The sequence below is a fragment of the Sparus aurata genome, chromosome 16, assembly GCF_900880675.1.
Source record: "Sparus aurata chromosome 16, fSpaAur1.1, whole genome shotgun sequence".
Lineage (NCBI taxonomy): Eukaryota > Metazoa > Chordata > Actinopteri > Spariformes > Sparidae > Sparus > Sparus aurata.
The window spans coordinates 87,273-152,017 of NC_044202.1; the positions used below are offsets into that span (position 1 = coordinate 87,273).

The following is a 64,745-nucleotide window of genomic DNA, read 5'->3' on the forward strand; positions in this document are numbered from 1 at the left end:
GGTGTTTGTTTTCACAGTTTCTTCCTTTATTTCTTCCAACTGTTCTGTGTTATTCTGACGAAAACCTCTCAGCTCCTGGAGGATCATTTCCAAGTGTACGCTCTCGTCGCTGGACATTGTTTGCGTGGTCGCCTCTGTTAGCTTGCTAGTGTTAGCACTCACGTTAGCCTCTGGGTTGCATTGGCGTTTTGACTCGTCCTGCTTTTCTTGTTGCGTTGTGTTTTTCTTGGGTTTGTTTCTGGTTGCACCCCTTTGAAGATGTAATACGTTTGATGAAAAAATTGTGAGTTTTTAGGGTTTCTCTGAGATATCTCATCAGGGTTGGACGGGAGAGATTTTGTTATGCAGCCATCTTGAAGGTGGTCAACCCGGACATCCAAAAATTAATCTCAGAGGAGCTTTCTTAAAGAAATTTTTGTGATAATACCCATGAATATTATACACATTAAAATGGAAATCTTCAGCAGGAGGTCAGAAGTAGCTCATAATCAACGTGAAATCACAGGAAGATGTTTGACAATTAGTAAAGCAACAAACATGCACACTGTGTTGTGTCTTAAAGCGAAACTCTCGCCAAAAAGCAACCGAGGCTTTATTTGGGATTGAATATGAGTCAAACCTTCGTGTGAAAGCATAATTACGACGAAAGAGGCACTTTTAGGATTTACCGTAGTTTCGGTTTTGGGCACGTTAATTTTGAACGGGAGTGCATGGGGCAGGACATGCTAGCATCAAAATCGCTATTTTTAGAACACTAAGAAGGCTCAACACAACATGAAACTTTGCTTGTAGCATCACTAAGGTCTCTACTCATGAACAAGAGCATTGAGAACATTGTTTGTGTAAGGCAACGCGCAGGAGATGCAGCAGCTAACGTGAGTAGTTCAAAAACCTTCTTTTTCATAAACTCTGTGTACACAAACTAGTATATTGACACACACACACACACACACACACACACACACACTCTCTCTCTCTCTCTCTCACACACACGCAGGAGAAACATTGGATTAAATATATTGATGAATGTCGTGTTATTGATGATTTTAATCTTTGGCAACATTGTTCCTGAAACGTCAGTTAAGTTATTTGAATTAAAACAACCTTAAATCACATCTATAATACATTTATTAATCAATATGATTATTGCTACATCAATGGAACACCTACAGACACGACTCAGGGTGAATAAACAAACTGTTTCTCAGTAAATTACTTTATTTACAGTCAAACATCAGAAACAATAAAACTGATGAAGGTTGAACAAACAGAGCAGATCAACTGATCACAGGATGATCAATATGATCAATACAAGCGAGAATATTTAAACCTGCGACAGCAGAGAGACAACACGTCGAGTTTCACAGGTGAAACTTCCTGCCACATTAAAATCAGTCTGTTTGTAACAACATGACATCACTTCCTGTTTATGTAAACAAACTGTTTTCATCTTCAAAGGTCAGATAGTGTTTTGTTTTTTTACAGAAACAGAAACTTTATTTAAACGCACGTCAGCAGACAACAAAAGTCTCATATTGAAACCTTGTATCTCCCAGTTTGGTGACTTACATGTTTTCTAACCACAGCTGCTCTTCAGGGTCCTAAAGCCGGTTGGAGATACAAGGTTTCACTGCTGACTCAGCAGTATTGATCAGAAGTACATTTTTAGTCTTTATCTATATCGTCAACACGCCGTCCAATCGTAGCAGTCCTGAGTGTGTTGCCATGGTAACAGATAATGTCACAGCTAGCTGTGCAGCTGCAGAAAGTCAGGCAGTGTGGCGATCTGATCTGGGCCAGTTCGTGCCAAACACCTGAGTGACTGCAGCAGGAGGGGGGGCGGAGCCAGACCACACAGCCAGCTGAACACCTCATTTCCCAGCAGGCTTTGCCAGCATTGCGGCTCGTCCAGCAGGCGGCGCAGTGCAGGCGGTTTGGGCAGAAACAGCAGTAGGAAGTCGAGGCAGCGCTGTGCGTGTCGTCGCTCTGCAGCATCACAGGAGACGAGTCGCTGCAGTGCGGCGTCGAGGGCGTCAGGCCGCGCGCCGTGTACCAGCAGGATCAGCAGACAGTCGGGCCGGGACAGCTCCACCGCTAGCTGCACTGCTGTCTTTCCTGCATCTGCCACGTGGGAGCAGCCGCCGCAGCCGTCCAGGTAGTCCCGCCCACTCTGCACATCACAGTCTTTTAGGGCGTCAACCATCATGCCGAGGATTGTCATGCGGTCATAGCGTACTGCCACGGACAGGTGCGGCGAGCCGCTGCCGCAGCAGCAACAAAAGCTGCAGCGCGGTGCTCTGAGCGCGCTCACCGAGTACCTGTTGAGCAGGTAGTGGGCATAGTCCTGGTGGTCGTGTACGAGTGCGTACAGCAGTGCCTCAGACGGCAGGAAGGTTCGCGGGCGCCCATCCTCCCAACAGAAGACCTCCATACTGCGCATGTCTTCCAACCGCCACACCGGCTGACGCTCCCGCACTGCACAGTAGAACGAGAACGCCGTCCGCTCACACTGACGCTGAGATGGAGACGAAGAAAGACGGTCAAGCTGAGTAGACAGCAGCCACGGCATGATGTCACACACCTGGACTGACTGAGACACCTGGACTGACTGAGACACCTGGACTGACTGAGACACCTGGACTGACTGAGACACCTGGGACAGAGTAGTCTGCTCCAGATTCAGGCTGCAGAGTCTCTCAGTCAAACCTCCTTCCTCAGCTCCATCAGCCTTTTATAGCTCCTCCACCCCTGGGTGTCCCCTCCTCCTCCTCTCTTCAGCTCCATGTGTGGATGTTTGCTTTGGGGGGCGGGGCGGCCCGGGGGAGGGGAGGGGGGATCGAGTGTCTCACATAGCGAACATGCCGGCCTTTAGCTGTAGTGAAGACAGTAAACAACACACACTCACACACACATACACACACACACACTATCATACTATCAAAACTTAATATCATAAGTATTAATCACTGATTATTGATGATTAATATGATCAGACCACATCTCACAGTGTGCACGCGCACATACATGTGTGTGTGAATGACACAGAGGTGAGTTTACAGTCAGCTGCTAAACACACATACACTCACTCTCACACACACATTCAGTCACACACACTCACACATGACTCAGTTCTGATCAAAGATCAATGAGTTTGTTTACTGATCATGTGTTGATTAGGACTTGACTTTATATGAAACATGATGATGAAGATAAACAACAATAAACACACCTGACAGAGTTAAATACTAATAATACAGTTTTTCTCAGTTGTTTACACACAGATACTGAGACCACAACATGTAACTCTGAACCTGCACCGCAAACCAGTTCTGCTCAACTACAAGCACAATTCCACTACACTACACACAATTCTCTGCATTTGGCACAATTTTCATGAAGAAAATCTATGTTTACACAAAGAACACACTGTCATTCAAAAGTCTAAAGTTAATTGGCCTACGATGCACACTGACTCATCACAGGTCCAAACACCTGTCACAGTTTTACAATTAGCAATCAGAGCTTTAGCATTAAAGGCAACAGGTGAGCTCTTCTGTTTTGGAGCAATAGAAAACATTGCTGGTGAGGTGGATGAGGTGCTGTGGCCCGACCCAGACAGAACAGAACAGAACAGAGGATGCAGCATAGTTTTAGTTTTTTTTGTTTTAACTGTATACAGTAAACTCTTCTGTTGTTTTGTATGTAAACACTGTATGTGTAACTTTGTGCTGGTTGGGATGAACACTGTGTACATTGTTTTTGTGGGAAAAATTAAATATATTTGTTACCATGTATTTGTGTGTTCTGAGTATAAAAACAATATTCTACAATATTTTACAACACACTGTATGTACTGACTGTAGTAAGTGTAACACTGAACAAAAAAAGGCCAAAGTCATTATGATGACTGGAGAAGAAGTGTTTTCCATTCATCATAGTGTTTTACACTGAGCACATCAGTGTTCAGCTGGTTCTTATGAATGTCTTTTCATATGATGGTTTGTGTGTCATTAGAAAACAAAATAACATTTTGAGAAGAAATAACATTGTTTGGAAGTAAAGTTTCATTTTTTGCAGGAGATTTGAGGGGTTTTGCCGGTTGTGTGTGTGTGTGTGTGTGTGTGTGTGGTGTGTGTGTGTGTGTGCGTGTGTGTGTGTGTGTGGTGTGTGTGTGTGTGTGTGTGTGTGTGCGTGTGTGTGTGTGTGTGCGTGTGTGTGTGTGTGTGTGTGTGTGCGTGTGTGTGTGTGTGTGTGTGTGTGTGTGTGTGTTTTCATTTTTGTGTAGAGTTCTGAGAGTATGAGGCATACTTTCAGAAAATGTGTGTAAACAATCGAGAAAAACTAATACTGACTTACTTTAAAGTTTTTTAATTCATTGAGTCAGTTTGTTTAAACAGAAAGTGAGTTTTATTTTTCATGAGTGATGTCATATGTGTTTATATATTGACTCAATGAAATGTGTCATCACAATCAATAATCAATAATCCAATCAATAAAGATTGAACAAAACATTAATGTGTCATGTGCTGTGTCTCAGTTCAGGCTCTGCGTCCTCTGAAGGACTCGGCCTCTGTGGTCTTTGAAGGTGAGTCCTTCAGAGAGACCTTGTTAACCTCGTCAGCCGTTGTTACAGTTTTTCTTGATTACTTTGATCTGCTTGAAGAAACTGGGATCCACTCGGAAACCATCTGTTCCTAACTATTAGAAACTACCTACATCAGTATGAAATCACTGAAGCACCTGTTTGACACTCCCTCACACAAATCTTCAATTAGCAATCAGTCTGCAGGCCTAAAAAGGTGCAGCGTCTGTGTTGTTCTTAGTCAACATGGAAGGAGGAGGTCAAATGCAGATGAGAGTCCGAGTGCGAGGTGGAGGTGGAGGTATAGTTGGAAGGGCTCAGATTTCTAATGAAATAACTGTTATTGATCACGTTATCAATCATGGCCTTTCACTTAGAGAGGCTGAATAAAGAGTCCAACCTGTTCTAAACAGAAACACTGTTGCATCCATTGTCAGAATTTTTTGACAGGAAAACAGGTAATGATGGTGTACAGTATACAGTGTTTCCTCTAGGATGTTTTTCAGCAGCGGGGGCGGGCTCTCCGGGGAGCCGTGGCGGCGTAAACAAATGACACTTGACTGCAGATTTTACTTTTATGCCCAGCATAATCCCCCTTTTAATTGAATGGCTGGCATGGAAAAGGGCTTTTTAAAGGCTGAATGTAAAAATAAAAAAAAGAATTAAAAAAATACAACAATAAAATAAAATAAAAAAAAAAACAATAAATAATAATTCATCTGAACATGCAGTCAGCAGTGACATCATGGCGTGTATATGTTCGCTTAATGCTATCAGTTAGCTTACTCACGTTCGCGACACTGAGTTGAGTTGGCACCGGGCCCAATTAATTAAGCTACCGATATGTTACGTAACCTTAGCTGGCCATCAATATTTTGCGAATGTCTATTGAACTTATAAATTCTATTGTAAGTTTTCTTAAGCTAATAAGTCTACCTGTTCTCCGGTGAGTCGTTGCCCTGTTTTCAGGATGACACTCCTCTGACTCTCTGACCTGGTGCCTGGGTGCTTGACGTGATGTCACTCTCAAGGCCGCGCTCTCGCGAGTAATTAACGTCGATGGCACCAGTAAGTTCTTGTGGGGGGGAATCTACTCTAAAGAGTAGATACTGAGCAAGATAGTTATCTTGTTTACCTCAGCACTCGCGACACCCGACCCAGTGCAGGACTCTGCTGTGAAGGTGGAGATATGATGCGGCGGTGGTGTATTTGTGACAATTAAAAAAATAAAAAGGAATTTAAACAGGCCTCAATATGTGGCGGGAAATCAACCAATCTGGCAACACCAGCCACCACAGAGTCGCACCGCTGCATTCGTCATCAACATGCTAACATGGAGACAAAAACAAATGAAGGCAGCAGCACTACCTCAGACTCTGCCTCCACCATTAATACAACATCTTTGTATGATTACTTAAAACAGTTTTATGAAAAGGTCAGTGATGATCCAGGTGGGAAAAATCTGACCTTTCTGTGTAAACTTTACCCGCCAGGTTACAATAAGCAACTCCGTACATCAACAACGTCAACAGCAAACCTGAAACGGAACATCGAACTAAAGCACCCGGCGAGCCTTTCAAGGTCTGTGCGAGTGAATGAAAAATCAAAGACACGGCAACAGCGAGCCAAAACAGATCCTCTACCACCCAAATCACGTTGAGGGTGTACAGTAGCGGCTCCGCTGTCTTCATCTCCCAGCCGTAGCTGGACAACCTGGTTGTGCAGTATATTATGGGAGAGCTGCAGTTCCAGTGTTAAAACTGATCAAATAATTACTGTCTGTGGGTCTATATGGGCTGTGGCAATCATTTAGAAGAATAATAGCTCGCAGCAACATATTGAAAAGAAAAAAGAACTATGAACTCGTTCATTTTTGAAACTGTGAACTGAACTTTGAACTAGTTTATGTAGAAAGAAGGTTTTTGGACAACTCACTTTAGCAGCTGTATCTTCTGTGTGCCGCCGTCATGGCAGACAAAAAGTGTCGATCCCCGAGTGCGTCCTAACAGGCAGCAGAGTAATGGTGGACCGCTCCTCAAGCCTGCCTGTTAGGCTCTCACCTTCTTTTTAGTAAACTCTGTGTACACAAACAATGTTCTCAATGCGCGTGTTCATGTGTAGAGACCCTGGTGATACTACCAGCAAAGTTTCATGTTGTGTTGAGACTTCTTACTGTTTTAAACAGAGAGATTTTGATGCTAGCATCAGAGTGCCCCTGCACTCCATTGAAAATTAGCTTGCCCAAAAACAAAACTACTGTAAATCTTAAAAGTGCCTCTTTCGTCATAAGTAAGCTTTTACACGAAGGTTTGACTCATATTCAATCGCAAATAATGCCTCGGTTTCTTTTTGGCGAGAGTTTCACTTTAACATTTACAAATAACAAATGTGTCCATAGAAAAACAAAAAAGTGTGTGAGAATGAAAGAAGAGAGAACGGGAGGGTGGAAAAAACTAACAAAGAGCAGATACATGTATGGAGAGCCCATTCTCTCCCCTCCTCTCTACCTCCTTTTCTCTCTTACCCCCCTCCTCTCTCTACCCCACTCCTTCATCTTGGCAATTATGAACTCCATCATTAACAAAAAATGTTTCTCTGGATAAAATCAAAAAAGCATGTGTGAGACAGAATAAGGGGTGAAAAATAAAACTGACAGTAGATACCCATCTAGAGCCCATACTCTCCCCTCCTCACGACCCCCCACGTAACATTGTTTTTAGTCTGTCCTTCTCTTCCTGCCCTCTGTCTCTTCACTTTACTTTTAATGCCAAATAATACAAATTTGACAATTTGGGAAGAGGAGATTCTGGATCTTATACTGCAAGCTGATTCTTGCGTGTTTGAAGTTTAGGTTTCAGATCTGTCTTACCTAAGTACCTGTTGAAAAAATCTAAAGTGTTCTTCATGTACTTTGGGTAGTTGAGAATGCAGTGCATAGGTAAGCCTCTCAACATCCATCACAATGTTTCCCTCCAACATGATTCCCACTGAGGATGCATTGTGGTGAAGGGACTGCGTGTGTGGAGTGATGTTTTCCTGTTCATGGCAGAGGATCCCCACTGGCACATCATTGTACGAACCTTCCTCATCGTCAACGTCCTGAAAAAAGGAACAGGGCATGATCACATAAACATGACAGCTTAGTGCTACAAACACCCTCTATACGTACACAGCCCACATGTCTACCTGCTGCCCAGTGCAGCGAGCTTCATTTTCTCCTGGTTGTTCCTAATGAGTTTTAGAGTGAACACGAGATATGTGTGATTTAAGGCTGTTTAAGGACTTGAATGTGCACAAACAGTCCTGGTGCCAAGAAGGAAATGGTAGTGTCCTTGTGTAACTTCCATGTTTTAACCGGTAGTGTTTGAATAGCTGCGCCCTCTTCCCACTAATAAAACCACAATATTTACACCACTCCCTTTTCAGCTAGCTAAAGTTACATGAACTAAGGAAAAATGACCGTTAGCTAACAGTGTAAAGCTTCTGAAAAGAACTCTTTGAAACTGGCTTTCCAAATGAACACAATAGCCAACAAGCTCACATTAGCTAACTAACAAACCCTTGATGCGGCATGACAACTAAGAGTGGGACAAATACCCAACTAACAAAAAATGAATCAAAATAAATCAAGAAATTAAAGCTAATTAGCTAACTTATAATGTGAGCTGGTGTGCATCAACTTACCAGGATGTTTGCAGGTTTGTGGCTAGCTGCTTGACTGTCTCAACTAAACTTTAGCTGTCTGGAAGCAACAGAGTAAAGAAGTTTCAGAGTCGAGCAGACATATCAGCTCGGTGTCACATTAAAAGCATGTAGATGTCAAGACTTCCTGCCGAGCAGTCTATTGTGTGTCAGCGAGTATGCATACGCGGAGTCTGCGCGGTCATAAAACTTGAGCTTTGCGCCGACGTGTCCGGTGGACGTCCACTTTGAGTCCGTGCAGACGTCCTTGGAGTCCACTCCGTGTACAGTCCCTGTACGTTCTGCCAGACTTTGTGGGGGCCTTAGGCGGAACAGAGCCTTATGCGTGGCCTTTGGCAGGAATAGCTCAGTCCGTAGGGACTTGGCTTGGGGACTTGAAGGTCGCCACATCATTCTTTTTTTTTTTTGTCCGAGTGGGACTTGAACTGGCGACCTTCAAGTCCCACTCGGACAAAAAAAAAAGAATGATGTGGATTGGCAGTTGGAGAATGCTGGTTCACATCCCGGGCATTGCCAAGGTGCCCTTGAGCAAGGCACCGCCCCCTAACACTGCTCGTTGGGCGCCGTGGCATGTGTGGCAGCCCCTTCGCTCATCTCCTCAACACTGCATGTGTGTGTGTGTGCACCTGTGTGTAATGTGAGTGGAAAAAAGAATTTCCCAACTTGGGATTAAAATAGTATGATAAAAAAAAAACATACGCTGACTGTACACGGAGCGGACACCGCAGCGGAATCAAAGTGTACCCAAAGCGGACGGTCGCTGGACACATCGGCGAAAAGCTAAATTTTTATGACTGGGTGGACTCCGCGTACTCGTAATACACACAATAGAATCCACTTTAGCAAGGCAGCTGGGATCTGCGCCAACTTACTGGGACGTTCGCTGGTCCGTGTTCCATGGTTGGGCTAACGATAGGTAGCTGCTTCAGGTGTCCGGCTCAGCTCAACTTGCATTAGCTGTCTGGGAGCAACATACAATTTCCGTTACTGGCGCTAGCTAACATTACCAGTGACCACATAGCTACCGTTAGCTAAGAGAGTGTGGGGCAGAGTTAGCTGGTTAGCTACCTTGCTAGCGTGTTAATAACTAGCTACGTTTATTTTTCTACTACATTATAGAAATGAAACTTTTATATACAGATATATATATGATAGATATGTAGACCACTTTAAGTTATTTACAACTTGCTTGCTAGAACGTCACTTGTCGAACATTTCAATACAGCTGAATTCTTTGTCTTTGTTCTGTTCCGTCTCTGTTCTGTCTCAAGAAGTTCAGAGCTCATCAATGCCACTCTGTCAAAACTGGTATAAACTGGATTTTAGGCGGGTGCATAGGTGACGTCAATGTGTTGCTATTAGTAACAGGCAAAATTTGATGATACTGAGTTGTTTGAGCTCAAACACATAATTACAATAAGATAGACCATTAAAAAGTACAGTTTACTCAGAATTCATAATTAATGAAAGGAAATGACACGTTTAAGTAATACAAACTCAGTTTGTTTGAGTAGAAACGATGTCGTGATTTTCTCTCTTTCTTTCTACTTTTACGGGCGCTTAAAGAATCTTGGGATATGTGAGGCCACTAAGGAACGTAGCGGTGCATCCTCCAGAAACAGCGACAAGAAGGAGCATCTGGAGGAGCCTTCAGACTGGGACAGGCTTCACACAGTGTTGTGACATAATTGGCCTTCAAATGCTCCTCTGAAGGATGCAGACCTGAACTGAGACACAGCCTGTGAACTAGGGGTGGGCGGATCGATCCAAATATCGATAGTATCGATACCAAGGTGAGTATTGGTATCGGATTGATACTAGCGTGATGAGATCGATATTTTTGTTGTAGTTTCTCTTCTATAAATTCAGCAAATTACTCGTATTTCTTCACAGAGTTTGTGTGAGCGCAGCGCTCCTCTTGACTTTTCTCACCCTGCTCACTCAGGTTCACTGTAACTGGAACTCAAAAATATATACTTATATTGACATAGAGTCTACCTCAAACCTGAAGTTTGAATATGGCAGAATATAATAAACCTTCTGTGTATCTGTTGAAGGAACATCAGTATTTCTATTTAGGCTACATGCAGATAGGTTATAGATTTAATCAAGTTAAATATAATTTTCTTATTTGGCTAAAATCTTTGTCCTGTGTTTTATCATTATCATAATCATGGTCAACTAATTAAAGGCAAAAGTACCAAATCACTCAATGATCAGGAATTTTCTAGAAAAAAAGTATCAGTATCGGTATCGTTAATGGTATCTGCAATACTGGCCATGTAATTACTTGGTACCAGATCGATACCAAAATTTGCAGTATCGCCCACCCCTACTGTGAACTTCATCATCATCAGGAAGTTAAGATCAGCTGATCTGCTTTCAGAATAAAAGGAGGAGCTCCTCCGGCTGGTCACTGCCCGTAACTGCACACCTTTCAAATGAACCTATCACATCACAGTCAGGACTGTTACTGATCTCTGATCAGATTGTGTTAGACAGGTTTGTTCAGCGCCCGTATTCACAAAGACTTTTATCTTAACGTTAGGAGGACTCCTAAATCGGGCTAAAAGTTTTTATGTAGGAGTTGTTTCTTAAAAGTAATTCACAAAGCTGCTGAGACCTACTTTTAGTTATGAACACAGTGAACTCCTAAACTAGAAGTAACTCTCTGTTGCTATGGATGACGTCATTTTATAAGGACGCACTTAGAAGCGGTGACAACGGTGATTGGTTGTTGAGTGACAGGGCAGCCCATTGAAAAGTCATTTAGGCTACGCAATGCATGAAGGGAAAATAAGGAAGTTGCCTACAAGCCCATGACAAAGCCTATGAAAAGATATTGGATAAAGAAATGTATTTATGAGGAGAATTAAGTGCGTTATTGGATTGTTTCAGTTGGTTGGGGACGTTATTGTGTCCCTCACCAACTCAACCACAACTTCAGTCCCTTCACGGTCCATCCAACATCATTTTAATAATTCCCTGTTATTTAGCGTCTCCAGAACATTGGGCTGTGACCAGGTCTGAGTGAGTCAGGAGTCCTCTGGACTACTTCTAAGGTCTCCCAGACTTAGCTGCTACTTTTAGGCTTAAAATGTTTTGTGAATAACTCTTATTTTCAAAAATTAGGAGTCCTAAAGTTACGACTGACACGCCCATTATTTTTAGGAGTTGCTCCTAAATTCGCCTGTTAGGAGCGACTTTTAGCCTTAAGATTCTTTGTGAATACGGGCCCAGTTCTCTGTTACCTGTCACCGTAGTAACTGATGATGACCTCACCTGATTACATCACAACAAACCAACAACATCCAATGACATCATCAACAGATCAAAGGAGAAAATAAATATTACATCAATAAAACCTCTTGGATCATTTAAAGGGACAGATTTTCTAGTGGTTAAAGGTTCAGTATCAAATGAAAAAAACACTTAAATTACCAACGTTTTCCATTTTAACCCCCTTTGTCATAATCATGCATTTCCCCCTTCACAGCTTGATGCTGTTTTTTCAGCCTGGAAGAGAAAAGGTCTTGTTACCATCAAGGATCTAAACTCTGAAAATGCATTTTCCTCTTTTGCTCAGTTTAGGGTCAGATCTGCACCGCCATCATCTGGTTGTTTAGGTACCTACAAATCAGGAACTATGTTAGAGAAAAACACTTCTAGTTCTGGTGAACTTCACTGCTCACTGACGGCCGAACCTGAGGCTAAACAGTTGTGAATGTGTTGATGGTCGGTCTGCTGACAGCAGCTGGGGGAGATCGGACTACAAAAATGTCAGAGGGGGTTGTAGCTGATTCCGTGTTCGTCCAGGGACCATGGTCTCTGGCATGGACCAGTGGTCACTACCACTAGGGGGGCTAAAGATACTGGTCCTGACCAGCTCCTCTGTGATCTGCCCTGTGGTTTCTGTGGTCTGTGAAGCGCATTTAGTATTTTTTCCCCTTTCCAGTCGTTTTAGCAGCACTGTTAGCTGGAAAGATGTCAGAGATCATAATCTTTTGTCTATGAAATACACTATATCAGAATTATTATGATTAATATTGTTATCATCCGTGTGGTCAGGACCAGCTGGTCTCTGGCACGGACCAGTGGTCACTACCACTAGGGGTGCTAAAAACACTGGTCACAACCAGTGGCACAGTGGTCATGACCAGCTGCTCTGTTCTGTTTGGACCAGCTGAGTGATCTGTAGAGTGTTTGTTTGTTTGCATTTATTTTTAATACAACTTTTCCCTTTTCTCACTGTGTTAGCAGAATAGCCTAAATGTGAGAAGCCATAATCGTTTGTCTATCCAATGTTATTGATCACTATTATTAATAGAAATCTTTATAACAATGATTAAATTATTAACATTAGTCGTAGTTGTATGAGTAGTACTTTGGATTATGCAGTTCCATGTCTTCCATCAACAATCAATCAGGACCACTTAGCCTAACTCCCTTTGGAAGAGAATTGAAGATTCATTTTCAGTTGGATTTTTGTTGTAGTTTCTCTTCTATAAGTTCAGCAAATCACTTGTATTCCTTCACAGAGTTTGTGTGATCGCAGCGTCTCTTTCGGTCCTTATGTGCAGCGCTCCTCTCCACCTCTCTCAGGGTTAGGGTTAGTCAGAATCACTACTCTGTTCACTTCACAGGTAGTGATTTCTAGAAGTGAAAGTTATTTCCAGCATTAATTTTTTTTTTTTGGCATAGACACCTTTATTAAGCAGTAGACAGATATGAAACATGGGAGAGAGAGAGGGGGATGTGACCTGCAGCAAAGGACCTCCGGCCGGAATCGAACCGGGGTCGGCTGCATATATGGCGTGCGCTCAACCACTCGACCACCTGCGCGCCCCCAGCATTAATTAATGTTGTTTTTCAAAGTGTATTTGGTGGTCACAGATGTAATTTTAGCATAGTGATTTATTCAGACACATTGTTTTACTGGAACTTAAAAACATATACTTATGCTAATATATCAGTGTCAGTATCAGTATCAGTATTAGCAATACTGGCCCTGTAATTACTTGGTATCGGATAGATACCAAAATTGGCAGTATTGCTCCCCCCTACCTTTAAACCAATGAAATGAAGGAAACGGTTGGTGATTCAGTTCATGACAAATCAGAAGCAATGCCGAATTTTGATGCCAGGTGTGCTCGCATTGATCATATACCATATGTTCATTCTAAATCTGCGAAAAGCAGATATATGGTCTAGGATACATCAGAGTAAACCCAAGCAGATCAAAGTCTCGCAATTAAGTAGTTAAATATTTGTGCTGTTATCTACCACTGACACGACAAAGTGCAAGGAGCCATTTAAGCCATTTTTAGCATTCAAACATTTGATAAAAATGATCAACTGCCTAATCATACTCGGGCATGGTGCACACTTCAAAATCAATGTACAGGAAGCATCAAACAGAAACACATCACAACAACAACAACAGTCAGAACATGTACAGGAAGCATCAAACAGAAACACATCACAACAACAACAACAGTCAGAACATGTACAGGAAGCATCAAACAGAAACACATCACAACAACAACAACAGTCAGAACATGTACAGGAAGCATCAAACAGAAACACATCACAACAACAACAGTCAGAACATGTACAGGAAGCATCAAACAGAAACACATCACAACAACAACAGTCAGAACATGTACAGGAAGCATCAAACAGAAACACATCACAACAACAACAACAGTCAGAACATGTACAGGAAGCATCAAACAGAAACACATCACAACAACAACAGTCAGAACATGTACAGGAAGCATCAAACAGAAACACATCACAACAACAACAGTCAGAACATGTACAGGAAGCATCAAACAGAAACACATCACAAACAACAACAGTCAGAACATGTACAGGAAGCATCAAACAGAAACACATCACAACAACAACAGTCAGAACATGTACAGGAAGCATCAAACAGAAACACATCACAACAACAACAACAGTCAGAACATGTACAGGAAGCATCAAACAGAAACACATCACAACAACAACAGTCAGAACATGTACAGGAAGCATCAAACAGAAACACATCACAACAACAACAACAGTCTCATCAACACTTGAGAATTCGCTCCCACGAGTCTTTGCGCCATCAGCGCTCACCGTCCGCAAACGGTGCTCCTCTGGTCACTACGATATTCGCTTTGATTCCTTGGATTCCCAGGCACATTCTGAAGATCTGTCTAAGTAATCTTTGATTTATGTATTATTAAGTTATTATGTTTTCATTGTTATTCGTTGAGATATGCTTACGTGATCAGACCCTTTTTAGATTTGAGCCATCTTGTGTGTCTGAAAACTGAAATGTCATTAAATACAAGCACCAAATGTATAATAAATAAATAAATATGATTATTTTTTCCTACTAAAATGTTTTCTTTTATGCAGGCTACAATTGACCTCCTGGTGAGATTAGAGGGTTTTTCCAGATTTTATGCAGAGAAAATCCTTGGAACGATCATCGAGTGATCAGGTGCTGGATCAATCAAGAAGATTTGACTGTTACTTTTGTTACTCTACTGTAGGATACTTAAGCTAAATTTTTAATTAAACTTTTTTATTTTTGTATTTCCATTTGATGTTGCTTTGTCACTCAACTCATTTTTTCCTCCACTACATTTATCTGACATTAGTTTCTAGATCAAGATTTGATACAAAGGGTAATGTGACAAGCTTTTTAAATGCAACACATTGGTAAAGTTTAAACCAGTCAGGAAGACACGGACCTGCATAATCAATAGTTCTCATACAACTACGACTAATGATAATAATTGAATCATTGTTACTCTGCCATCAGGAAGAAGACTCCGTGTGCCAAAGTGCAAATCAAACAGACTGAAGTTATCATTCGTCCCGACTTCTATCAAGCTGTTGAACAACAGAACTAAAATTAAGCTGCCACATTGTCAGTGTTAAAATGTATAGTGTCTTCCATGCTTTGAGATGTTTTAATGTTGATTTTATAATTGTTTCTGATGTGTGTCTGTTGTTGAGGTATGCTTGTTTCTGTGAAGCAACACATTGTAGCACTGTGCCCAAGGCAAATTTCCCCTTGGGGAAAATAAAGTTTTTCTGTTCTATTCTATTATGATTTCCATTAATAGTAAAGATCAATAATATTTGACTGACAAAAGATAATTATTTGTATTTATTTATTTTTACATTTAGTCAGCACAGTGTTGCCAACACAATGAGAAAAGGGAGAAGGTGTATTAAATTTACAATAACTCCTCCAAAGACCACTCAGTAAGACAACAGGCAGATGACGAGGACCACCAGACAGACCGGTGTCTCTAGCGCCCCTAGTGGTAGTGACCACTGGTCGGTGCCAGAGAGCAACTGGTCATGATCACACGGATCTTCATAATAAATGATAATAACAATTTTAATCATAATATTTCTGATATAGTGTATTTCATAGACAAAAGATTATGATCTCTGACATTTTTCCAGCTAACAGTGCTGCTAAAACAACTGGAAAGGGGAAAAAATACTCAAGCCGCTTCACAGACCACAGAAACCACAGGGCCGATCACAGAGGAGCTGGTCGCGACCAGTGTCTCTAGCGCCCCTAGTGGTAGTGATCACTGGTCCCTGGACAGACCACGGAATCAGCTACAACCCCTGCTATTCAAAGCATTCGCGCCTGCTCAATTAACTCAAGACATCAATTAATCCAGTACAAGGTCATACATAGGCTCCGTTCTTCTCGTGTTAAACTACACTCATACATCACCACTCTGTAAAGTGCAAACTGCTTTGTGGCAGAATATCCTGCTGAAAGAGGCCACAGTCATCAGGGAAACTGTTTCCATGAAAAGGTGTTCATGGTCTGCAAAAATGCTAAGGCAGGTGGTACGTGTCAGAGTCACATCCACATGGATGGCAGGACCCGAGGTTTCCCAGCAGAACATTGCCCAAAGCATCTGCCTCTGCCAGCTTGCCTTCTTCCCACAGTGCATCCTGGTGCCATGTGTTCCCTAGGTAAGCAACACACACGCACCTGGCCATCCACGTGATGTAAAAGAAAGAGGGATTCATCGGACCAGGCCACCTTCTTCCATTGCTCCTGGTCCAGTTCTGATGCTCACGTGCCCATTGTTGGCGCTTTGGTCATGGACAGGGGTCAGCATGGACACCCTGACTGGTCTGCAGTTATGCAGCCCCATACGCAACTAACTGCGATGCACACTGTGTATTCTGACACCTTTGTATCAGAACCAGCATTAACGCCTTAAGCAATTTGAGCAACAGTAGCTTGTCTTTTGGATCGGACACACGGGTCGGCCTTCGCTCTCCACGTGTATCAATGAGCCTTGGCCGCCTATGATCCTGTCACCAGTTTGCCACTGTTCCTTCCTTCGTGCTCTGTGGGGTCGAGGTGAAGTCTGAACAGAGAGTCTGGAGTCTTCTGCTGAATGTAACTAATAAAGTAACTTGTAATCTAATTTAGTTAAAGTAACTTGTGATCTAATTTAGTTACAAGTAATCAGTAAAGTAACTACATTACTTTTTAAAGGAGTAATCAGTAATCAGATTACTTTTTCAAGGTAACTGCCGCAACACTGGAGATGACCTGCGCTTGGACCAGGCCGAGCCTGATTGGTCCTGATAAACCATCACAGTTGTTTCTGTAGAAACTTTAAACTGGCATCAGTTACTTCAGCTTCCGGTTGATCACCTATAATCAATATATTAGGGGTGGGCGATACTGCAAATTTTGGTATCGATCTGATACCAAGTAATTACATGGCCAGTATTGCCGATACCGATACTGATACTTTTCACTTGAAAATTCCTGATCATGATTATGATAATGATAAAACACAGGACAAAGATTTTAGCCATATAAGAAAATTATATTTAACTTAATTAAATCTATAACCTATCTGCATGTAGCCTAAATAGAAATACTGATGTTCCTTCAACAGATACACAGAAGGGTTATTATATTCTGCCATATTCAAACTTCAGGTTTGAAGTAGGCTCTATGTCAATATAAGTATATATTTTTGAGTTACAGTTACAGTGAACCTGAGTGAGCAGGGTGAGAAAAGTGAAGAGGAGCGCTGCGCTCACACAAACTCTGGGAAGAAATACGAGTGATTTGCTGAATTTATAGAAGAAAAACTACAACAAAAATATCGATCTCATCACGCTGGTATCGATCCGATACCAATACTCACCTTGGTATCGATACTATCGATATTTGGATCGATCCGCCCACCCCTACAATATATACACTGGAAGACAACAACATGGTCACTGTTTGTTTCCTCAAAAGACACATTTTATATCTTTGATTATATGATTACATGTCTGTTCACAGAACGAGCTATTAAGGTTTATCAATACATTAATAAACATTAACAAACACTAATGAACATTAAAGAACATTAATATAAAACTGTGAGTCTGTAAAGTTGTGAAATGAAATGAATCCAACAGGAAGTGAAAGTTGGTATAAAACGTGTTTTGTTTCTTTTATCAAACTTCTGACTGAATCATATTAATTATTGATTTTATTGATGCTTTACACAAACTTTTCATTGTAAATGCGTTTTTTGATGTTTCAAAGTTCACACACTCACACACACTCACACACACACACTCTTACACACTCACACAGAGTCTCCTCTGTGATCGATTAGCTCAGTGTGTCTGATCTCTGATCACTCCCCTTCAGGTTTATCAATACTTCAGCTTGTCTCAGTGTCGGTGGTTTCGTATGTAGGTGTCGGTCCTGTTCCGTCTGGTTCTTGTTCCGGAACTTTTGGGACTCGGTGTGAAGCTTCAGTCTCGGGTCAACTGTTAGCATCTTCCTGCTGGAGCTCATTAAGCTTCTGTTAGCTTCTGTTAGCTTCATCACGCGGGTCATTTCCGCCTCCGACGCTCCGCTTCACACCAGAACTTCGCGCTGCTCTACGGACCGAACACAGCTTAGCTCCGAGGCTGTTTATCTGGTTCGGTGCTGTTCGCAGGGCAGCTTAGCTAACTAGCTAACTGTTAGCCGGAGTTAGCAGCTAGACCGAGCTGCTCCGTTCTCGTCATGCCGGCGATGCTGGAGAGAAACCCAGAGGCTCCGGGGAAGCGGAGAGGCAGAGCCCCGGCAGGAGGCGGCAGCAGCGGCCCAGGAGCAGCGAACCCCGGCGGGAAGAGTTTGTCCGGTAATGGAACCAGCTGCTGGGAAGAAGGAAGTTCAGGCTCCAGCAGCGATGAGGAGCATGGTGGGTAGCCTCGGTCACCATTACTTCTGTGTACTGTGTGTACTCCTGAGTACTGCGACTGAGTACTGCTGTGTGTGTGTGTGTGTGTGTGTGCGCGCAGGTGGCGGAGGGATGCGGGTCGGACCGCAGTACCAGGCCTCGGTTCCAGACTTTGACCCGGGTAAGAATCCAAAGACGGCTCGGTAGCCTCGGTGGTAGCCTCGAACAACACAATCGCTAAAGTTCATGGTACTGGTTTGCAGACCCGTCATACTGGTCCCAGTCATCTTCAGCTGGGTCCAGTTCTTTAGCACAACATTAGCTCTCACACACTGGTTCCGGTTCTACATCTTTAAGTGTTGATCCTGGATCAGGTCTACCGTTTGGATCAGAACCGTTCATCAGTTTCAGACTGTTACCTGTGTCCAAAACAAAAACGGCCAAAACTGTTGCCACAATATGTTTTTTTATATTGATCAATGTTGTTAATTATCACGATATATATGTATTAATAATAATAATAATAATAATAATAATAATAATAATAATAATGTTGATTTCACAGTTTTAAGAGTATTCTCCTCAGGGCAGAACCCAAAACAAGCCTGAAGGTAAATTATGGTTTATAAAAGACATTAAAGTGAAACTCTCTCCAAAATGTAACTGAGGCTTTATTTGTGAATGTATATGAGTCAAACCTTCATGTAAAAGCATAATAACGATGAAAGAGGCACTATAAGATTTATTGTATTTTCGTTTTCATGTCAAACTCATTTTCAATGGGAGTGCTACGGACACTTTTACGACAGCATCAAAATCTCTCTGTTTAAAACAGTAAGAAGTCTCAACACAACATGAAACTTTGCTGGTAGCATCACCAGGGTCTCTACACATGAACACGAGCATTGAGAACATTGTTTGTGTACACAGAGTTTACTAAAAAGAAGCTTTTTGAACAACTCACGTTAGCAGCTGTATCCTCGGCTTGTCATGGCAGACAAAGTGTCATCCCTGAGTGTGACCTGACAGGCAGGAGAGTGATGGTGGACCGCTCCTCAAGCCTTCCTGTTAGGAGCATCTGTGACTGTCATTAGCTTCTTGAAGCCTTGTTTTTAAACTGTGCTTAAAGGCATCATATCTTTAGTGGTACAGAACGTAATGGTGCTGGTTCTGTCTTTGTATCGCTTCAGTTTCTTCTCATATGGGCAATGGCTGAAAAGTTCTGTTTGGGTCAGTACCTGTCGCCGACACATTTTGCACCTAATGCTGGTCTGTCCTTTGTCAGACTTCAGGTAGGAAGTCGTGTGACCTTTTTCGGTACAATTTTTTCATCTTTGTCAGTTTCCTCGGCTCCACAGAGAGGTGGTCACCCTCATTCTGAATTGTTTTGAGTGGAAGGAGCCAGAAACATGCATCCATCTCATGCATTTGTGTCTCTGCTGTGCGATTGGCTGTTGGTTTGATGTTTTCTTGGAAGAGGAAAACTGACTCAAAATTAACTGTAGCAAAAAATGTCATAAATTTGTCGTCATTATCGTGAACATTTTTATCATGAAAATGATCAAGATGATTTTATTGGCCAGCTCTACCCTGACGTGTACCATGTGCACCCTGACATCAGAGTGCTGAACAGGGGTTTCTGATAAAGTGGACAGTGAGTGTAACAGCGTAATAAAGAGGGAGAGTGACGCTGACAGGTCTGCTGTACACCTGTACTTTATGTTGACGATATTAACACTCTGTCTGTCTGTCTGTGTTCTCAGAGGTGGCCCAGGCTGCTCAGCTCAGAGAAAACCTTGGCATGTTGGTCTGGATCCCCAGCAGCTGTCTGAACCACACTCAGTGTAAGAGTGCACATGTAGGATAAATAAAGCAGATGTTTGATGCTCCAGATGTTTACAGTTTGTTTTGTGTTGCAGTGGACGAGTACGTCACCATCGCCAAAGAGAAACACGGCTACAACATGGAGCAGGTACACAGACGCTTTCACTGCTCGTATGTAGCACAGAGTGTTGTCTGGCCCTCACAATGTATTGCTGATATATACTGTTAATGTTATGATATATATTCATATATATACACATATATACATCTACATTATAAATGTGTGTGTGTGTGTGTGTCCAGGCTCTGGGGATGCTCTTCTGGCACAAACACAACATTGAGAAATCTCTTGCTGACCTGCCAAACTTCACTCCGTTTCCTGACGAGTGGACGGTGGAGGACAGAGTCCTGTTCGAACAGGCCTTCAGTTTCCACGGAAAGAGCTTCCACCGCATCCAGCAGATGGTTCGTTACCAGTAGAGCAGCTCACTTATATCACTGTGACCAACAAACACACTGCAGACTGTGTGTGTGTGTGTGTGTGTGTGTGTGTGTGTGTGTGTGTGTGTGTGTGTGTGTGTGTGTGTGTTCACTGCTGACTGAAGTGATGGTTCCACATCGTCTCTCTCTCTTTAGTTGCCTGATAAGTCGATGGCCAGTCTCGTCCGGTTTTATTACTCCTGGAAGAAAAGTCGCAGTAAAACAAGTCTGATGGATCGACAGACGCGAAAACACAAAAGGGAGAGAGGAGACAGGTGAGCTGCTGCCTGCACAGGTAACACAGATAACAAGACGAGTAACATTACAGTTACAGGTACACTACAGGTAACACATGGCTACATTTCATCATTTCAATTTTATTCTGAAAGTCTTTCCAGTAATCCAACTACAGCAGGCTACGAAATAAAAGCTGCATCCTCTCAATACATAAACATCACCAAAACCAAACCCTGATCCATCTGCAGTGTCTGACACGTTTGTTGCACTCTACAATAATGTAGTTTCCACACGGCAGCTTTAACAGAACACATCCTCGTACTCTGCTGGCCCTCTCTCACAGCTGCACGGCAGAGCTGACAGCAGCTCCTCAGATCTGGGCTGGTTAGCTGCTGTCACAGTTATTTTTGTTAAATTTTGTTTCAGTGACGAAGAAGTCGAGGACGTAAACATAAATCCTCCGAGTGACACAGAGTACGACCCGAATAAAGACGACAAGAAAGAGGCAAGAAGAACTCTCTGTTTACTGTTTACTGACTGCTTCTGTCTAACTGGTTTTATGAATGATGAACTGTTTCAGTCATCTGACAGATTGGTGTTGTTTCAGGTGAGTTCTGGATCAGAGAGGTCAGAGGTCAAACCAGCTGCCGGACTGAAGGTAACAACAGCTGAACATCACCTGTCACCTGTGTCGTTATAACATCTGTCCTATCTGTCTCTGTGCCTGTCTAAAGCTGACCTGTCTGTCTCTCTGTGCACCTATAGACAGGTAGTAAGGCTTCTCAGCGGTTGAAGAAACGTCCTCCCAGAGGAATGTTTCTGAATCAGGAGGACGTTGTCTCGCTGTCGTCTTCGTCTCCTCAGGGATTCATCAGACAACTGGACTGTCAGCTGGTCTCCATCAAGAGACAGGTCTGTCTGTATGTCTAACCACCTGTCTGTCTTACTGATCACCTGTCTGTCTTACTGATCACCTGTCTGTCTTACTGATCACCTGTCTGTCTTACTGATCACCTGTCTGTCTTACTGATCACCTGGCTGTCGGTCTGATCACCTGTCTGTCGGTCTGATCACCTGGCTGTCGGTCTGATCACCTGTCTGTCTTACTGATCACCTGTCTGTCTTACTGATCACCTGGCTGTCTTACTGATCACCTGGCTGTCTTACTGATCACCTGGCTGTCTTACTGATCACCTGTCTGTCTTACTGATCACCTGTCTGTCTTACTGATCACCTGGCTGTCGGTCTGATCACCTGGCTGTCGGTCTGATCACCTGTCTGTCGGTCTGATCACCTGTCTGTCTTACTGTTCATCTGTCTGTCTTACTGTTCATCTGTCTGTCAGTCTGATCACCTGGCTGTCAGTCTGATCACCTGGCTGTCTTACTGATCACCTGGCTGTCGGTCTGATCACCTGTCTGTCTTACTGTTCATCTGTCTGTCTTACTGATCACCTGGCTGTCTTACTGATCACCTGTCTGTCAGTCTGATCACCTGTCTGTCAGTCTGATCACCTGTCTGTCAGTCTGATCACCTGGCTGTCGGTCTGATCACCTGTCTGTCTTACTGATCACCTGTCTGTCAGTCTGATCACCTGTCTGTCGGTCTGATCACCTGTCTGTCTTACTGTTCATCTGTCTGTCTTACTGATCACCTGTCTGTCAGTCTGATCACCTGTCTGTCTTACTGTTCATCTGTCTGTCTTACTGATCACCTGGCTGTCTTACTGATCACCTGTCTGTCTTACTGATCACCTGTCTGTCTTACTGATCACCTGGCTGTCGGTCTGATCACCTGTCTTCCTCTCTCTCTCTCTGTCTCTCAATTCAGTTCAATTTTTTCAATTTAAAAGGCTTTATTGGCATGACATTTTACATGTGTTGCCAAAGCACAAGACATACAACAATATATGTACATGTAATATAGGTAATATATATCTATATCTATCTATGAGATATGAGAAGGTGAAAGGTCAGCCAGCCTCAGGCCCAGTTGGCTGAGGTGACTCCTTTCCATGTTCAGCTCCTGGTAGGCGAGGGCTTTATGATGGTAACAGGCAGGGTCGCTCATTTTAATATGGCTCCAGAACTTTATAGATCTTTTTTTAAATATTTAGAAGTAAAGGCTATCGGCCCGAGGGGGCCTCCTTGTAGTTGAGTGTGAGCCGCAGCAGCAGTTCGACCTCATTAAAGGTCCACACGAACGATTCTGGTTTTCTTGCACTCGCCATTTTCATCTTCTTCATGTTGTGTTCGGTTTCTCCGTCTATTGTCTGTTTGTTTACAGAGGGAAGCTTTCTGAGCATGTTCCATCTCTTCTTCTCCATTTTTGGTGAATGTAATGTGCCACCTATAGGCCTGGAATATGAACTACAGTGTTTTCGGTCGTTTTCAGTGGATCCGTATGGACGCAAATATTCTTGAAACGATACCGAGAAAGACAGGGAAAAAAAAGATTGTTTCCTAACATGTGGACGGCCCCTAATTCAGCCCTGCATGCAGAGTTTGGGGTTTTTCTCTGTACCCGGAGGATACTTTTGCAGAACTCTGTATGCAGGGTTTCAATTGGATTTTTGGCCCATTTTGTCCAATCATGTTGTACTAAGGAGCCCCATACCTCACTGCCATACAATGCAATCGGTTCTATAACTGAGTTCAATATTTTAAGCCATGTCCTAATTGGGTTTTTTAAATTTTTCAAAAACATTTATTTGGATTTGAACTGAACGCTTGATGTCATAGAAAGCCCTTTTTGCAGAGCAGAGGGTTCCTGTGGAACTTATTTGTAAACCCAGATAAGTATAGGTATGTGTTTGTTCTATGTGGGTCCCACCTATTTTAAATGTTGGTTCATTTCTCTGCAACCTTGATCTTTTTTGGAAGGTGATAATTTTGGTCTTCTTCATGTTAACTGTCAGGGCCCAGTTCTGACAGTTCTGATGGAGAAGGTCCAGGTTCTGCTGAAGACCTTCTTTAGTGGGAGACAGTATGACCAGGTCATCTGCATAAAACAGACACTTGATTTCTGTGTCTTGCAGAGTGAGAGCGGGTGCTGGTGATTGTTCTAATAACAATGCCAGTTCATTAATATAAATATTGAAGAGGGTGGGGCTGAGGTTGCAGCCTTGCTTCACCCCTCTACCCTGTGGGAAGAAGTCTGTGTGTTTATCTCCAATTTTGACAGCCAATTTGTTTTTCTTATGTATCGATTTAATGACATCAGAAGACTTCCCCCTCATACCACTTTCTATTAGTTTAAAGAGTAATCCCTCATGCCAGACTGAATCAAAAGCTTTTTGGAAATCAACAAAGCATGCATGAATTGTCTCTTTGTTTTTATTTACATATTTATCAATTAGTGTTTGTAGGGTGAAAATGTGGTCAGCTGTTCTATAGTTTGGAAAGAATCCAATCTGACTTTTGCTTAAGACACTGTGCTCGGTGAGGAAGTCCATAATTCTTGAGTTTAGGATACTGCCGAATAACTTCCCCAGGTTACTGCTTACACAGATGCCTCTGTAGTTGTTGGGGTCGAATTTGTCTCCATTCTTAAAGATGGGTGTGATCAGCCCTTCACTCCAGCTTTCAGGGAAATGACCCACACTTAGTACCAAGTTGAGTATCTTTAGTACAGCCAATTTGCATTTTCTGGTAGAATATTTCAACATTTCATTTAAGATGCCATCTGTGGAGGACCAAACCTGACATAAGTATAAATAAGTAATAAATAAATAAATAAATGCATAAATGCATACATAAATAAATATATAAATAAAGGCTGAAATAAATGTGTAAATAAATAAATGCATAAGTAAATAAATGCATTGATAAATGAATAAATAAATGCTGAAATAAATGTATAAATAAATAAATAAAAGTATAAATATAAGAATAAATGCTTTTTATTTATTTCTGTATTTCTGTTCACCTACATTTATTTATTTCTGTATTTCTGTGTCCATATGTAAATGAGGAGGTAGGAGGTCCTAACCTCAGTCAAGAGCATGATTGGTTACAGGAGTGTGCTCGATGAGGGTCTACTACTTCTGCCTTACTAGCAGCGCTGATTCCTGTACACTGCACTGGAATGTTGCTGGCTACCAGCAAGCCCGCTCAGCTAACTGTTAGCTGCAGTTGTTGACATTTGTTCATGTAGCTCTGGTTTAGTTATGAATTTGACCGGTGTTCATTTAAACTTGCGAAGGTCCCAGGTGTGCTGGTGGTGTGGTTTGAGAATCCCGTCTGGAGAGAGAGGGATCCTCAGCCATGTCCGCTAACCAGGAAAAACATTCTGCTCATCGCTCCAAGTCATGTATATGTGTATCTAGACGAGCGCTACAGAGCACAAATCGTCCAAAAGTGCATGTTGTCGGTCTCATATCTTTGTCGTGAATCTCTGTACTCTGAAATAACTCATGTGTGGAACAGGCTGAGGCATTTGTTCACGCCGAGCGGCTCGAGAGCGGCGTGGAGACCCCTGTTAGCTCTTATGTTAGCTGTTAGCTGCTCGCTGTAGCGCAGCGTCCAGGCTACCTTGTGACACCGGTTACCATCGGGTATTTTTCATTCCGCACTGTTCAAATGGTCGCTTAAAGCCATCGTTCCGAGCCGCATACATCGTTATTAAGCTGAAGCTAAGTCGGTGTTAAAACTACACTGTCATACAGCCTGCTGGTCAAACAGTCTGCAGAGTACGTTGACATCCAGCCCGAGCTCAGCGTGAGGTCAATCAGCTGTGGCAAATCGTGAGACGTCCAGATCAACCTGTGATACAAACACCAGTAGCGACAATGGTTCATAGGAAAGCCCAGACATGTATCTCACTCTCGGTGGAAACATGTATCAACAGTTAACCTGGACCCTACGCTCTTAGCGCTACAGCGAGCAGCTAAAAGCTAACTAACTGCTAACAGCGGTGTCCACGCCGCTCTCGAGCCGCTCGGCGTGAACAAATGCTTGATACTGTTCCACACATGAGTTGTTTAAGAGTACAGAGATTCACGACAAAGATATGAGACCGACAACATGCACTTTTGGACGATTTGTGCTCTGTAGCGCTCGTCTAGCAGTGGTTTGCAAGTCGCAGCCCCGGCTTCTCCGTGTGGATAGAAGTGTTCAAGCCACGTCAAAACGAATACACGTATACATGACTTGGAGCGATGAGCAGAATGTTTTTCCTGGTTAGCGGACATGGCTCTCCAGACAGGATTCTCAAACCACCACCAGCACATCTGGGACCCTCGCAAGTTAAAATGAACGCCAGTTAACCAGTCACACTGGTCGAGGCCATTAAGCTAACTGGAGCTGTTTACAACGTTACAGAGCGCGAGGCTTGAGATCAGGAATCGTTTGCTTTTGTCTGGCTCTCCGATTTGACCAATCATGCTCTTGACTGAGGTTAGGACCTCCTACCTCCTCATTTACATATGGACACAGAAATACAGAAATAAATAAAAAGCATTTATTCTTTTATTTATACTTGTATTTATTTATTTATACATTTATTTCAGCATTTATTTATTTATACATGTATTTATCTATTTATGCGTTTATTTATTTATACATTTATTTATTTATTTCAGCATTTATTTATGTATTTTTTTATGTATGTATTTATGCATTTATTTATTTATTTATTTATACTTATGTCAGGTTTGGTCCTCCATAGCCATCAGGCCCGCACGCTTTTTTGGGCTGCAGAATCCTGAGTTTGTCCTCCAGTTCTAATTCTGTGATTGGGTAATCCAGTGGGGTTTGATCATTTTTAATGACTCTTTCAAGATCTTTCAGTTTTTCTGAAATCTGTTCTTGAGCTTGATTCTTTGGATGTTTTCTATAGAGATCTTCAAAATGATTTTTCCACGTATTTCCGTTTTGAATGGGCTGTTCGTTGAACCGTTTCTTGGTAAATAAGTTCCAGTTTTCCCAGAATTGATTTGACCCTAGAGATTCTTCAATTAGTTGTAATTGGTTTTGTAGATATTGTTCTTTTTTTGTTCTCAGTGTGTTTTTATATTGTTTTAGAGTCTCACAGTAACTCAGGCGGCGCTCCTGGCTGTCTGGATTCCTGTGTTTTAGATTTGAGACTTTTCTTAAAGTCTTCCTGATGGTTTTGCAGTCTGATTAAAACCACCTCTCCCTGTTCATTTTCTTTGGTTGTTTTGTTTTGCATTTTAAGTTTGATAATGAGGCCAAATGATGGAATACGTGGTTAATGTTTACCAGACACAGCTCTACACCTTCTGTATTCTGAGGGTAGCTCTGGACCAGGAAGGAGTCTAGAAGAGACTGAATATCTTCACTGACCATTGCGTCCTGGTACTGTGCCAGGCTGTTTTGGGCCCATCTGTATCTTTTCTGTATTTTGTACAGTTTACATGGCTCAGAACATGTGTTACCTGTGTCTGCTCTTTTCAGATACAAGGTGATCTGAGAGTGATCTGATAGAGGTGTTTGTTCTTTCACCGTGAAGGCTCTCAAAGAGGTTTGGTCTAAATCTGTTATAGCATAATCAACAGTGCTGCTGCCAAGGTTTGAACAATACGTATACCGTCCAAAGGAGTCCCCTCGCAGTCTTCCATTGACAATGTACAGACCCAGCTCTCTGCAAAGCTGTAAGACTTGTTTTCCACTCCTGTTTGTGTTTTTGTCATAATTATTCCTGCTGGGAAGGATAGGGAAGTCAAGGTTAGTTCCAGTGATGTAACTGTCACCTTCAGTACTGGTAAAGTCGAGCTCCTCGCCAGTTCTGGCATTTAAATCTCCAGTGATCAGCACAGATCCCTGGGCCTGGAAATGGCTGATCTCTTCCTCTATTGTGGAGAAAATCTCCTCATTGAAATATGGAGATTCTATTGGGGGAATATAGATTGCACTTAAAAACATTGTTTTGTCAGTGGATATTAACAACATTGTTATCAACATTCCCCCTGAGTCTCTCCCCTGGGTGACTCCATGGAGTTTTGTTGATGGGACTATAAACTCTCTGTAGTTAGGGGGACAACCAGTGGGGGCATCTCCTTTGCACCAAGTCTCCTGTAAAATAATAATATCTACATCGTTAACCCTGTCTAAGAAGTCAGGGTTTCTACTTTTTAAACCAAATAAATAAAGTTTAAACCCTGAATATTCCAAACAGATATGCTAAATGATTTCATTGCAACTGTCTCTCTCTCTCTCTCTGTCAACTCAATTCAATTCAATGGGGCTTTATTGGCATGAAAGTTTGAAAAAATAACTATATTGCCAAAGCATTTTGTCCAAAAATGTGGACATTAATAATAACTTAAACAATAACACTAACACAACATCAAGATTGATTTACATTAATTATATATACAGTATATACAGTGTGTGTGTGTGTGTGTGTGTGTGTGTGTGTGTCCCTCAGGTTGCAGCATGCTGATATATATCGGGCAGCAGATGTGTCCTGTCTGCTTCTCCCAGGAGTATATTTAGTTTTGATTGGTCATTCACCTCTTTGAAATCTGAGATTAAAGAGCTGAAGTTGTTAAAATAAATGTTTCTTGTTTCATTGAATTTTTCACATCTTAGGAGAAAGTGCATCTCTGTCTCGACCTCACCTGTCCAACAGTGACCACATGTTCTGTTTTCTTTTGGTTGCCATGATTGTTTGTGTCTTCCTGTTTGGAATGTCAGTTTGTGGTCACTGAGCCTGAACCGGGTCAGGTTCTGTCTGAGCCTGAACCGGGTCAGGTTCTGTCTGAGCCTGAACCGGGTCAGGTTCTGTCTCTGCTTTCTATCTCTGACAGTAGAGAGATATTCTGCTAGTTCATAATCTCTGTTTAGGGCCAGATAACATTCTAATCTACTTTGGCTTTTAGTTTCTTCTTTCCAATGTTCCAGATAGGTTTCTTTACATTGTGTTATGATTAGCTTGACTGTGATTGGTGTTTGGAGAGCAGTGTTGTTGTGAGGCTGGTCAGACTGTCTGAGAGGGGCAGTTAGCCTCAGTACCAGCTGACACAGTGGACTCTGTTCTGGGCTCAGCTCTGAGTGTCTCAGCTGGATTTCAGGTGGTTCAAAAAGTCGAGTGTTGTCTTGTGAATGTTGGTTATCAGTGGGTATCTGCCTGATTCTGCTCTACATGCATTTGTTGGTGTGTTTCTGTGTACGTGTAAGACGTATCTGCAGAATTCTGCATGTAAGGATTCTGTTGGATGTTTGTTCCAGCAGGTAAAGTTCTGATGACTGAGTGGACCCCAGACTTCACTACCGTACAGCGCAATGGGCTGGATGACACTATCACATATTGTAAACCAGATTTTGACTGGAATTTTGAAATTATAAAATGTTGTCTTAATTGCATGTAAGGCTCTTTGAGCTTTTTCTTTTAGTGCATCACTGTCATGTTGAAACTCCCTGATGCTGTGATGGTTATACCAAGGTCGGTATAACTCATGCTATGTTCAATGACACGGTTATTTATGGTAACCTGGTGTTTGTTCTCCTGACATCTGGGGCGTTTTTGGAAAATCATGATATTAGTTTTCTTCATATTTAATGCCAGGGCCCAGTTCTGACAGAACCTTTCTACTATGTCCAGCTGTTGCTGTGGTAGGAGACAGTAGAACAAGGTCATCAGCATAAAACAGAGACTTCACCTCTCTATCTAGGAGGGAGAGGCCAGCAGCAGCACACTGATCCAACTCAACAGCAAGTTCATTTACATACACGTTGAATAGAGTCGGACTTAAACTGCAGCCCTGGTGTACAACTCTTCTCTTCTCTGGGTGAAGAAGTCAGTTTGTTTGTGTCCAATTTTAACAGCACTCTTTCTCTCTCTCTCTGTCTCTCTCTCTCTCTCTCTCTCTCTGTCTCTCTCTCTCTCTCTCTGTCTGTCTGTGTGTGTGTGTTTCAGATTCAGACCATCAAACAGTCAAACAGTTGTCTGAAGGATAAAATCAGTTCAGGAGTTGACGAGTTCAGACAACCTGAGGTAACCACGGCAACGTAGCAACATCCAGCAACAAGGCAGCAAAACAACTGTCTGTCTTCATGTTGCTGTTTTCTGTTGCAGGTTAATCAGAAGTTTAACACTCGTTGGACCACAGAGGAACAGCTGCTCGCTGTACAAGGTAACTCCTGATCTACCTCTGACCAGGTGAACTGATGGATCTGACTCACCTGTCACCAGGTGAGCTGGTGTATTCAACCTACCTGTGTTTTATCTCTCTTGTCAAACAGCCATCAGAAAATATGGGCGGGACTTCCAGGCAATCTCAGATGTGATTGGTAACAAATCGGTGGTTCAGGTGAAGAACTTCCTGGTGAACTACAGACGGAGGTTTAACCTGGATGAGGTTCTTCAGGAGTGGGAGGCTGAACATGGGATGGAGGGGGGAGACGGGGGAGGAGGAGAGGAGGACAAGATGGAGGACAAGATGGAGGTGTGTCCTGCTGAGGAGGAGGAGGCTACTGTTAAGGAGACAAAGGAGGTGAGGAGAAGTTACTTGCTGTCTCAGTTCAGGTCTGCATCCTTCAGAGGAGTAACCCCGTGTGAAGGCTGTCCCAGTCTGAAGCTCCTCCAGATGCTCCTCCTTCTCCCTGTTTCTGGAGGATGCACCGCTATGATCCTTTGTGGCCTCACATATCCCAAGAGTCTTTGTGCGCCCGAAAAAGAAGAAAGAAAGAGAGAAAATGGCGACATCGCGTGGCGTAGATCGTCACTGTCGCGATCCTGAGTGGCAGAAATGGTGACGTAAGGGTAAAACATCTGGTGACACAACCAGGAAATGCTCCAAAGTCTAGACCGTCACATTTAACAACGGCTGACCAGGTTAACAAGGTCTCTCTGAAGGACTCGCCTTCAAACACCACAAAGGCCGAGTCCTTCAGAGGATGCAGACCCTGAACTGAGACACAGCCACTCTACTCTGTGACTCCACTGTGACTGTACTGTGTCTCTGCTATGTCTCTGCTGTAACTCTGCTGTAACTCCACTGTGACTCTACTGTGACTCCACTATGACTGTTCTGTCTCTGCTTACAGGACTCGTCCTCTCCGGTGGAATCCCAGAAGCCTCAGGCCTCCTGAGACCATCTGACCTTTGACCCTCTGGTTTTATGATGTCATCATGTGTTTTATTTTATTTTATTTTATTGTCTCAGTTGATCAGTTAGTATATGGAAATTTTATTGATGATTATTGATCAGGTATGTGTCTTGTCTGTCATGACTGCTCTCTCTGGACCAATCAGAAATCAGACCTGACCTGTCAATCAAAGTGGTTGGGTCCTTTTGTTTGTTTGTTTGTTTGTTTGTTTTCTGTTTGAATGATGTTTTCTGTTTTTATTGAAGCAGCCATGTTGGTGATGTCACTCAAGTAGGAGGGGTTTCCTGTCCTGATGATGTCATCATGTTTTGGGGGTTTTAAGATCTTTTAGAGGGGTGACAATAAAACCAAAGTTCATTAATAAATGAATTTGTTTCTTCTCTTTTCTTAAATGTCTGATTGTTGATTTCTGTTGTACATGTTGAAGAAGGCTACTTTATGAAATTCTGTTGTTTACACATAAACAGGACTTCTGCATATTTATTCATGTATGGACAGAGACGGGCTGCCTTGCTCAAAGGTACCTCAACACTCTCAAGTGACTGTGCTGGAGTTGAGTCGGCCACCAGTTTCATGTCTGAACCAAATTTAATCAAATTAATCACGATGAATTTTAACCCTGTTTTATGATCTGAACATGAATGAGATGATCATCTCATCAGCACCGCTCAGCTCTTCTGTTTGTCTCCATGTGATGTTGAAATAAAGTTATTTTACTGTAAACAAAACACTCACTGATCAGTAGTTTTTAAACTTTCTAATTCAGTATGAAGTTACATTTCAGTCGGTCAGAATCCTCCGTAAGTTTGTACAAAAGCAACAGCTAAGTTAATCACTTCATTACATTTTCTATTTTCTAGTAGTTAGTTTTACATGGAGAAGAACAGAAACATGTTTATTTCACACTGAGGAAATATCAACGCGCGCACACACACACACACACACACACACACACACACACACACACACACACACAGATGGTGGCCGGCGGTCTCCAGTACACAGCGCCCCCTGGTGGCCGGCGGTCTCCAGTACACAGCGCCCCCTGGTGGCCGGCGGTCTCCAGTACACAGCGCCCCCTGGTGGCCGGCGGTCTCCCCGGGCAGCTGGGGGATTTCCTGGGCGGAAGCAGCGGAGGGGGTTTCCAGTGTGATCAGCCCAGTCCTCCCCGTTGGATCTGTGAACTGGATCCCAGTGACTTCTCTCTCTCACACAGGACCGACAGAACCCGGACAGCCCGCAGAACCCTGAACCTGAACCCGGACCATGAGGAGTCCGCCTGAGGCCTGGAGGCTCCGCGGCACCGGCGGGTTGACGGTTTGAATCCCAGAGACAGTCCGGCGAGCCGAGGAGCTGCTGAGCTGAGCAGTGGGCCCCGAGCAGGAGATTCATGTGAGTCCACAGAGGGTAGAACCTCAACAGAACCAGAACAGAACCTGTGAAGAACCTGACAGGAGCTGGGGGGACATGGTAGCACTGCTAGCTTCTGTAACGGAGAGAAACACAACAGATGCTACAGCTAGCTGTGTGTGTGTGTGTGTGTGTGTGTGTGTGTGTGTGTGTGTTTAAACTACAATGATCTTTATTGAACAAACAGCAGAGAAACAAGAAGCTAAAGAAGCTAACAGTTAGCATGAGCAGTCAGTGTGTTTACATCAGCTCAGAGAGTCAAACAGCCAGAGGAAGAAATAACCATTCAATAATCAATAACCCATCAGCCAATAATCAATCAATCCATAAAGAATAGATCAGTGAACTGTGATGAGATACTCAGACCTGAGTAATCAAACCCAGAGTGACAGAATGAGTAATTCTGTATTAAATGAGTTTTTATTTTAGGTTTAAAGTTTATTTGATGATCGGGAGACTGAACACAGTCAGAATATATATGATCAGTATATATGGATCAATATATATGTAGTGTGTATGTTGAGTGTTACAGGAGACTGAATATCGATCTACTCTCATTGATATTAATATTATTAGTTAAAGTAAAGTGAACAGGTGCTGTGACTCTGAGTTCATAAGTTCTGTGAAGATGTTTGATTGGACAGACGTGTGATCAGTTTATTGATCTGTATCAGTTTCCCTCTCAGTCTCTCTGTTCAGTGTTTCTCACAATTGTTGCTGTTTGTCTTAATTTAACAGTTTGTTGTCTGTTTGTGTCACCTGACTGTTTCTGCTGTTTCCACGCTGATCAAGTCCAAATCCTGCCCTCTCTGTTCTTGACCTGTGACCTCCTGCACGTTAACAGGACACTGGTCTGATGTATCATTCGTTCATAATGATCTAAACTATTATTATCGATTTGCTCGGTGAGCTAACGCGCTGTGTCACTTATCATTGTACTTTTCGGTTCAGTACCGGAGGTTTCACCTTTAAAGTGAAACTCTCGCCAAAAAGCAACCAAGGCTTTATTTGTGATTGTATATGAGTCAAACCTTCATGTAAAAGCATATTTATGACGAAAGAGGCACTTTTAAGATTTACCATAGTTTCGTTTTTGGGCAAGCTAATTTTCAAAGGAGTGCAGAGGCACTTTTACGCTAGCATAAAAATCGCTACTTTTAACAGAGTTCAAATTATTTTCACAGAGTTTACTAAAAAATAGGTTTTTGGACAACTTACATTAGCAGTAGCATCTCCAGCGCGCTGCCGTCATGGCAGACAAAAAGTGTTGATCCCAGAGTGCGACCTGACAGGAAGGCTTGAGGAGCAGTCCACCATTACTCTGCTGCACTCGGGGATCGACACTTTTTGTCTGCCATAATGCCAGCTAGCGGAACATGCTACTGCTAACATGAGTTGTTCAAAAACCTTCTTTTTAGTAAACTCTGTGTACACAAACAATGTTCTCAATGCTCGTGTTCATGTGTAGAGACCCTGGTGATGCTACCAGCAAAGTTTCATGTTGTGTCGAGACTTCTTACTGTTTTAAAAATAGAGATTTTGATGCTAGCATAAAAGTGCCCGTAGCACTCCCACTGAAAATTAGCTTGCCCCGAAAGCGAAACTACGGTAGATCTTAAAAGTGCCTCTTCCATCGTAAAATATGCTTTTAGATGAATGGTTTGACTCATATTCAATCGCAAATAAAGCCTCTTTGGCGCCTTTTTGGCGAGACTTTCACTTTAATCGTGTCCCCAGTAACCTCCACAGGAAGTTGAAGTCCTTCTCTTCAGGTTCCTCCCACTGGACCTTATTTTGGACAGAAGGGTCTGGTTGTTCACGCTGAGAGACAAATAAAGTTTGGAACTGTTTGCATAGTACCGTGAATAACACTCATGATGTTTATCAAATCTTAAGTAATGACTTCACTTCAGAAAAATCACTGTTTGTGGTTAATAAAGTTCAATATCTTCTAGTTTTGTGTTAAAGCGCTCAGTGTATGACTTTGTCTCACTCAACTCAAACATGGCCGCAAACTTCTGTGAGCCGCTGATATTCAGGGCGACTCTACGAGGCTCAGAGAGCATTGAACCCAACAGCGCCACTTACTGACTGTGTCTCTTTATAATCACTTATCTTTCCTGAGACTCTCTTCAGTTTAAAACTGATCTTTTCCTGACACAGTTCAAAACATATCCAAACTTTATGTATTCCCTCGCTGTTAACGGCTGGATATATAGATCCCATGGTGGTTTTGAACCTCGATTCAGATAAAACCTTCGCCTCTTCCAGTCTGCACAGAAAAAGAAGAAGCAGACAAAGAAGTGAAGACGATGACTTCCTTTGTGGTGTTTAAGTCGTCACTGAACCAGTGACGGAGGATCTCTGACTGCGAGCTCGAGCCTCAACGTCGTCTTATTTGGTCTCTCGGCAGGTTGACTAGAGAGACTCTCGAGTCGGAGATACTGTCCGTCCTGTCCTCGCCTGTCTTCACAGACAGGTTTTAGGGGTGGAACAGTTCATCAAAAAAATCTGTCCCGTTCGGTACGCTTGTCACCGTTCGGGGCGCGTGTGTACCATTCGGTTCATAGGCACAAGCAACTTGTTTTTCTCATTTACTAACGAGGCGAAGCGTGTACACTCCAGAGCAGCAGGTGGCGGCACTGAGCTGGATGCCAACCGCCAGTAAACAAGAAGAAGAGGCTGGCAAGCCTCGATGCCGGGAACACAGCCGACTCGCCGTAGCACTAGCTCGCGAGCCGCGATGTCAGAAACGCCCGCGACTCCAGTCAGAGCAGGATAGCGCAAACAGCCGGCTACGTTCTGAACGAGTAGCAGACGAGTGAGTGAAGTCTCTGGGTTAGACTTCCTCCAGTCAACGTGAAAAGCACATCCCTGTCATAGTACAACAGAAGACATTCTTCCACTTCTGAAATTACATAATGTTACACATGTTCTGCAGGTAGCCGAGGCTACTGTAGGTTTGGTGCATAGATGTAGCATAATAAAATGAAATAAGGTCCATCGATCTTTGCAAAATAAAATAATTTCTATATAAATATTATATATAAATATTAAGTAGTATATTGTAAGTAGGCTATTATCTCTATTTGGGGGGGGGGGCTGTGATTCCGCGGTAATCAAATTATAGCAGTTGTCCACTCACTGTCCCCGCAGCTGCAGTTCAGCTACTTTAACAGCCAACTTCAATACAGTACAATTCATCTCCCTCTTCTTCCGTCTTATCTTTGGGCCTTTTTCCTTTTTCTGTTTCGTGACTGAAACAGGTATGTGTCAAGCGCGCCAAGAGGAACAGACGGATGTTGTTAAAAGAGAATCAATTTTTCAAAATAAAACAACTTTCCGAGTATGATCGTCTATATAACGGAAATAAAATAACGTATTTATTCTTTCTCTGCAGCCCGGTACCAAACGCCCGGTGGTTGGGGACCACTGCTTTAGATGATCAATCTGACATGATCTGCAAGAACCGTCATCTTCTGATGAGTAAAGCCAAGAGCTCCATATGATCCTTGATTAAGTTATAGACTGTTAGTTAATCAATAACTTTTTCTTCAGTCCCGTTGATGAGAGCTCATTGTGGACAAAAATGAACTCCAGATTAGGGCTGGGCGATAAAACAATAACGATATCTATCGCGTTAGACACGTGATCAATATCAATAGAAAATATGTTCGATAGAACGTTTGATAATTTCACTGAACTCCTTTAGAAACAGGTGATCTGCGAGTGGCGAAACACAGTGCGAGGCCCAGTTGCTGGATGAAAGGTTTATGCACACAACTCTGTTTACTTTCAATCAAAACGAAACTTAACAATTTCAGACACAGATCGTAGAACCTCCATATCTCTACGCATTAGTGCAGCTGTGCGCTAATGCGTAGGGATATGGAGGTTCTACGATTGAGAAAATGTAGTGCCGAAAGTGCCAACAGACCGACTATAGATTTGTACTTTATATGACCCCACTTCAAAAAACTATCCCATTAACATATTGTCAAGCAAAAAAAATTAATAATTATCGATATCGACTGATATGAAACACTTATATATCGCCCAGCCCTACTCCAGATCTTCTTCTCGTATTCATAAACCGCTCCAACAGTTCAGCTGACTGAGTCACACAGCATTATGGGTGAATGATTGATCAAGAAAATGACAAGCAGATTAATTTGATGTCTTCACATGTTTTGTTTTCAATACTGTTGGACAACTAATCAAAAAACGGTTTCAGGTCTGGATTTTTCATATCGAACAACAAGATGTGTATTTTCAGCTGTTTATGTAAAATTTGGTATTTTAAGAACATTTAAAAAGGTTTTACGTGATTGATCAAATTTAGCTGCTGAAGATTGAAATAGATTAATTGATTATCTTTTTACTGTGACGTTGTTTCTTCTATGCTTGAATTGTCAATTGTTTGCTGTAGCGTCCTCTGGTGGTCAGACAGTCTCAACATCGTCAATCAGTTTTCAGGCTGTAGTTTCTGTCGTTCTGTTGTGTGTTGGAGGAAAACCCCTTTGCTGATGAAACAGTTTCTGTTTCTGAGAGCTCAGTCATGATTTAAGTCTGCTGCTGCTGTTTATGTTGTTATTCCTTCGTTTGTCTCTTTACAAATTCTGTAGTTATGATGTAAAATGATGTCTATGGAGTCTATAAAGTTTCCTCTGAGTTGTCCTGTTAATCATCTGATTCACATTTATTTATCCACGTCTGACTTTCTGGTATTTTGAAGTCTGGTCAAGAAATCAGAGATTTTCAGTCTATCCTGACCGTGTATGTCTGTGTTAATGATGCAGTCAATGGAAAAACCCCTAGCATCCCCACAGCTGACAGGAAGTGAGGTGTTTCTGTTTAGTGTGTGTGTGTGTGTGTGTGTGTGTGTGTGTGTGTGTGTGTGTGTATTCAACAGCTGATTCTGTGGCATGACTTTGTGTTCCATAAAGAAACTTTGTGCAGCTGCTTTATGTCTTTAGTTTTCTTCAATGATTGTTTCAAGTATTCAACTTTAATTAATTAACAGATTTTATAATAATCATTTGTCAGCTGGATTTGATCACCTGCTTCACTCTGACTCACCTGCAGCATTTCAACTTTAAATAAGCTCCCAACTTTGAAATCATCAATCATCAGTAAAATCATCAAATCTGTCACACTTTATGAAACATCTGTGTGTGTGTGTGTGTGTGTGTGTGTGTGTGTGTGTGCGTGCGCACTGATCACCTGTCCATCTGTCTGACTGAGTCCTTCAGTTCTGACATCGTGTTTCATTGTAGCTTCAGCTGAAGGTTAATTACTGACTGGAAAACAAGTGTTGGCTCAAAGTGTCCAACATGTCACCTGACCGGTGATTCAGTCATAGGCCACGCCCCTCTGTTGGCCTCCACTGAGCATGTGCAGACTGGGGTCAAACCCAGAACCAATCAGACTAGATGTTTGATGTCAATTCCCTTGTAAAGGAACATTCTGTGTATCATGCTTTTGTGTCTGAATTCAGTTTTTAACTTCTCCCCCTCCTCCCCCTTCAGGTCATGTCAGCGGGCAGGAGTGCTGACGGGAGGGAGGTGCAGATTCCCCTCCAGCAGGTGGCGCCCTCCCTGGCCACGCCCCTCTCAGTGGTCCCTCCCTCTCACCGCCCAGCCAATCCCTGGCCTCCAAGTGACTCTGCTGCTTCACAAGGTAAGCAGTCACACTTCAGTTCATCAAACATTCACCAGGTGACCAAACTTTGTCTGTGCTCAGGTGTTCTGAACTCAGGTGTGTCTGTACTTAGGTGTCCCGGCAGGTTTCCTGCCTCTTCACGGAGGATTCAGAGATCACTTTGTAGAGACTCCAGAAGGTAAATACTGCTGCGAGGCCTGCAGGCTGGTCCTGTGTCAGCCCCGCCAGACTGAGTGTGGTCACCGCTTCTGTCAGAGCTGCATCAGCGACATCCTCAGGTGAGACACACACAGTTGCCCTTTTTAGATGGAAAAGGCGGCACATTTGCTCCAAGGCCTGTCTTTCTAAAACAGAGGCGTAATATTCCTCCTTTTCCAAAAGCCCCCTCTGAGGTAGCCGTAAACATGTGACGTGACGTGAAGCACGAAGTTGGGCTTTGAACAGTGACAACGAATTTGTCTTCAAAATAAGAGCTTTACATTGCACCCCATTGGAGTTTAGAACTGGGTTCTTAGCGGGGGGCTTTTAATTTGAAAGTAGCGACCGTTCTTAGCTTGCTGACACAACAACAAGCTAACACAACCAAACAGCTACAGAGACCGAGGAGACGCTAGCATCTCCTGAATCTCAGCGGCTGTCCAGTTGCTCATCTTAATGTCCGCGGATGAAGTGATGGACTGACTGCTGTGATCAGCTGTTTCCTGGTTTTAACAGTGCAGTTTATCGACATCGACGCCTCGGATTTAGATAGCAGACGAGGCGGAAATAAGTGTACCCTCCGAGGCGGAAATTATGCGGACCAAAACAGAACCCCAATTTGCCGGCTTCTCTCTAAAACCGCAGACCTAGCCGCCAAAAGGACGGGCAAATTGGCGGCTTGCTGCCCTGTATAAAAACGGCTAGTTAGAGACAGTCTAGACAGACAGGTAGACAGGAAGTAATTTCCAGGTGTAGAGTGAAAGAATAACATCAGACCCATATATCCCTTTGCCTTTTTCTCATGTCCTGTTTTTAAAGACTTAAATCCCTCTCGTCTGCCAACTGTTTAAAGAGATTCACCTGAAAAGGTTTGAATCAGCATCATAATCTTAATCTCTTCTCTCCTCCTGCAGTCGTCCAAACCCGGTATGTCCAGCTGACAATGAACGTCTGTTCAAAGACAAGGTATGCAGGAAATTACATCACAATAGAGATCAAGTTGTCATTAAAGATTGATTGATTATTGATCGGTTCATGTTTGTGTTTCAGATCTTCAGAGACATTTGCTGCCAGCGGGAGATCATGGCGCTGAAGGTTTACTGTCGCAGTGAAGCTAACGGCTGTCAGGAGCAGATGAGTCTGCAGCAGATACCTGTGAGGAAAACAATGTGTTCATTCAGAATCCTGATCTCTGACTGGCTGTCGGGTGGTCTATATAAATGCTTTATGTTGACACTACCTCACTATCTCTCACTTACCTATATGCAGGACCACCTGAATGTGTGTCCGTTCTTCGAGGTTCCCTGTCCGTTGGGTAAATGTAAAGAGCGAATGATGAGGAAAGAGATTCCAGATCATCTGAGCTGGAAATGTAAACACAGAGAGACGAGCTGCGAGTTCTGCTTGACCAAGATGCCTTTGACTGACCTACAGGTAATTTATGACATCACTGCTGACATCCCTGCTGACCCACCTGCAGGTAGATGAGTTTTAGATGTCTGAGGACTAGTTGTAGAGGTCTAGAGGATGAAGAACATGAAGTTTCTGTCTGTTTTCAGAAACACAAAGAGACGGTGTGTCCAGCATTTCCAGTGTCGTGTCCAAACCACTGCTCCTTCTCCTCTCTGCCACGCAGTGAGGTACTGATCCAGTTTATGTGACGCCATCCAATCAGAGCCATGTGTTTGAGTTTCACAGCAGCAGTGAATATTGATCATACTGATTGTTTTTTTTTCAGCTGTCGAGTCATCAACACGACTGTCCCAAAGCTCAGGTGAGCTGTCAGTTCCACCGATATGGCTGCACCTTCAAGGTAAGTCTTCGTCTTCCTCTACTTCTTCATATGTTTCCTCTTCTGAGTGTTACCATTGTTAAATGGATATGTTGCATACTGTTCATACTGTATACTTTAAATAATGTATATACTGCATATACTGTATTTTATATACATATATATATATCTTTTTATAGTCTATATTCTACAATAACTGAATGTCATGTGATTAAGGGTCTGAATCAGGACATGAGGCAACATGAGTCCACCTTCGCAGCTGAACATTTGAGAATGATGGCAAACAGAAACTCCTCATTAGAAAACAAGGTAAACATAGCAACCATAGCATTAGGTTCAGTGTTTACCTGAGTTTACCTGACTAAACCCTATTTATATCTCCAGGTGGAGGATGTTAAAGGTGAGCTGTTAGAGAGGTATAAGTTGCTTCCTGGTCTCAGCGGCCGTTTGTCTGAGCTGGAGAACCAGAATGATGAGCTGAGAGAGAAGAATCGACAGATGGAGCAGAAACTGGCCACCATGCAGGTAAAACTAATCCTACAAAGCAAGACAATACACTTCTATAACATTTAATAACTGTGTGAGCTTAACGTGTGCTACTGCAGTACTAGATGTGGAGCAGGACTGAACCTTGTACAGTATTGTATGCAGTATGTAGACAATGTGACCCTTTATGTTTTAAAATTGGATGGAAACAATTAGCACTAAAGGTGGGGCGGGGATTTAACACTGACACCAATGATACCAAAGAATGGGGGCACATCCTCATTGGTGTCAGGTATGAAGTGAGTTGTCCCTCTCCTACACCTGGACAGCCATCATCTCTCTCCTTCTACAGAAACTGATGAGCTCTCACTCAGAGAAGCTTCTGGAGGTGGAGCTGGAGCTTCGTTCTCTCCGTCTGCTCCGAGATGAGGTGGAGACCCTGAGAGGAACGCTGGAGAATGTCCGGACACGACTGAATGCTCTGGAACAAGGGGGACGCAGCGGGACTGGATCCACAACACATACTCTGGGTCAGAACACACACTCTGGACTAGTTGCTCAAGTCTGGGGACTAGTTGAAGTGACCAGAAGACAAGTTGTAGAGGTATAGACTAGTGGCAGAGGTCTGGAATAAGCTGAAGAGGTCAAGAGACTAGTTGCTCATGTCCGAGGACGAGTTCCAGATATCAGAGGTGTAGTTGCAGATATTAGGGAATTAGTTGCAGAGGTCTTGATCTAGTTGAAGAGGTCTGGATCTAGTTGAAGAGGTCTGGATCTAGTTGCAGAGGTCTGGATCTAGTTGCAGAGGTCTTGATCTAGTTGAAGAGGTCTGGATCTAGTTGAAGAAGTCTGGATCTAGTTGCAGAGGTCTTGATCTAGTTGAAGAGGTCTGGACTCTAGTTGAAGAGGTCTTGATCTAGTTGAAGAGGTCTGGATCTAGTTGAAGAGGCCTTGATCTAGTTGAAGAGGTCTGGATCTAGTTGCAGAGGTCTTGATCTAGTTGCAGAGGTCTTGATCGAGTTAAAGAGGTCTGGATCTAGTTGCAGAGGTCTTGATCTAGTTGAAGAGATCTGGATCTAGTTGCAGAGGTCTTGATCTAGTTGAAGAGGTCTTGATCTAGTTGAAGAGGTCTTGATCTAGTTGAAGAGGTCTGGAACAAGCTGAAGAGGTCAAGAGACTAGTTGCTCATGTCCGGGGACAAGTTCCAGATATCAGAGATGTAGTTGCAGAGATAAGGGAATTAGTTGCAGAGGTCTTGATCTAGTTGCAGAGGTCTTGATCTAGTTGAAGAGGTCTTGATCTAGTTGAAGAGGTCTGGATCTAGTTGCAGAGGTCTTGATCTAGTTGAAGAGGTCTGGATCTAGTTGCAGGGGTCTTGATCTAGTTGAAGAGGTCTGGATCTAGTTGAAGAGGTCTGGATCTAGTTGCAGAGGTCTGGATCTAGTTGCAGAGGTCTTGATCTAGTTGCAGAGGTCTGGATCTAGTTGCAGAGGTCTGGATCTAGTTGCAGAGGTCTTGATGTAGTTGAAGAGGTCTGGATCTAGTTGCAGAGGTCTGGATCTAGCTGAAGAGGTCTGGATCTAGTTGCAGAGGTCTGGATCTAGTTGCAGAGGTCTGGATCTAGTTGAAGAGGTCTGGATCTAGTTGCAGAGGTCTGGATCTAGTTGCAGAGGTCTTGATCGAGTTGAAGAGGTCTGGATCTAGTTGCAGAGGTCTTGATCTAGTTGAAGAGATCTGGATCTAGTTGCAGAGGTCTGGATCTAGTTGAAGAGGTCTTGATCTAGTTGAAGAGGTCTGGAACAAGCTGAAGAGGTCAAGAGACTAGTTGCTCATGTCCGGGGACAAGTTCCAGATATCAGAGATGTAGTTGCAGAGATTAGGGAATTAGTTGCAGAGGTCTTGATCTAGTTGCAGAGGTCTTGATCTAGTTGAAGAGGTCTTGATCTAGTTGAAGAGGTCTTGATCTAGTTGAAGAGGTCTGGATCTAGTTGCAGAGGTCTTGATCTAGTTGAAGAGGTCTGGATCTAGTTGCAGAGGTCTTGATTTAGTTGAAGAGGTCTAGGTCTAGTTGCAGAGGTCTTGATCTAGTTGCAGAGGTCTTGATCTAGTTGCAGAGGTCTGGATCTAGTTGCAGAGGTCTGGATCTAGTTGCAGAGGTCTTGATTTAGTTGAAGAGGTCTGGGTCTAGTTGCAGAGGTCTGGATCTAGTTGCAGAGGTCTTGATCTAGTTGCAGAGGTCTGGATCTAGTTGCAGAGGTCTGGATCTAGTTGCAGAGGTCTTGATGTAGTTGAAGAGGTCTGGATCTAGTTGCAGAGGTCTGGACCTAGCTGAAGAGGTCTTGATCTAGTTGCAGAGGTCTGGATCTAGTTGCAGAGGTCTGGATCTAGTTGAAGAGGTCTGGATCTAGTTGCAGAGGTCTTGATCTAGTTGCAGAGGTCTTGATGTAGTTGAAGAGGTCTGATCTAGTTGGGGGGTCTAGATCTAGTTGAAGAGGTCTGGATCTAGTTGCAGAGGTCTTGATCTAGTTGCAGAGGTCTGGATCTAGTTGCAGAGGTCTTGATCTAGTTGAAGAGGTCTGATCTAGTTGGGGGGTCTAGATCTAGTTGAAGAGGTCTGGATCTAGTTGCAGAGGTCTGGATCTAGTTGCAGAGGTCTGGATCTAGTTGAAGAGGTCTGGATCTAGTTGCAGAGGTCTTGATCTAGTTGAAGAGGTCTGAATCTAGTTGCAGAGGTCTTGATCTAGTTGCAGAGGTCTTGATGTAGTTGCAGAGGTCTTGATCTAGTTGAAGAGGTCTGGATCTAGTTGCAGAGGTCTGGATCTAGTTGCAGAGGTCTTGATGTAGTTGAAGAGGTCTGGATCTAGTTGCAGAGGTCTTGATCTAGTTGAAGAGGTCTGGATCTAGTTGCAGAGGTCTGGATCTAGTTGCAGAGGTCTTGATGTAGTTGAAGAGGTCTGGATCTAGTTGCAGAGGTCTGGATCTAGTTGCAGAGGTCTTGATGTAGTTGAAGAGGTCTGGATCTAGTTGCAGAGGTCTTGATGTAGTTGAAGAGGTCTGGATCTAGTTGCAGAGGTCAGGACTCCCTTGAAAAAGAGGTTTTTAATCTCAATGGGATTTTCCTGGATGAATAAACGTTAAATAAAATTTAAAAAATGTAGTTGAAGAGGTCTGGATCTAGTTGCAGAGGTCTAGATGTAGTTGAAGAGGTCTGGATCTAGTTGCAGAGGTCTTGATCTAGTTGAAGAGATCTGAATCTCGTTGCAGAGGTCTTGATCTAGTTGCAGAGGTCTTGATCTAGTTGAAGAGGTCTTGATCTAGTTGAAGAGGTCTGGATCTAGTTGCAGAGGTCTTGATCTAGTTGAAGAGGTCTTGATCTAGTTGAAGAGGTCTTGATTTAGTTGAAGAGGTCTTGATTTAGTTGAAGAGGTCTGGATCTAGTTGCAGAGGTCTTGATGTAGTTTAGGGCTGAACGATATATCGTTATCGTATCTATATCTAGATATGAACATTCAAGATGTTCATATCGAAAAAGCAACAATATAACGATATTACCCCGCTCGCCCTGCACGTACAGCTCTGGCAGTCACAACAAACATCCTTTTTACAATTGCCCTTGAATGCACCGCTAAGGCCAGCCAACCACAAACCTTATTTCATGCTTGCTGTGGATCAACAGCTGAAGCCAACCAATGACAAACATACGAGGGCGGGAGTGAGGGAGACGGAGACTGAGACGCACACACAACTTGGCGACTTTCTAGCTAGTTTAGCGACTTTTCAGACCCTCTACGCGACGTTATTTCTAAAAAGCGACCAGCAACAAATTTATCGACTTATTCAGATCATCAGGGGAAAGGCGAGAAATATATTATATTGTAATTCTCCTGCTGCTCAGAGTCATCACAGTCTGCGGCTCCCCTGCAGCAGCGCCGGCTCTCTGTCCTCTCACCTGGCTGCAGGCGGCAGGTGTGTGTGTGTGTGTGTGTGTGTGTGTGTGTGTGTGTATGGGGGGGGGCTGGCTGGGGCAGCAGGAGCGGATGCTGCGGCCGCTCCCTCTGTGGATTTGAGACCGTATAGCTGCCGTCTACTCTGTTTTGATCCGTTAATTCTCTGACTTCTTAGTCTTTCTAAATTCCACTGGTACTTTACCAGCGATAACCTGAAGCTGCTGAGTCTCGATCTTCACTCTCACTCTTTCTCTCCAGATTAGGATGTCATCGTTCATCTTGTAAAAATGCACATAGTTCGTTTGATCTTCTCCCTCCCTTTACTGTTGTTACTTCAAATATATTTGTCTCTGTAGTGAGTTTGTGATTATTTAGTTAAGATTTCTCTATCAACCATTTGTATATGGCTTAAAATAATCTCTTTATTTTTCTGAAAAATGCTTGGTTTTCACCGAACCCGTAGTCATATCGTATCGTATCGATATCGAGATATCTGGCATTGTTATCGAGATATGAAAGTTTGTCCATATCATTCAGCCCTAATGTAGTTGACGAGGTCTGGATCTAGTTGCAGAGGTCAGGGGCAAGATACGGAGTTCAGGGGACTAGTTGCAGAGATCAGTTACCAGTTGCAGAGGTGAGGTACCAGAACAGGGACTAATGAATTTCCTCCTTTCCACAGCTTCCCTGGAGACTCAGCTGAATCGCCATGACGACATGTTGAGTGTCCACGACATCCGATTGGCTGACATGGACCTGCGTTTCCAGGTACTGGAGACGGCGAGCTACAATGGGACTCTGATCTGGAAGATTCGTGATTACAAGAGACGGAAACAAGAAGCAGTAGCAGCAAAGACACTGTCGCTGTATTCGCAGCCATTTTACACCGGGTACTTCGGGTACAAGATGTGTGCCCGTGTCTACCTAAACGGAGACGGGATGGGCAAAGGGACACACCTGTCGCTGTTCTTTGTGGTGATGAGGGGCGAGTACGACGCCCTGCTACCTTGGCCCTTTAAACAGAAGGTACCAACAAGTTACTGACTACTAAACCATCAGGTTACTGACTACTGAATCTACTGGTTACTACACGGCTCTGTCCTGGTTAGCTCTGGTCACTCAGGACAGATGGTGATAGCAAGTCTGAACAGCCTCTGAAGCTGATGGGCCTGTCTGTCTCTTTGTCAGGTGACCGTGATGCTGATGGACCTGTCTGACTCTCTGTCTCTCTGTCAGGTGACCCTGATGCTGATGGACCAGGGTCCGTCCAGGAAACACCTGGCCGATGCCTTTAAACCCGACCCGAACAGCAGCAGTTTCAGACGTCCTGCAGCAGAGATGAACATCGCTTCTGGCTGTCCTCTATTTGTGTCTCAGAGCGTCCTGGAGACGGGCAGCTACATCAAAGATGACACCATCTTCATCAAGGTGAGACACACCTGCTGGGCTCAGCTGACTAGTTACAGACGTCTGTTTAAAAACTAATCAATATGTGGTTCAATTGGTCAATCTGTAGGTTACGGTGGATACCTCTGACCTCCTCGACCCATGACGTTGTGACTCGCTTGCCTGAGATCAGCTCAACCGTCCACACCCAACAGAGCGAAGGGTGATGGGAAGGATCAGGACGCTTTTCTTTCTGAGAGCGATACAGACAGAGAAGAAGAAGAGACAGACAGGAAGCAGCCAATCAGAGTGAACTTTACAGAGACCGAAGGGCAGGTCCTCTTTTGACTGGCTAATGGACTACAGAACTGTGTGTGTGTGTGTGTGTGTGTGTGTGTGTGTGTGTGTGGGTGGGTGGGTGGGTGTGTTTTTGTGAATGGATCAGTGTTACCATGACATCACCATGGTGATATCACTCAGAGCCAACATGGCTGCCGCAGCGAGAACATTGTTGCTGCTCATTACTGATGCCGTGCATCAAGCTTTACTTCCTGTTTTTTTCCTGTTTACCAAGGCATGCTGGGAAATCCATGGCAGCCACAGAGGAGCTCAGAAAATCTGTAAAGATCAGTAGAAACCAGCAGGACCCAGTAGTAACTATATACAGGAGATTCTCCCACAGGACCCAGTACAAACCAGAAGAGACCAGTAGAGTCCAGTCTCAGGTCCAGTGGGTCTGCTGGAGTTCCTCTGTGGCCTCTGAGTTTTTCAGTGTGGATTCATCGACTCATTTGATTCATTTGCACAGTTTGAATGTTTGTTAAAGTGTGAAAATAAAAATACAAAGAAACTCAAAGAATCTGTTTGATTTCATTAGAAAATCTGATCCGATCTGAGTGTTTTGATTGGATGATTGGACTGTTGACAGTTTTTAAAGAATAAGTTCTTTGATGATTTCATGTTTTGTTTTTTGACAAAACAATCACTGATATAAAAACAGGGTGAGATATTGAAGAAGTTTATAAATGTGTCAATCAGATGATTTTTGTGTTTCTAGTTCTTAAAAAGGTCAAAACATCTTTAAAACTGGTCATTTTGAAGGAGAGAGTCATCTGATCTGTGAGTCACTGTTTGTATTGAACAGAAGCTCAGAGTGACGACCCGGCCACAGGATCATCTCAGGACTCTCGTGTTCAATAGAACAGAATAGAATAGAATTACTTTATTGATCCCAGACTGGGTAATTATTTTGTCACAGCAGCAGTGGGTCCACAAAAAAAAGAAAGAAAAAGAAAAACACACTGTACATAACATACATAGAAAGCAAGATATATACAATGTATATAGAAAGTGCAACTATATAAACAATGACAAATCTATACAACTATACAAGAAATAAACAATTCCAATGAATGTGCAATAACAGAACCAACATATACTTATGGATGTGCAATAACAGAAACACAGGTAATATAAAAAGATAAACTCAAAAGAACCTAGAATGATAAAAATGGAGTAAAAGCAGTAGAGAGATCAGAGAGCTCTCTGTCAGGCAGAGGTGAGAGAGCTGTTGTATGAAGTGATGGCTTGTTCTTCATGTAGGAAACAATGGACATTTGGATGAGGCGATCAGGAGGAACAGCTGCTGGATCTCAACCTGAGCTGTGTGTTGTTGATGGACTTCAGTGCTTGTCATTGATTGGTCGAAATTGACAGCAAGGGGGTTGGTTCAGAAGTGTACCTGGTCCCAGGCAAGGAACCCTTAACAAGAAGGAAGGGTCATGACATCACTGAATGTTTGGTGCCAGACTGGTGACAGCTGTATTTAAGTCTACTAGTGCAGTGCCCGTAAGAAAAATGTATTCCTATAGAAAAGTGGGAGGTTAAGCAGCTTTTTCATGGATTGCCAAATGAGGCTGTGTTTGAAGGTGGGACGTCAGGGATATTTAGGTTTGTTGTGAAATCCGATATTCCAGGGTATAATTGGCTGTTTTTGACTATTAAAAACTATTTACTTGGTGTCATTATTTTTTTTAGCACAACCTCACATGTGACTGTAGTTATTTTTTTTATTTTGTGATACTGTATTAACACAATGGACCTAAAATCACAAAAAAAACATAAATTTTGAGTAGAAAAAGTTAGATTTTTTTACTGTGAAAACCACAAATATGTTTACAAACCATTTTGTATTACTCATAATATAAACAACAATTTATATTTGCATTATATGTGCATACATTTTAAAAATGTACAAAGTTACATGTAACTATTTACATTCAAATGCAGGCAATGCTCATTGAGCAGTCTTCTAATTGTTTTGACTCATTAAACAAAAAAACGACTCCACTACACACTAAACACTACATAACACACTAACTACACACTCCAAACACGCTAAATGTCACAAATCTCTCAACTCTCAATATCGCTGTCTCTACACCGACCATCGTTGCCTGTCAATCATCTGCTTACGTCCCTCCCACAACTTCCTGTTCCTCAACAACCAAACTTGCTGCTTGGACACTTTCTTGACAAAATCCCGTTTTTACCGTTTCTTCCTGCACCAGACACAAAGCAAACATGACGACAATGTTTGCGAAAAAGCGTGGCGGACATTATTTACCCTAAGTCCGGTTTTGGACGTGCCGGTGAGTCCGGTCCATCGCCTAGATCGGGAGGTGGGCTGTGTAGCTAGCGGATAGCAGCTAGCGACTAGCGGCTAGCTACACACGAACATCCACAGATCTGATTCCACTTTGTTGTCCGCGCGTCTCCGGATCTCCTCAGACCCGAACAGACTCGATCCGGACTCTTTTAGTCTCATTAATCCACAACAGTCAGTTTAGATGCACAGAACAGAACAGAACGGGACCGAACCGCCGGCAAAATCCCGGTCCAGCTCGCGCCGCTGCAGGTATAAATCTGCTGGTTTTTTAAGGTGGGGGGTGGCGGTGGGCTCTGCAGTGATTGGCTCTGGTGCGCACGTGACTGTGGTGGCTCCGGTGGACAATGCTCGTGGAATTTGTAAAGCATTTATGAAATAATTTATTAACGGTATCATTGCAATCCAAACAAATGCGAAATAGCACACTCTTGAACCACGCAGCAGCCATGTTGAAACTCTCAGGTCAGTCTGATCCTGATCCACAGAGATATTTGAGGAACACACACACACGCGCACACACACACACACACACACACACACACACACACACACACACACAGACAGACAGACAGAGGTTAGTCGCTTTTATAGAGAGATGGGAGATGATGGAGAAACATAAAACCCAACATATCTACGTGGTAAAGATGAAGAAATGCAGTGAAATTAGGGACTATAAGATAACACCATGAATGTGGTGTATCAGCACTGGCCACTGTTGTTTGATGTCACTTTTTGTTCTTTATTTTCTTCTTGATTAAATATATAATAACTCAAATTAAAAAAAACTGTCCCCTAGAAATACATTGAAATAAAAACTCAAATGATTTTTTGAACAAATTTTTTTTTTTTAAAGTTAAATGCTAAAACGCTAAATGTAAAGAAGATGTTATTCAGTTTAAGACGAGGACACACACATGTCTGTCAGAGACATCACACACTCAGCCAAGCGTTTCATATTTTACACAACTGGTTTAACATCCAGAAAATAAAGTCACGATGTTACACACTGAAGGGACAGCAGGTGGCGGCGTGCAGCTTTAACTGTGGTCTGAAGTCCGCCATCACAGAAGAAGAAGAAGAAGAAGAAGAAGAAGAAGAAGAAGAACCACTTTCACAGAAACTTAAATTCCGGAACGAGAAGATTTCAGAGCGTGTCCTTGCGGGACAGAACCGGGACAGTTCGGCAGGATTCGGTGAGTTTACCAGCGGGTCTGCGTCCTTCGAACCTGTGACTGGTGGGCGAAACTGTGTAGCTAAAACATTAGTTAACATGAGCTCATGGCTAACTGTGTACTTTTAAACTAATTACTGACTAGCTGTGTGTGTGTGTGTGTGTGTGTGTGTGTGTGTGTGTACTGAGTCATCATCCATGAACGTGATGTTTAGTCATGTTTTTCATGTCTCAGTCGTTTGTGTGAATTCAGCTCGAGGACAGACTGTCAAACCAAACTTCATTCTAAATGCAGCTGTTTTATGGGAACATCCTGTGTTTTCACAGTACAAACTGTAGTTACAAAGTCATTGAGAGTTTTTCCTGATTAACGTCCATCTACGAACACAATCGGCACACATGTCATTCACTCAGTGATTCATTAGATGTTTGTCACAGACTGTTTTACAGTTTCCTCCTCTGTTGTCCACAGTCGGGATGAAACTGTGAGACCACTTAAGAAATAATAAGCTGTTGTTTTATCGTTTGACACTCAGCAGCTTTTAGACGAGACGCTGCTAGTTTCTGCAATTTGTGAATGTATATGAGTCAAACCTTCGTCTAAAAGCATAATGAGAACGAAAGAGGCATTTTTAAGATTTACTGTATTTTCGTTTACGGGTCGTTTTGAGACCAATTTTTCAACTGATATAATGAATATGGCATAATAATGCAAGTACAGCCTTTCAAAGATCAATACACTTTTTTCTAAAGAATATTTAACATTGGTATTGGAATGTGAAGAAGACATTTTAAATATCCAAAATAAATGTCTGTGAGTGACCAATGTGTTGCGTTTTAACTGTGTATTGATAGCATCACCTGCAAATTTAATGTTCCCACATGTTACAGATATCGACAGCAAAATTTGCAGATCATGGAATTCGTCTCTCTGAGACCTCAACCAGTCAAATTTGCGCACTCATTGTTCACGAAAACAGTATTTTCTGCCCTTTTTCGCCACACTTGTGTCTTCACACTCGGCCTCATTCTCTGAGTTAGGATTTGACTCTGGAACACTACTGGGCTTATCAGGGAGAAAATAACCCAGAGATTCTACCAGATACTTGTCTGCTGCGTCAGGCTCAGTTTTGCAGTACTGCAGACTGCAGTTATAGGTAGGCTATGTGTTATAAAAACAACAACAGATAGTGTTCCCGACCGAAGGATTGCTAGAAGAGCTTGTATTTGTCTCTTTATTGAGATTTGTGTACTGGCGTCAACAAGGGGTGTCTTATTTTGAAAAGTAACCGGATGTTATATTGTTGTTTCGGTGCGTGACTTCCTGTCTGCTCGGTGCTAAATTCAGCTGTAAGCCCTGTAAGTGGTTCACCACGGTCATTCGGTTTGAATCCGAAGTGCTCCCACACTGCAGCTGTCGCGTTCGGCTTTGAAACCAATTCCATCTTTGTTTTTATTCCGTCAAATCTCAACTAGTGTTTTCTCTGGCTTGCTGCTCCTCACGGGGCCCCGCCTCCCCACACAGTGACAGAGTGGCTGACAAGAGGGTTCCCGTGAGAGACACGAGGAAAACAAACAAACAAGCATGCAAATGGAAAATATAGAGGCCGGCAAAATTATCAAGCTCATTTTTATTTATCGTACGATTAATTGATTTATTGATTATCGTGACAGGCCTAAAACTGATTTTCCAATGGGAGTGCTTGGGGCAAATTAGCAATAGCATCAAAATCTCTGTGTTTAAAACAGTAAGAAGTCTCGACACAACATGAAACTTTGCTGGTAGCATCACCAGGGTCTCTACACATGAACACGAGCACTGAGAACATTGTTTGTGTACACAGAGTTTACTAAAAAGAAGCTTTTTGAACAACTCACGTTAGCAGTAGCTTGTTCCGCTCGCCGCCGTCCTGCCAGTGGAGAAGTGTCGATCTCAGAATGTGACGTAACCTGGAGGACAGTTAAGGTGGAACTACTGTCTTCCAGCAACAACTATCCACACCAGATCTACGTGACTTTTACAGCTTTTGATTTCAGTATTGTTTCTTATATGAGGCTCCTTTTTCAACTTCAAGGTCAATATTGTTTTTCACTAACGACAAAACATCAAATTCTTCGTGCATTTATATTAGGGCTGAACGATATGGACAAAATTTCATATCTCGATATTCATGCCAGATATCTCGATATCGATACGATACGATATGACTACGGGTTCGGTGAAAACCAAGCATTTTTCAGAAAAATAAAGAGATTATTTTAAGCCATATACAAATGGTTGATAGAGAAATCTTAAGCGTCCGCTCCTGCTGCCCCAGCCGGCCCCCACATACACACACACACACACACACACACACACACACACACACACACACACACACACACACACACCTGCCGCCTGCAGCCAGGTGAGAGGACAGAGAGCCGGCGCTGCTGCAGGGGAGCCGCAGACTGTGATGACTCTGAGCAGCAGGAGAATTACAATATAATATATTTCTCGCCTTTCCCCTGATGATCTGAATAAGTCGCTAAATTTGTTGCTGGTCGCTTTTTAGAAATAACGTCGCGTAGAGGGTCTGAAAAGTCGCTAAACTAGCTAGAAAGTCGCCAAGTTGTGTGTGCGTCTCAGTCTCCGTCTGCCTCACTCCCGCCCTCGTATGTTTGTCATTGGTTGGCTTCAGCTGTCGATCCACAGCAAGCATGAAATAAGGTTTGTGGTTGGCTGGCCTTAGCGGTGCATTCAAGGGCAATCGTAAAAAGGATGTTTGTTGTGACTGCCAGAGCTGTACGTGCAGGGCGAGCGGGGTAATATCGTTATATTGTTGCTTTTTCGATATGAATATCTTGAATGTTCATATCTAGATATAGATACGATAACGATATATCGTTCAGCCCTAATTTATATGGAACTAAGCTTTAGGAGCGTTCCACCTTAACTGTCCTCCAGGTTACGTCACATCCTGAGATCGACACTTCTCCACTGGCAGGACGGCAGCGAGCGGAACAAGCTACTGCTAACGTGAGTTGTTCAAAAAGCTTCTTTTTAGTAAACTCTGTGTACACAAACAATGTTCTCAGTGCTCGTGTTCATGTGTAGAGACCCTGGTGATGCTACCAGCAAAGTTTCATGTTGTGTCGAGACTTCTTACTGTTTTAAACAGAGAGATTTTGATGCTATCGCTAATTTGCCCCAAGCACTCATGACAAAAACAATTGTCTAAATATTCCTCAACAGTTCTTGTGCTGATATCACTTGTTGACATATTTTATTTTTTAATAAATTTTATCACAGCCCGATTTTTAGTTGAAATTTTCACGGCTTCGGTCGACCAAGGATTTCTTTGGTTGATTACAGCCCGAGTGACCAGGCTGCACTTCTGTAGATAACTGAATTCTGTACACAAGGTGCTTGTGGATTTCGTCAGTACCGTCCTCAGTGGAAAGACTGACAGGCAAGGAAAGGTCACAAGTGAAGGAAACGAGGAGATAATGAAGGACATTTAAATGTACTATCGGTACATCTCTTATTTCATCGTTGTCCTCCCTCCTGCTCTGTGATCGGTCGGCTGGCAGCCCTGTGGATGATCTGGAGGTCAGTAACAGTTTGTTTGTGTGTTTGTTCTCAGATGAAATGTTTTTCCTGAAGACTCTTCCTCTGAGTCGACCTGCAGCTGTGCAGCTCCTCCGCCTGTTTTCTACCAACACTTTACCCACTCTCACTCTCTTTACTAAGGTAACAATAACACCTGGTGTCTGTCCTCACAGTGTCTGACTCATCATCATCTTCCTCATCATCTGTTAGTGTTTTCATTTACAGTTAGTATTGATGAGAAATCTGCTATCTAACAATTCTTCACTGCTGTGCTCATTGTTAAAAATCATTTATCATTATAGATTTATTTATTTTAGATTTATTTTGAAGAGAGAGGGAAGTGATGATGTTTATTCAGTTTATTTTATTTTATTTTTGAATAATTAAACTCCTCTGTTTGTAAAACGTGACTCTGAATGTTGTGTTCTGTATTTGAATTTTCCAGCGATTACATTTATATTTTAAGTCAGTCTGTGTGTAATCTGTATGATAAATGTACAATGTGTCTGTAGGATCCATGTCCTCTGTGTGATGAAGCTAAAGAAGTGCTGGAGCCGTTCAGACACCGGGTGAGACGAACAATAAAACTTCTTCACCTCACTGTGATGTAAATGACACGTTTGTTGACCTGCTGATGTCACCAGCAGCTGTTGTATGAACACACTATCTTTTCAACGGATCCAACCATTGAGTAACCACAGCATAACCAGACTCCCTTAACAAATGTAGTGATTTTAAGAGTTGTTGCGTTGGAGACACTTTATAAACTCTGTGAAACTCTGTCTCTGACTCATTCTGCATTATTTGGACCTTCTTGTTCATTCAGCAAATGTTCTACAAGAACGTGTCTTTGAGTAGAAACATGGAGTCTGTTTGTCTCAGTGATAGACGGGTTTGTTTCATATAAAGCAGGAAGTGACATCACAGGTGGTCACTCAGATGGACTGAGAGCTGAACACTGTAATCTGATTACTCACCAGGTCTGATCAGGTTGTCTGTCTGTCTCCACTCCTGTCTCTGTCTCTGACCTGTCTGTCTGTGTACAGTTTGTCTTGCAGCAGGTGGACATCACCGTCCCGGAGAACAGCGTGTGGTTCGACAGGTACAGATGGGACATACCTGTCTTCCACTTGAACGGGCAGTTTGTTATGAAACATCGCGTGGATGTCGTCTTGTTGGACAAACTGCTGCAGGACGCGGAGGCGCAGGAGACATGACAACATTTATTATCAGACTTACAGTCCCCTCCATAACTATTGGAACAGTGAGGCCAATTCCTTTATTTTGTCTGAACACTGAAAACATTTGGGTTTGACACCAAGAGATGAATATCAGACCAGAGATCAGTATGTCAGCTTCCATTTCCAGGTATTTACATCGAGTTGTATTAAAAAAACGTAGCAAAAACTATAGCACCTTTTGTTTGAACCCACTTGATTTTAAAGTGATTGAAATGATTGGAACATGTGACTGACAGGTGCTTTTTGCTGTCAAGGTGTGTCCTATTAGATTGATAATTCAAACAATAAAAAGTGCTGAATGTCTCCGTCTCTCAGTTTCAGCCCTGGGTTTTGTCTTTGCAGACATTAACACCAGAGAGCTGTCTATGGGAGAAAAGCCAGGAACTTTGAGGCTGAGAGTGTTGTGGAATTTCGGCCCACTTGACTGCTCAGGAGAGATGAAGAAGACACTGATGACTTACGTTGAGATAGTTTATGAAACAAGACCTTGAAGGGGCAACACACCATCACGTCTGTCTGCACAGAGTGCTGCCATGATAATCCTAACGAGTCTTCCCCAATGTCCAAATTCTATCTTGCAGCTTCAGGAGGCAGTGCTTCTATACATGGTTATCGGATTAACAACATGGCAAGGAGGTGATGCAGAATCTCTCACCTGTAGCCAGAAGACTCAGGAGGTAAAATAGGTCAGAGACACTTAGTCTGTAGACGTGGATAAATTGAAGTCCTCCTTACGAGGTTTACGCAAACAGTTAGCTTTGCCTCTGCTCAGTTCATCAGACATTTGTTCTGTAGACATATCTACAGTAGCTTTGACTATCTAGGTTGCAGAGACCATGAGAAGATTGGTCGTAGAGCAGTCATCACGATCATTATCCAGACTTTAACGTCTGTACAAGACATGTATGACCGAAGAAGATGGAAAATCAATCGGAGCTATTGCCGAAACATTGGCCATAGCCACTACAACCACCTGGAATGTCTGAAGAAGGTAGAACCACCGGTGTTCTCAGTAACAGACATCGAACTGGTAGATTAAGAAAAACATCAGCAGTTGAGAATAAAACATTGTGAGAGCTGTAAAGAAAAACCCTAAAACAACTGTCAGTGACATCACCAACAACCTCCAGAGGGCAGGAGTGACGGTACAACAATCCAACTCCAAGAGTTACTCCAAAAGTACAGACACGAGGCTCCCAAGTTCTGGGACAAAGTTTCATGGTCCGATAAGACAAAGATGAATTTTACCAAAGTGATGGAAAGTCTAATGTGATGAGACGGAAAGCATCTGCTCAGGATGCCAAACACACAAGCTCATCTGTGAAACCCGGTGGAGGTGATGTCATGGCTCGGCTGCATGGCTTCTTCTGGGACGGGCTCATCGATCTTCATTGATGATGTCACACATGATGCTGCAGCTAAATAAAGTCAGAAGTCTACAGAACCTTTCTGTCTGCCAATTTAAAGAGAGATGGAACCAAACTGACCACGAGATCCTTCATCATGCAGCAAGACAACGACCCAGAACACAAAACAACCAAGGAGTCCATCAGAGGAGAAGAAGAAGGTCTGAGACTGAAGAGAATCTTCAGACTTATTAGCATGTTGAGCTTTTAACCTGCAGAAGGAGACTGAAGGGAGAATCCCAGGAACAATTATTGTTTCACTCTAATCTGTTTTAGTCTTTGTTCCTGAACATTTGCTCTCCTAAAAGCTAACAACAGATGTAGATGTAAATACCTGGAATAGAAAGCTGACATGCTGATCTCTTGTCTCACATTCATCTTTTGATGTCAGACTCAAATGTTTTCATTGTTCAGACATAATAAAGGAATTGGCCTCATTCCAATAGTTATGGTGTTAGTGTTTGTAAAATGATCAAGAATAAATCAACTGAAATAATCAAGGTGTGTCTTCAATGTGTCTTCTTCTGGGGTTATTCTAGACAACCAATCAGAATACGCCCTCAATGTGATGTCAGAGCTGGAGAATTTATTGTAATATTAATCAGTTACATGTTTGAAACATGTTGCATCAAATTCACAAACAGGTATTCACACCACTCAATCAGTATGATGATGCTGTAAACACGAAACATCTCTATTGAGTCTTTAACAGACAGGATCAGCACCTGACTCACCTGAGCCACCTGGTGCTGCGAGCTCATCAATATTTCACCTGCTGATGGTTCAGAGTCTTTGGCTGTCAACCAATCACAGCCCTTCTCCATGTGTGTGACCTGGAGAGTTTGCTGGTTGTCATGGAGTGTGTGTGGAGTGTTTTCTGTGAGATGGTGTGTTGATGGCGTCGAGCAGATGTGAAGATGTTCAGTTCGCTCTGCATAGAGCGAAGAAGAAGATCAGCAGCCTGCAACAGCAACTGAACAACAAATCGGACAGGTCAGAACTGAGCCGGAGCCTCTGATGTGATTCCATGCTGACTGTTTCACTGACTGGTCTGTTGATGAGGTCACAGTTCGTTCTAAATAATAATACTAACACAATGTGTGCGAGAAATTAAAGATTAAACTATTAAACTGATTATTGAAAGCCGTTGTAAATGTGAACTGGATCATCATTTGAGGCTGTGACAAGCACAGAGGAATTCTGGGTAAGGTGTCACAGGGTGGTACAGAAGAAACAGCCAGTCAGCTGCAGGACGTCATGTGATCCGAGGTACTGAATTCAGTATGACGACTCACTGCAGGATAGTCCGTCAGTTTACTGGTCTGACTGGAAACTGAACGTGTGTGTGTGTGTGGGTGTGTGTGGTCTGTTGTTCTGCTGCTCTTCTAACATGTAAGTGTTAGTAGATCTGATCCAGGATCAATCACTTCCTCTGATCTGAGTCACTGTTTCTGATGTGAAACTGGTTTGTGTTTCCAGACAAACCAGTTCAGAAACGTCACTGGAGACCAGTCTGTCAGCCTGGACGCCCAGCAAGGAGCTCAGGGACTCTCTGGTGGACATGTACACAGGTAAATACTACTGCTACTACTACACATGCACACAGGTGAATACCACTAGTAGTGTTAAAAACAGACAGTTTGAGGACAGGGTGTGATCTGGTCCATGTGTGTTCTGGTTTCATAGTTTGATATTTAGTTCACAGACCTCGCTGCTGTGATCAGTCAAATATCAGTGAGCAGCTGTAATGACTCGGTCTGTCCAGCAGGTGGAGCTGTAATGACTCGGTCTGTCCGTCAGGTGGAGCTGTAATGACTCGGTCTGTCCGGCAGGTGGAGCTGTAATGACTCGGTCTGTCCGGCAGGTGGAGCTGTAATGACTCGGTCTGTCCGGCAGGTGGAGCTGTAATGACTCGGTCTGTCCGGCAGGTGGAGCTGTAATGACTCGGTCTGTCCGGCAGGTGGAGCTGTAATGACTCGGTCTGTCCGGCAGGTGGAGCTGTAATGACTCGGTCTGTCCGGCAGGTGGAGCTGTAATGACTCGGTCTGTCCGGCAGGTGGAGCTGTAATGACTCGGTCTGTCCGGCAGGTGGAGCTGTGGTTCTTCACACAGCTCAACATCGACACTGACCTTACCATAGACAACATTCACACACTAAGGAGGTCAAAGGTCACAGCAGTACAGGATCACCAGAACCACTAATGCTGACAACATTGATAATAACAACAATGATTAAAGGGTTAGTTGGTGTTTTTTGAAGTGTGGTCATATAAAGTACACATCTATAGTCGATCTGTTTCCTGCCGTAATCAGCGATCAGCGCAGCCTCAGTTTGGAGCAGCAGAGAGCCGCTCCAGCCCAGACGCTCAGCTTTGTACTGCAGTGAACGGGTCCAGAGAAAAAGAGACATTAACCACCTAAAACAAGACTCACCTAAAAAAATCAGTTTAAGTGTACGTTGTATATAGAAAATTCACACCGCTTCACATCTCCATCAGACCGGCCTTTCTTTTGGCACTACATTTTCTCAACCACAGAACCCTCGTATCCGTAACTGGGCAACAGCTGATCTGCGAGCGGCGGCTGGACGAGAGGTTTACTTTCGATAAAAACGAAACTTAACTCTCCGTATCCTTCCACATTAGCGCTTGTGCGTAGGGATACGGGGGTTCTGCGGTTGAGAAAATGTAGTGCCAAAAGAAAGCGCGGTCTGACAGTGATGTAAAGCGGTGTGAATTTTACCTATACAACGTACACTTGACCTGATATAGATGTTTTTAGGTGAGTCTTGTTTCAGGTGGTTAATGTCTCTTTTTCTCTGGACCCGTTCACTGCAGTACAAAGCTGAGCGTCTGGGCTGGAGCGGCTCTCTGCTGCTCCAAACTGAGGCTGCGCTGATCAGTGATTACGGCAGGAAACAGATCCACTATAGATATTTACTTTATATGACCCCACTTCAAAAAACACCAACTATCCCTTTAAATATAACTTAGTAACGTTATTAATATGAGGCTGTACATCATCATAATTAATCTTAGATAATAAGTTCAAGTGTTCTGAACCTTCAGTTAAACAGGATTGATGGTCTGGTTCCTTCTGTGACAAGGTTTGAAGGGTTCCTTTGGTTCTTTCAGTTGAACAGGTCTGATCGTCTCTCTGTCCTCTGACAGTAATGTGATGATGATGATGATGATGAGAGCCAACATGGCTGCCTCCTCCTCAGTAATCTCCTGAGTAAATGAGGTTGGAGGACGTTGGTATATTTGGAGTTTGACTTTGTGCTTTATCAGATGTGTTCGCAGTCGGATGTTAACTCAGAGGATGAAACCTGCTGGAGTTCAGTGATAGCCATCTTTGTTTAGTTACTACGGCAACAATGGTTTGATCCTCCACAACATACAGGTGAACAGCAGAGCTCAGGTGAGACACACAGAGAGCTACCTGAAGCAGGTGTACCTGAGGAGCCTCAGGTGTCAGGACACCAAGGCCTGATGGTCTGAACAGGAAGTGACTCAAAACTTTTTTGCTTTCATGTCTGTCTGTCTGTCAGTGATGATCCATCATCTGTCGGTGTCTCTCTCTCAGGTGAAACAGTCTCAGTTGTTGTTCCAGACTCAGATCAGCTCCTGTATGTTTCCTCTCTTTGTGTCTGTGTCTTTTTCCGTGGTGTCGCTGTTCCGTTGTCTGTCTCCTGTTTCTCTCCTCCACTTTTTCTTTCTGTACAAACACTGAACATCGGAAATCACTCGGTGGGAGCAGAAATGAGTCCGCCAGCTTTGATGTCCTCTGGAAACACTTCCTGCCGTTGTGTGTGTGTGTGTGTGTGTGTGTGTGTGTGTGTGTGTGTGTGTGTGTGTGTGTTGATCCTTGTGGTGTTAATTAGCTGTTGTCTCCAGACTCTTCATCATCCTCTGCATCATCATTCTGTCTGGAATGATCCTTTAATTTTCCTCATTTCTGTTATTGATAGACCTACAATAACTGATCACTGAGCAGCTGCCACACACACACACACGCACACACACGCACACGCACACACACACAGTAGATTGATATAATGACAGGAGAAGACAAAGACTGAACGAGGCTGAGAGTGAATATGGAGAGAGAGGGAGGAGACGGTCGTGTGAACTGTGTTTAATCTGCAGAGTGGGTGGTCCACACACACACACACACACACACACACACACACACACACTCTCTCTCTCTGTATTGTAAGATGAGGGTGGGCTGGAGACTGATTTGTTTGAACAGGCTGAAGTAGCTGCTATTCATTTCTCTGTGCAGGAATGTGTGTGTGTGTGTGTGTGTGTGTGTGTGTGTGTGTGTGAGGCTGATGGGTGATCAGATCATATTGACCACTGAAGGGTTGATGGTCCATGTTTTTTCCTGCACTGATTTTAAAGTAATTCTCACTGATTTATTGTCAGAACCTATGTGATTGTATTGAATATAAATAATACAATCCGTTTTGATAATTGATTATCGATAATATCATCTTTCGGTTCCACAGTGTGAATATGCATAAACAACTGGAGTGAAAACACTGGAAAGTGTTTCCTGCCTTCAGGACTGAACCCAGGGCTCAAAACGTATGTTTAACCTTAATGATATTAATAACTTTAGCAATAAGCTAACGTTAGCTTTGTAAGGCCCTGGGAACCAGCTTTAACCTGATTAATTTCAGCATTAACTCGTGATTTCCTTCATTCAGAGTTTATCTGATCAGAAACAATCCTGATAACATTAATCAATCAAATCAATTAGTTTAATATTTTTACATTTTTAATTCCATGAATCATTTGGACATGTTGCTCGTCATGCACAGCGTCTCTCACACTCAGATATTGTGTTATTATTCTTTGACAAAGAAACAATAATGATTATTATTGATAATAATTCAGGTGTGACTTACCTCAGCAAGTGGTTTTAAACTGGAGGTGAGCTGTTGTGTCACTGAGCCGTCAATAAAGTATTTAGAAATAAAAAACTGTTGATGACAGACAGCTGCAAACAGGAAGTACATCCATCAAATACAGGTGTGTGTGTATTCTGTGTCTACTGTGCACAAGTAGTTTTATGTTGAATGAATTGATTAATCAGATAGTTGATTCTTGTGTTTTCTGATCAGTTTGCCTCTGATGAATGTTGTACGTCAGTATTTACTGTATGTTTGTCTGTATTAATAGATACTGTGTGTGTGTGTGTGTGTGTGCGTGTGTGCGTGCGCGCGTGCGTGTGCGTGTGTGTGTGTCTCCGGGGCTTAATGTCCGTATCTAAATTCATGTGCGGTGGTGTGGTGGCGGTGGCGGCGGCGGCGGGCGGATCACAGGCGGATTGTGTTGGATTTGAGCTGAAGCCTCTTTAATCATCGTAACACCGTCATTAATATTCATGCAGTCAGCTGGAACACCCGACACTCTCTGCACCAAACTTTCTGCTCAAAATGTATTAAATACAGCTTAAAAAATTAATGGACTTTAGTTTATATTACATGAAGAAGATGGGAGAGGAGGGGGGGGCGGCCCTCCACTGCTCCCCCTCCTCTCTCCTCATTGGTCCGTGTAGATTGGTCTTCTGATTGGCCTTTGTATTTTCCCTTTTTTCTGCAGATTTTTCCATCTTTGACGAGACTTCAAAGCGAGCGCGAGGCATGAACGGTCATTTAGGAGGATTTAGTCACATTATCACATCTGTAATTGTACATGAATAATAAGAAGAGCCGCCGCGCTCAATTAGCTCTGAGTCCACACAGGGGGGCGGGGGGGGGGGGGCAGAGGACGACAGGAAATGAGAAAAGTTTCAAAGTGACAACGCTCACAAAGAATAGTAACTGTAATACATACCAGGACCTGGACCAGGTCGACTATGATACAGCACTTAGAGCAGATTTTAAACCAACAGAGTGACATCACAGTATAACAGATTGTAAACATAATGAAGAGGAAGAAAGAGATTCATTAACTGTTAATGAATGAGAGCTTCATCAACAGGAAACAGATCAGTTTGTTCTGTTCAGATCTAATCAGAAGTCATTGATCTGTGCTCACACTTGCTCTGTGGTCACTCTGTTCTTTGTTCTTATTGGTGCCTTCCTCTGTTTTCACCATCAGCTGCGGATCAATAAACATGAAACAATCATTATTGATCATGATACCAAACCGGTACCATTATGACCATTGATGGAGTTCTGAGGCATCTGTATGTAATTGATCCTTATTGATGAAGATCTGAATGATCATCGTTCATCCTGCTGAAGATCTTTGTTCTTTAAACCTCAATCATCAATGAGTCAAACAACTGAAAACTGTTTGATAATCAATACATTTATATTTATTTTTAGATAAAAACAGGAACCCTCCTGTGGATCTGACTGACTGATGGAGAAAATAATCAATATTGATGGTGGAAGGTAGATCTACTTAGATGTACTCTGGGTTCTGCAGATATAGACTCATACAGTCTGAATGATCTGAAACAAGGACACACTGCAGTGTTTGAGTCACAGGGCTTGTTCAGAGTTGTCAACACAACTCCATTTCTTCACCTGTCTGTCCCTCTGTTCAACACGCACACACACACACACGCGCGCGCACACACACACACACACACACTGTCAGTGTGTTAATTGCAGTGAGTGTGAGAATGATCTCTGTGTGTTTTGCTGCTTACTTTTGACTTAACGAGTGTTTAACGTGATTTCTGCCTCTGTTTTAATTACACCTGAGGATCTGTGCTGTGATTGGTGGATTGCTTGACTGGAGCCGTTAACATCCTTAACGAGGCCTTAATGAGATATTAAAACTGTTTGTTCTGCTGATGAGCTGCAAGTATTGAGAGAACTCGACATGATGACAGGATTACTGCTGCTGACTAATGATGACTGACAGACAGACACACAGAGACAGACAGACAGGTACAGACACAGACAGACAGGTACAGACAGACAGGTGCAGACACAGACAGAAGGGTACAGACAGGTACAGACAGGTACAGACACAGACAGACAGGTACAGACAGGTACAGACACAGACAGACAGGTACAGACACAGACACAGACAGGTACAGACACAGACAGACAGGTGCAGACAGATACAGACAGGTGCAGACACAGACAGACAGGTACAGACACAGACAGGTACAGACACAGACAGACACAGACAGACAGATACAGACAGGTACAGACACAGACGGACACAGACAGACAGGTACAGACAGATACAGACAGGTACAGACACAGACAGGTACAGACAGATACAGACAGGTACAGACACAGACAGACAGGTATAGACAGATACAGACAGGTACAGACAGACAGGTACAGACACAGACAGGTACAGACAGGTACAGACACAGACACAGACAGGTACAGACACAGGTACAGACAGATACAGACAGGTACAGACACAGACAGGTACAGACAGATACAGACAGGTACAGACACAGACAGGTACAGACAGGTACAGACACAGACAGGTACAGACAGGTACAGACAGGTACAGACACAGACAGGTACAGACACAGACAGATACAGACAGGTACAGACACAGACAGGTACAGACAGGTACAGACACAGACAGGTACAGACAGAGACAGGCAGACAGACAGATACAGACAGGTGCAGACAGGTACAGACAGGTACAGACACAGACAGACAGGTACAGACACAGACACAGACAGGTACAGACACAGACAGACAGGTGCAGACAGATACAGACAGGTGCAGACACAGACAGACAGGTACAGACACAGACAGGTACAGACACAGACAGACACAGACAGACAGATACAGACAGGTACAGACACAGACGGACACAGACAGACAGGTACAGACAGATACAGACAGGTACAGACACAGACAGGTACAGACAGATACAGACAGGTACAGACACAGACAGACAGGTATAGACAGATACAGACAGGTACAGACAGACAGGTACAGACACAGACAGGTACAGACACAGACACAGACAGGTACAGACACAGGTACAGACAGATACAGACAGGTACAGACACAGACAGGTACAGACAGATACAGACAGGTACAGACACAGACAGGTACAGACAGGTACAGACACAGACAGGTACAGACAGGTACAGACAGGTACAGACACAGACAGGTACAGACACAGACAGATACAGACAGGTACAGACACAGACAGGTACAGACAGGTACAGACACAGACAGGTACAGACAGGTACAGACACAGACAGGTACAGACAGAGACAGGCAGACAGACAGATACAGACAGGTACAGACACAGACAGACGGATACAGACAGAGACAGACAGGTACAGACACAGACAGACAGACGGGTACAGAGAGATAGACTGGCAGAAAGGCTTGAAGTCAACACAGATCTCACAGACGTGCAGACCACACAGTAGTCTAACAGATATCAACACTAAATTAAAGTAATGGTTCTATCGGTGAGTCAGTGTGTTTCAGCTCTGACGCTCAGTTAACTTGTGTCACCATGTTTTTATATTTTCAGCTAATCCCAGAGTGAACGAGGAGCTGCGACAGCGTCTGCCATCACCGCAAACACAGCAACTCAGCAACTCCACACAGCAACAGAGCAACCGGGACAGGTACGACCAACAGGTGCTCCTAAAGCTGCAGTGGTGCTAAAGGAGGAGGAGAGAGGAGAGGTGGGGAG

The 64,745-nt window shown here is 43.1% G+C and overlaps 4 protein-coding genes across 5 annotated transcripts; 3 read left to right on the forward strand and 1 right to left on the reverse strand.

The window, feature by feature from the left end:
* Positions 1-1,185: 1,185 nt before the first annotated feature.
* ankrd9 (ankyrin repeat domain 9) lies at positions 1,186-2,712 on the reverse strand. Its single transcript, XM_030443224.1, has one exon. The coding sequence runs from the start codon at positions 2,567-2,569 to the stop codon at positions 1,748-1,750; it is 822 nt and encodes a 273-aa protein (XP_030299084.1). The 5' UTR covers positions 2,570-2,712; the 3' UTR covers positions 1,186-1,747.
* A 15,171-nt stretch (positions 2,713-17,883) lies between these two features.
* rcor1 (REST corepressor 1) lies at positions 17,884-31,513 on the forward strand. Its single transcript, XM_030443840.1, has 13 exons — positions 17,884-18,534; positions 18,635-18,694; positions 20,277-20,357; positions 20,433-20,485; positions 20,641-20,802; positions 20,974-21,092; positions 21,481-21,559; positions 21,662-21,712; positions 21,820-21,966; positions 29,935-30,012; positions 30,094-30,151; positions 30,261-30,511; positions 31,065-31,513. The coding sequence occupies exons 1-13, from the start codon at positions 18,357-18,359 to the stop codon at positions 31,107-31,109; spliced, it is 1,362 nt and encodes a 453-aa protein (XP_030299700.1). The 5' UTR covers positions 17,884-18,356; the 3' UTR covers positions 31,110-31,513.
* A 691-nt stretch (positions 31,514-32,204) lies between these two features.
* traf3 (TNF receptor-associated factor 3) lies at positions 32,205-46,863 on the forward strand. Of its 2 annotated transcripts, none has more exons than XM_030443837.1 (14): positions 32,205-32,519; positions 38,066-38,216; positions 38,311-38,476; positions 39,311-39,362; positions 39,447-39,551; positions 39,666-39,830; positions 39,956-40,036; positions 40,135-40,209; positions 40,405-40,497; positions 40,573-40,713; positions 41,027-41,204; positions 45,304-45,647; positions 45,810-46,049; positions 46,138-46,863. In XM_030443837.1, exons 2-14 carry the CDS (start codon positions 38,069-38,071, stop codon positions 46,171-46,173), a joined length of 1,824 nt encoding a protein of 607 aa, XP_030299697.1. In that variant the 5' UTR covers positions 32,205-32,519; positions 38,066-38,068; the 3' UTR covers positions 46,174-46,863. The 2 variants fall into 2 exon arrangements, with proteins under 2 accessions (XP_030299697.1, XP_030299698.1); XM_030443838.1 differs by having other exon boundaries at positions 32,206-32,519; positions 45,858-46,049.
* Positions 46,864-49,716: 2,853 nt separating this feature from the next.
* On the forward strand, positions 49,717-56,581 carry c16h5orf63 (chromosome 16 C5orf63 homolog). Its single transcript, XM_030392251.1, has 4 exons — positions 49,717-49,868; positions 53,473-53,579; positions 53,951-54,007; positions 54,485-56,581. Exons 2-4 carry the CDS (start codon positions 53,478-53,480, stop codon positions 54,653-54,655), a joined length of 330 nt encoding a protein of 109 aa, XP_030248111.1. The 5' UTR covers positions 49,717-49,868; positions 53,473-53,477; the 3' UTR covers positions 54,656-56,581.
* Positions 56,582-64,745: the final 8,164 nt, after the last annotated feature.

Coding starts and splice junctions, on each gene's coding strand:
- ankrd9 (XM_030443224.1), bottom strand. CDS start 2,569: ATGCCGTGGCTGCTGTCTACTCAGCTTGACCGTCTTTCTTCGTCTCCA.
- rcor1 (XM_030443840.1), top strand. CDS start 18,357: ATGCCGGCGATGCTGGAGAGAAACCCAGAGGCTCCGGGGAAGCGGAGA. Junction 21,713..21,819: donor AACCAGCTGCCGGACTGAAG/GTAACAACAGCT, acceptor GTGCACCTATAG/ACAGGTAGTAAGGCTTCTCA. Junction 21,967..29,934: donor TGGTCTCCATCAAGAGACAG/GTCTGTCTGTAT, acceptor TGTGTGTTTCAG/ATTCAGACCATCAAACAGTC.
- traf3 (XM_030443837.1), top strand. CDS start 38,069: ATGTCAGCGGGCAGGAGTGCTGACGGGAGGGAGGTGCAGATTCCCCTC. Junction 41,205..45,303: donor ATCCACAACACATACTCTGG/GTCAGAACACAC, acceptor TCCTTTCCACAG/CTTCCCTGGAGACTCAGCTG. Junction 46,050..46,137: donor ATGACACCATCTTCATCAAG/GTGAGACACACC, acceptor GTCAATCTGTAG/GTTACGGTGGATACCTCTGA.
- c16h5orf63 (XM_030392251.1), top strand. CDS start 53,478: ATGTTTTTCCTGAAGACTCTTCCTCTGAGTCGACCTGCAGCTGTGCAG. Junction 53,580..53,950: donor CTCTCACTCTCTTTACTAAG/GTAACAATAACA, acceptor ATGTGTCTGTAG/GATCCATGTCCTCTGTGTGA. Junction 54,008..54,484: donor TGGAGCCGTTCAGACACCGG/GTGAGACGAACA, acceptor GTCTGTGTACAG/TTTGTCTTGCAGCAGGTGGA.